The 72,089-nt window shown below is 36.8% G+C and overlaps 1 long non-coding RNA gene and 2 other non-coding genes across 3 annotated transcripts; all 3 read left to right on the top strand.

Annotated features, from left to right (window-relative positions):
- Positions 1-10,040: 10,040 nt before the first annotated feature.
- On the top strand, positions 10,041-14,647 carry LOC148567882 (uncharacterized). Its single transcript, XR_015880616.1, has 4 exons — positions 10,041-10,734; positions 10,915-10,986; positions 11,072-11,223; positions 14,436-14,647. It is a non-coding gene; the product is annotated as an uncharacterized LOC148567882 (long non-coding RNA).
- An 11,451-nt stretch (positions 14,648-26,098) lies between these two features.
- On the top strand, positions 26,099-26,206 carry LOC148567881 (small nucleolar RNA R71). Its single transcript, XR_015881446.1, has one exon. It is a non-coding gene; the product is annotated as a small nucleolar RNA R71 (small nucleolar RNA).
- Positions 26,207-52,688: 26,482 nt separating this feature from the next.
- On the top strand, positions 52,689-52,796 carry LOC148567880 (small nucleolar RNA R71). The gene has a single exon (XR_015881747.1). It is a non-coding gene; the product is annotated as a small nucleolar RNA R71 (small nucleolar RNA).
- Positions 52,797-72,089: the final 19,293 nt, after the last annotated feature.

The raw sequence follows: 72,089 nt of genomic DNA, 5'->3' as shown, positions 1-72,089 counted from the left end.
AAATATATGGATGGGAGGAAGATATATTAGGTAACTTTTCTCTCTGTTTGTAACTGCAACCTAGGTACTGAACTAATTATGGTTATTTTTTCTAGTAGAATATATTAGGTACAAAGAGCACCTGTAATATATGCATGTTAATTTCCTTATATAAAACATGATGAATTCATTGTCACATTTCCTTTTTGGGGCCAAATTAAGAGATTTGGAAGATAATCAATTTGGAACTGGATGATACTTTAGAATTACCCCATGCATGCAGATTTAGATTCCCAATAAGGGGTTTATATCTACTTTTAATCATTTTAAGATGTGTATATATTTTGAAATCTCTGTATAGTTTACCTCAAGAAATGAAATATTCAGAGTTCCCCATATACTCTTCTTTCACATTACTCCTTATAAAAATGATTCTTTTTGCTAAATAAAATAATGTGTTTGATGTGTTTTCATCCATTTTATTTACAGAACACTAGAAATGCAACTTAGAAGCTATGAAGTTGAGCAATGGATGAACCAGTTTCACTTATTAGAAGATCTAAGAAAGTAAGAAGGCACGCAATTAGTTCTAAAAAACATATAATAGTGGTTGATGTGTTTAAAGAAATCCTTGCATATACAATTATTTTTAGAGAAACTATTAACCCAACTTACTTTGTTTCAATTAGTTCTAAAAAACATATAATAGTGGAGAGAGGAACAACCTAGCCAAATCCAGAGACTCCAGCAATGGAAAGCAAGCTAAAAGCCCTTGCTCGAAAAACTTCTAATTCAGATGGATCTGTTTATAGCTTTGGTGGAGACCTTGGTACTGTTGGGATCATGAGAACACCAAAATCCTGAAAGTTTCAAACACATAAGAGAAATTCTTAGATAAGCAAGGTTCACCACACCCTCTTTTAAACATAAATTATTTGACAAGGGTAAGAAAAGTAACTATTGTGGTAATGACTGAACTGCTGTTATGTTCTCAACAACTTTATATGTAACTCTAAGTATCTCAACTTCTTTTAAAATTGAAGTGTGTGCCTGATTCAGGTATATATTATGTGAGTGATTTTGTTAGAATGGTTTTAGGCCTATGAATCTTTTGGTCAACTAAGTAAAACTTGGGTATTATAATCACTTGGTCATGAAGGAAAACCAAAACAAACTATAATAGATGAAGAGTTAAGATAAAGTGTTGAAGTTAACAACAGGAGTGGAATACTAAAACCACTTATTTTAGACTGATACTTAATTGATGGTGTTTAGAATGAATATTGAATATATAAATAGCTAGGCTAACCTGTAATAACTCAAACTACACAGCAATGAATGCAGTTAAATAGCATTGGAACAACAGTTATTTTTGCTTCTTTGTTGTACCTTTTTTGCCCCCCCTATTGTGCATTGAAATTCTTTTTTGCTTTTGCCTGAGATTTTAGAACATCTTTTGAGACACTTGGATCTCTAAGAACCTGAGAAAAATAATAAGATAATTTTCTTAAATCCTTGCAATCAAGTGAGATTTCATGATTTGTAAGTGAGATAAATAACAAGATGATCTTAATGTACAATACATTTTTCCATTAGAAAGCCCAATCTACCTGAAATCAAAATAGCTACTGCAACAAGAGAAAAATCCCCTTAACGTACAATAACATAGTTCATACTTTACACACATCCTTCAATGTTTCAAAAACAACCAATTAATAATGAATTTTAAGTTATACTGCCTCACATTACATTACATATAATCTTTCTTTCAAGAAAAAGAAAATAAAACTACATATCAAGCTAATTACAGAACAAAAATTCCCATAAATTCACCAGTGCCAAAATAAAATAACGGAGCAAAAGGAATTAGAAGAAAGTGATTACCTTTGCAAAATTGGAATAGTAAGAGGGAAGAAGCTTCGAGAAGGTTCCACGATCCATGCCCAGAAATCTAATCGGAAGACCTTTACGACGGTATTAGAGAGAGAGAGGTTCGTATGATAGGACAGGGCGTGTGTGGAGCACTCAATTTCTTTCTCTTGGAAGGGTTGTAGAATCAGATCAGAGAACGAAGAAATCAAAAACAGAGACAAAACAAAACCTGAAAACAGATCTGATTTGAGAGAAAGAGTGTTTTTATTTACCTCTTTGAAACAGATCTGATTTGCTTCTTCCTTCGTGATCTGGCCTCAATGCAAACAAAGAAGATGATCAGAGATGGCGCTGACGACTGGAGAAGGTGACGCCGACGGTTAGGTTGGAGGAGACGTCAATGCGCGCATAAGATTAGAGGAGACAAGAATGGTGTGGGTGGCTTAGGGTTAGGTTGGGTAATTTAGATAATATCTTTTTTTAAACATAGCGACCACTTTTGTGACTGATTAAATTAGTGACTGATTTAGTGACCACACCTTAGTGACTGAATTAGTAACCAACCATGTTATTCTACTTACCTACAAATCGGTTGCAAAATGGGTCGCTAAATTAAAAAATAGCGACCGATTTTGTGACCAAGAGTTCCAAGGACATTTCTTCTTTTGTTTTGGTTGCTAATTCAGTCGCTAGCGACTGTTTATATTCTAGTTGTATTAAACTAGTTGGTCACTAATTCGGTGGCTATTAGTGCCCGATTATGTTAGTCACTAAAATCAGTCGCTAAATTAACAATTAGCAACCGATTTAGCGACCAATAATTTAGTGACTGAATTAGCGACCAAACTATTATCCATCCTATTTGACTATCAGTTGTAAAATCAGTCGCTAATATAAAAAACAGTGACTGGTTTTTTGACCAACAGTTCCAAAGAGATTATTTCTGTTTTGGTTGCTAAATCGGTCGCTAAATAAAAAAATAGCAACCGATTTTATTGTCTGATTTTATTTTGGTTGTAATTAAAATTTATTGGTTGCTAATTCAGTTGCTATTAGCGACCGAATTTAATGGTCGCTAAAATCGGTCGCTGATTGTAATTTAGCGATCGATTTAGCGACCAATATTGATTTGGTCCTGGAAATTCTGTATCGGTTGCTATTCCGGTACTTTCTTGTAGTGAAATGTGCTGCATTCTCAGCTGCATTCTAATTGCTCTCATCCTATTCCACAACAATTTATATGAACCAAAAAACCTATCAACATAAGGCTGATCTAACAGAGAAAGTAGATAATCAACTGTCTTCTGCAGTGTGGGCATTGGTCGAATCAAGCTTGATTGCCTCTCTGTTGTCCTAGTATACTGCCAAGAAATATGATATGTGTTACTAATGAGAAGTGATAATAGCATTTATGAAAAAAGGTAAAGTTTACTATTAGTAATATGACAATCACCTTAACTGCAAGAAGTCAGCTGGTTACATTTCTATTCCCATCCAAGCGATCATACTAAAATACAGAAATCTCAAGTATTTTTACGCATAGATCAAGTTCTCTATGCAATAAATTTGTTTAGAATTTAAACATATCTTTGAGTATATATATAAAAGACAAAGGAAGGGAATTGAATTTGTGTCAAGTGTACGTGTAGTACATGTAGAATTCACAGAATCAGCCAAATAAATAAATAAATAAAACCAATTTGAATTGAATAATATGATTGTTGTGATTTCTTTGTATTTTACAGAACATTGACAATCAATCTAAAAATTATGCACAAACCTTCAATAACCACCAAATCCCCAGCTGCACAAATGGATAATCTTAAGTTATAACTTGTTTTACAGAGCTAAGATAATGAACCAAGAAAGTAAAGAATTACTCACAACTAGATAAAGCCATTCTTATCCACCGCCAAAACATACCTTTTGGGGCTAAACTCATGCAGGTAGACCAATTCTTTTGCAGTTCCTTTCATGATTTTCAATCGATAAGACCAAGATAGCGGTTTGAATGTAACTAGTCCAGGCTTCCCTAAAGTCATCAAATGCAACCAAACAGCCAAATTAACAATGTGTCAAACCATAAGTAATTTCAAATTTGTATTGAAGAAAATAATAAAAAGGTTTGTCCATAATGAAACTTACCATGAATTACAACAAGGAGGCTTCCATTTGGTATATAATCATATATGAGAAGCTTTTCATCAACAGACCAGTAATAAGCTCTGAGAGTCACAATGTTTGGATGTCTCAACTTTCCTATTGTCTCTACTTCGGTTTAGAACTCTTTGAACCTTTGAGAACCTCCCTCCCCCAATCTTCTCAGCGCCAATTTTAGCCTGTCTTCAAGAACCACTTTGTACATAATTCCAATTCCACTCTTCCCAAGAACAAAAGCTGATGCCTTAAGAAGTTCATCCAAATCAAAGGCCACTTGGCTATCTAATGGAACAAGATCATATTCCTCAACATGATTAGACAAGGCCTCATATTCGTCCTTTCGGAAGCAGAAACACTCTATACTACTTCCTTTCCTCCCCTTGCTAACACTAATAACATCCTGATCCTAATCAAAACCACAAACCCTTGAATAATAATAAGAGAAATGAAGACCTAAAAGACAAATTCCAATCACATCACCCACAACAATGCCAACCACAGCACCCTTAGTTAACCCTTTGTTTTTCTCACTCTACCCAGAACCATTACCATTATCCTGAGATGAGTCATTATGAGGCATGAACGGGAATGAGGAAGGTAAACTAGCACCTGAAGTATCAGGGGCACATGAATTCTTCAAAGGAGGGCCACATAGACTAGGATTGCCAATAAAAGTAGTTGGTCCTCTATTCATTAAAACACTATTTTATCGTATTGGACCATTCAATGCAGAATTGAATCCATTGAACAAGGTCTATTTCTGAGCTACCAACTTGCACAATCGGTAACCTTCCGCTGATAATCTCCAACAAGATCACACCGGGGAGGACGACAGATACAAAGAGGCACTATGAGGAAGGAAGAGGAAGACGAAAGGATCACGGGATGCAAGCCAGGGTTGGTGCTGTCCAGTAGCGCTGATGGCGGAGCAGCGGGTGCATGATAGGGGACGCTGAGTCTCTGACTGTGGGTGTGGGAGACTGATTTTCAGCACAGGAATCATTGAGGAGACAATGTTAATGAGGGTTAGGTTAAAGTATTAGAAAAAGCGCTTATAAACAATTTTTTATTTGAATTTTGAAGTAATGAAAAATTAAAATATATTCTAAAAAAGGGAAAATGAGGTCTTATGGTTTAATGTGATAGAGAAAATTAAAACGAGAATTTTGACACCAATTTAAAAGAAATCGGCCCAAGATTGGGCCGAACAGGCCAAACCAGGCCAACCGGACCCGTATTGGGCCCTTGGCCCAACCCAACTCAGCCCCATTTAAACAAAACAGCTCTCTCTCTCCTTCAAAACATACACACACGCTGATATACACAAAGGGAAAGGGGGAAAGATTAAAACCCTTGCTCCAAAATCAATTCAATCTTCCTTTGATCATAACTTTTGATCCAGAGCTCCGATTGATGCACCGTTTGCGACCACGTGACCGTGGCATTGAGCTCTATGAAACCCACACAAATATTTTTGAGTTAAGCCACAGTTTGCTCTTTGATTTTACAGCCCTCAATTTCGAAAATTTAGTGGGTAGAGTGTTGAGATTTTTTATTTTTGATGTTATAGGATCCAATTAACTTGAAGGGAAGGATTATTCTTGCCTCCTTGGTCCTTAGGTAAGGTAAGAGATATCAAACCCTAGTGAAATTATGAATTTAAGGTATTGGGTATTGAGTTATTGTGTTTGGGTATGATAATTTTGGTTTAGGAAGTGTGTATGTGCATATTGAAGCTTGATTGATATCTTGGAAAGCTTGGAAAGGAGCTTTGTGCTTGGAAATCTGATTTTGGGAGCTTTGAGACATTGGAAGTTGAGGCAAAAGTGAAATTTGAAGTGTTCCAGGTGAAACGGGAATCGACCAAGATATGATTTTGGTTTCTTGTATCTAAACTGTAGTGTGGTGTGAAAACTTAGGCTAGAGACCCTAAGATAGGAGTTGAACTATTGATGTTGATATGGTTGTTGGATGATTTGGATTGAGTTGAATATATGAATAATGGTTGAATGATTGTGAATGATGATAATTATTGGTAAAGCATGTGAAGTTGTATGTGATATGGATTGATATGTTTAATTGATGATAAGGTTGAAGCTCTTGTTAATGAGCATGATTTGGAGTGTGATATTGATATGTGTATATATATGGTGATTGATAAAATTGAATGTTTGTTTGAAAATTGAGATAGGGAATGATGATTATGAATTGAATTATTGAATTGAGATTGCTTAAATATGGAAGAATTGGTTGGTTAAGGGTTGGATGACGTTTGGAAATGATTGCTGTTGGAAAGGTGGGTTTTAGTTGGTTTTGTATGAAATTGGAAGTGTATGTTTTTAGAAATTGGGAGTTTATGAGTTTTGGTAAAAATGCAAATTTGATAAACTTCAATAGATCATATTTTGAGCTATTGCTTTTAGAATTTGATGATTTTTATATCAAATGAAAGATAATTTCATAAGCTTTAAAATGGTTTAAATTTGGATGAAATCTGAATCTTATGGAAGGAGATATGATCGTTGAAATTTTGGGCCTGAAATCTGAATTCTGCAAATTCTGCAGAATTTGTGATTTCTGGTTTGTGTGTGCACGCACACCCCGCTGATTTTTGGACCTGTGTGCACGGATAGCCTTGTGCATACGCACACACGGGGAAAGGGCTACTGATGGGAGCGCTAGCATGCCTTGTGCACGTACACAATAAATAAGGTTTTGCAAGCTGTGCGCATGCGTACGCTCACGTTAGGAATGACATTCTATTGGTGGCGCTAGCACACCTTGTGCGCGCACTCAACAATGGGAATTTTGCTTTCTATGCATACGCACAAGCCTGTGTACACACACACTTTTTGAAAATACTTCTGGGCGTGCGCACGCACACCCCTGTGCGTACGCACACTACCCTGTTCTTTTCTAAAGCTTTTGTTTTCAAGTATTTCACATTCCCAACAAGCTTGCGAACTTCTGAGATGCTGTTTCAGGCTTATAGACCCCCATTTTCATCTTTTAAATCTTTAATTAATGTAGAATGCCTAGTGATTGAAAGGAAGCTAGGGAAGAGGGTAACTTGTGGATGAAGAAAGGGGATATTATGGTGAGTTATGATTAATAATGATGATATGAATCATGGAGGAAGGTGGTGGAGTGCTGTGCATGATATGAGCCGAATGGCCGAGTATGATATGAGCCAAATGGCTGTGTGTGATGATGATTTATGGCTGATAGTGAATTATGATTTTTAAGCCGGATGGCTGAGATGAATGTTAATGTATGGCTGAGATTGAATGCATATATGCTGAATTGAATTATTGATATTGTGATTGTTGCACTCCACCTATCTGAGATACGAGTTTCCCTGGTTGAAAGCAGTGGCTAGCCACCACGTGCTCCAGGGGGAGACTCGATACTCTGCTGACCCTATGTCATATGTGTGGCCGGACATTGTGAACGTTCCGGATGAGCTCGCCCCCGTGAATATACACCATTGAGGGTGTTGGATGTGAATTATGATTTATATTATGAATAACTCGAGTTGGGGATGCACGACAAAGGGACAGTCCAATGGTTAGCTACCAGGACTTGTGGGTTGGTTTTATAACCAATAGATGAGACTCATCAGCCACTAGGATAGGCATGCATCATATGCATTATATGTGATTTTTTTGGAATGCCTAATTGTGTGCATATATACTTGCTAATTGTCTAACTGCCATATCTGCTTCCTACTTCTGCGTTTCTTGTGTGATATACTTGTGTTTTCATATCATTATTGTTGGCGGTTGGGAGGTTCGAAGGACTTGGAAAGGGGATATTTAGTTATATTGAAGATCCTTAAGTTAGTTGCCTACTTTCACTTTCTCATGGTTTAGTTACATTTATACGCTTTGATTATAACTGGAAGTTCTAGGATTGCCTTCGGCTTTCCCAGGACATTACATGTTAGATATTTGGGCACTGTTACCATGTTGAGAACCTCCGGTTCTTACCCATGCGGATTTTGTGGTTTTTAGATGCAGCACGTGAGGCTCCTCGCTGAGGCATGCTGGAGACTTCTGTTTTGGCGAAGATCCATAGCTCTCGGGATTTTATTTCGATCTTATATACTTGTTTAGATACTTATATTCTCCATATATATATATATATATATATATATATATATATATATATATATATATATATATATATATATATATATACATTTTGTATTAATTCCTCTTAGAGGTTATTTTGGAGAAACAGGTTTTGTATCTTGTGTTTTGGGTTTTATTTTAGGTATTTTCTTTATATATGTATGTATACTTCTATGCTCGGATTGGTTATCTTCGCAAATCGAGTCCTGAGCCTTGATATCTGTATTTTTGGCACTCTTTTGTATGTCTTCTCATGTTAGCTTGTCCTATATCTGTTTCGTTTACGTTATCGATCGGAGTATTGTGCTTTTCGATTTACCGGTTTTGATTTACCCCTTTTTCTTCAAAGGCTCCTAGTTATAAACCTTTTTACACTACTATACGTACTAAATTTTATTCTTAGAGGTCGTAATACCTCGCCATCTCTGCTTTATGACTTAAGCATAAGACTCTGTATGGTAGGGTGTTACAAAATGACGTTTATTCGTGCGTTTTTAATTTTGAAATTAAATGCTTTTTAAATTAATATAATTTGTTTTGTTTTTTGAGCTACTAATTTTTTTCTTTTGTTTTTTGTTTTCAAATTTTTATTTTTTAAAAAAAAATAATTTTAAAAATCTTTTATAAGTTTGATAAGATTTTTTTAATAAATATGAAAATTCTTAATTCGCTATTTTTTCTGGTTAATGGAGTTAAGTTCATAGTTATCAGAATCGAATCAGCAATCAATCCAGTTAAATTACTGGATCACTGGGTCAGTATGGTTCAACCGGTAGGTCATTAGTTGAACCGTTTAACTCAGTAATAATTTAATAAATATATAAATTTATAATAAATTAAAATTTAAATATTAAAATAAAAATTAAATGATAATAAGATTTTATATTATTTAAATTTGATTTAATTAAATTATATGTAAATTATGATATAATCTATTCTTTTAATAATACATAAAATAATGAGCAAATATAACAAAAAATTCTACTAATGGCACATATAAAATAATATGGTATATATATAACTATAGGCATTACATCTATTGAAGATTCACTTGTCACAGTGAAATGTAGGCTTTCACACACTCTCAGGTTCAAGGATCAAACCTAAGAGAGCTACTTTTTGAAGAAAATTCAAATAGATGCTTATACAGTGATCGTCTATGTAACAACCCTAGTTTTTGAAAATCAAATAATTAGTTATTTGTGATTTATTTTATTTGTTGATAATTTTATTTTAAGAAAATTATTTTGCTAAAGGTAATTAAATGAAGTTTCATGATAATTGAAGTTTAAATTAATTAGAAATTTTATATAATCTTTATTAGATATTTGGTATAATTGAAATTATAATTCTAATAATTGAAAAATAAGAAAAATTGTATAATTTAATTTAAATAAATTCTACTTTGAATGAATTATGTTATTAATTTGAACTGCTAGAAATTATTTTATTAGAAATAATTAGATTGATATTTATAAATACTTTAAGTTTAAGTCAATTAATATTTATGTACAATTTTTATTATAATTAATTATTTTATAAATTGAAATTAAAGTTTCGAAAATAGAAAAATAATAGAGATTTGTATGATTTAATCTAAAAAATTGATATTTAAATTAAAATTGTACTTCACAAAATATAATTAACTTGTTCATTTTATAATTTAAATTAGAAATAATTGATTGAACTTAGCAATATGTTGATAAATAATGTTCCTAAATATTTTTAACAGAGTATATTTGATTCTAAAATTACTCTACTATTCAATTTTATCAAAATATCTATTCATAACTATCCATATTTTTTTATAAAATTCATAATTTTTAACCCCAAATTCCCAAATTGAATCAGAAACCTAATTTGCAAATTGAGGAACCCTAACCCTAGCTTCCCTTTGCCTCAGCCGCACCCCACCCCTCTTTCACCCTCTTCAGTGTAACACTCTCAGCCTCACTCAAACTCACACACGGACAAGAGAGGAAGAAGGAGAAGAGGACGGCGCCGGTTGGTTGGGTGCCGCCGTCGCTGTCGTTGCCACGTTTGAGGGAGGAAGAGATCAACAGAGAGTGCAGTTGCTGAGCCAGGATCGCTGCTGCTGAGGGCTTTATCGCCGCCGTCCATGGAGCTTCGAGTAGCGCCGCTGTGCCTTCGTCGCGCCTCCATTGCTGTTTAAGTCAGACCGTCGCGAAAGGAACCAGAGGATGGAGACGGGCCCAAGCCAGGAGCAGGAGGAAGAAGATGTCGCTGTGCCTCCCGTCGCCGTCGTTGTTCGTGCTCTGCCTGTCGCCGCCGTTCCGTGGAGTCCGCCCTGGTGCCGGTTGAACAGGGATGAGGGAGAGGCGTCGAGAGGGAGATGCAATGGAGGTCAGAGGGAAGAGCTGCCATCACCGCCATCCCGTCTATGAAGCTTGAGCTCGCGTTGCCGTCCTGAGCTTCGGCGCCGCCGTGGAGGAGAGTGGAGTAGTCACCGTCGTTGGAGAGAGGGAGAGCCAGAGGAGGACGAGACGTGTGAGAAAGGAGATGCACAGGGGAGGAACCGTTCCTCTGCTGCCGCTATCGCCGGAATTCCTGGTCACCGTCGTCGTTCATGGTAAGTCATTTAAGCCATAGCCATGAGAACCACTACCTCTGAACCCCAGTTGCTCTGTAACAATCTTGTATTTTCCTCTGATATTCTCGACTCTGTTCTGCTTCTCTTTTGTTTTGTCGTTCTTACTTCGTTGGTGTCCCTGCTGTTCTAACCGATTGGATTGGTGCTGCTGCTGCTAAGACGTATGCCCTGCTCTCTGGTTTCTATTTTTCCGAGTACCAGAGCTACTGCTCCATTCCCGTATTTCTTTTGGTAAGATAGGTTTTGTTCTGCAATCAATATTCTGATTACCGCTCCTTTGATGATCTGTTCTGTTTTACCCTTGTGTTTGCTTCAGCCTCTATTAAATTCCCTTCCAAAATATCTGTTGCTGCTACTAGAGTTGTGGGTGATGCCGCTGCCGTTCCAATTGTATTGGAATGACTACCTGCCACAAATTGGGGATAAAGGAAATTGTTACGTTAAATAATACGATTCCGGCTAATTGAGGTAGGGGATTTATTTCAAAATTAACAGTTTTAACTTATGAATGCCAATGAGGTTTAATGAGTAATTGCTAATAATTTATAATTATGATTAATTGATAGAAATAAGCTTGATTGATTTGAGATTGTGAAATTTGGATTACGTTTGGTATTGAGATGATTTTCTAGTATTTCAACTAATTTATTGATTTTAGAGTGTGGCTGTGAATATCATTGGGTGTTCTTGTTGTGAGTAATAGATTAATTGATAAGATTAATTCTGGTTGAGGCTATGATTGATATCGGTTTTCTGATTTTGATGTAATTGTTGAAAATTCTGATTTTAGGGGATTATGCTAAATTGGTTGAGATGTGGCTATATTCTAATTATTGAGAATAAGTGCTTGCTGTTGATTTTAGTTATCTGATATATATGAATGGCTGTGAATTTGACTTGTGACTGGCTGAAATTCATTTTGGTGGTTATTGAAGGATTAGAACTTAAAGGATTAAACTGTCTTGAGAACCTGATTTTCTGAAATAACATAGTAAATTTTAAGAGTATATAAATAATTTTATAATGGTTAGACTAATTTTCTGTGTCATGATTTATTGATTCTGACTTGGCTGTGATTGTGGCCGGTTTCATGGTTGTAAGTGATTAATTGATGATATTGATTTTGATTTGAGGCTGTAACTATTTCCAATTTTCTGATTGTTTGGAATTACTGAGAATCCTGCTATTTGATTATGTTGAGCTGGTTGCCATAGGCTGGTTTGCTTGATGGTTGCAAATTGACTGAAATTCTGATCTTTGACGGATTTATATTGAATTGAATGATGTGCTGGTTATTTGATATATTGTAACGGTAGTGGAATTGGTTGGTGGAATTAAGTTTGGAATGAGGTTGTGGGAATAAGATTGGTGTGGTATTAAAACTGATTTTGATTTGAGGCTGTGAATTGTGATTTGTGAGCCATGATTGAATTGTTTGAAAGTGAATAATAATTCGACTTCCTGGTTATGCTGATTTTCTTGATTTAGTTGTGAAATTGAAATGTAATTGATGATGGTGGATATTGTTGCAAGCTTGTTTGAGAAATTATTGGTTACTGGATAGGTTAATTTGACTAGATAATAATGTACTGAGTGTTGAACTGATTCAAGCTTGTGCTCGGTTTGGAATGGTTGTGATAATGGTTTAATTGTGACTGCCTTCTGATTATTTCAGAGTTGTTGGAAATTCATATTTTAGCTGATTATGTTGAGTTGGTTGTTATGGTTAATTTAAGGTTAACCAGAGTTGATTTCGAGAACGGTTAAATGATTGAAGGTTGATTACTAAAGTATTTTCTTAAAGTATGATCTTTAGAATAAATTGGTAACTTTACTAATAATTAAATAACTTTAAAAATAATTGGAAATATGAAAGGATGATGTTTGGAATATTAGAAGCTGGATTGATTTACTTTTAAAGAATGGTCTATGAAAACTCTGATTTTAATTAATGTTAGGATGTCGATTGTTAAACTATTTTATGATAAAATGACTACTGGGATTCTGTTATGAAAACTGCTGAAAAAAGGGGCTGGAGACTTGTTGAGAAAGAGGGAACCCGTAAGGGTGGCTAAGTCCGAGTTTTAGGGGAGGTGCTGCCGAAATTTTATAAAAATCTGAGGTTTCATTTGAAAAGTTATTTTAGAAGCTTTGAATTTGGAAAATTATATTACTTGAGTTTCATTTAGTTAAGAAAAGAATTATTCTATTTTAAATTTGATTTACCAAAGAAAGGTTTATGTTTCAAAATTAGACTATTTAAGAAAGAAACTATGTTTTGAGATTGATTCAATATGAAAAGAGTTATGTTTTAGGTTTGAAATAAAGGATGATCTTTTTAGAAGTTTGGTGAAATAATAATATTTGAATTTGAATGGTAAAGAGAGATGGTTTTTGAGTCTTTGGGAAGTTAGTAAACTTGAAAAAGAGTTTTATTTGGTTAATTTTATTAAGAGGGTGATGTTTTGAAAAATATTTAGCGAATTTAAAATAAATGATTTTCTTGAGTCTTTTGAAAGAAAATTAAATTAGAAAATAGTTTTAAAATTGGTTCGAGTTAAGAGGTTGCAAAAGTAGAAGTCGTAAAGTTTGTACATGATTGAATAAAGAGAGAGAGAAATATTGTATAAGAATATGTAACTGGAGATGAATAACGAGAATGATAACTTATGATGATAATTACAATGATTCTTTTGAGGAAAGGTATTCAGTTTATGAAATTGTTGGCAAGGACGTGGATTTTGTCCCGCTTGCGTATTTATGATTATAAAAGAGAATAAAAAGCAGAGGACCTGTTGAAAGGTCATTTGTTGCTTGAGGCAACCCAAGAGATATGTTTATTCATTTGTTGCGTTATGGCAACTCATGAGATATTTATGTGATGATCTGCTGCGTGAAGGCAGTCAGATAGATGGTGGTACGACCACTGAGAGCGCTTCCCTGGGATACTTAGTTATAAAGCTATTCTGTAAGTCAGAGGACTCTTACAGAGGTATCGAGAAAACACAACTAGCACATACTCCTGTAAGTCAAAGGACTCTTACAGTGAGTGTGTTGGGCAGATAAAAGCTGGCTAGCTCCGTCCTGCAAGTCAAAGGACTCTTGCAGTGGTTTGCCTCACAAGTCAAAGGACTCTTGCGAGGGGCGTTGCCAACAGGGAAGCCTTACCTGGTCAAAGGACTCCGGGTAACGTCGGGAGCGGGTATGTAACCGACAAATGAGCTCATTACCTGCACTAGGGTTAGACATGCATCATCCTTGTTTGTGCATTTGCATTTGATTGGGTTTGCTCGTTGTACTTTCCTGTGATTGTGCTGTCTGCCTTGCTGTGACTTGTTTGTGTGTTGAATTGAATCTTTGTTAGTGCTATTAGTTGGTGAATGTATGATGATGAGTAAGAATTGATGTTGTGATTGAAAATTAATTGTGTGGTTGAGAAATGCTTAATGCGACCAGTTTTATATTTTGGAATTTGTTTTGAGCTTAGAGATTTTCTTTGGAAGAGGTAAATAATTAGTTAAAGAAAAACCAAGAATAGTATTTTCATAAGGGTTTGATAAAAATATAGTTTCCTTGAGTATGTTAATTATTTGCATTTTATTTCATTACTTTTACGGTATTCCCATTCCCTACTGAGAACGTGTGGTTTGTTCTCACCCCAAAATCTTCCACCCTTTCAGTGACACAGGTTCGAAGACTCAGTTTGAAGCTGCGGGCGATTATAGTATTTATTTATGAGATAAGTTTTTGAGTTAGGTTATTTTCATAGAATTCCCTCGCCCTTGTTACTTTAGTTTTTATTTTATGCAGAGGGATAGGAGTTGTACCTGAATTTTATTTAAATTTATTTTGTATAATATTACTATTATTAATAATTATGTGATTATTATTACTTGGTGATGTTTGCTATATGATTTTGATTAACAAAAACAAAAAATTTCTGGTATTTTTACTAAAATTGAATCGCGATATTGAACTAAAGGCTTAATAGTAAATAGTTAATAAAGAAAACAGGTCAATAACGCCTTACTTTTGGTACGATCATGACGTATTGGAAGTTGGGTCGTTACAGTCTAGGTGTGGAGTATGTAGGTCAAGGCGGAAGTGTGGGTCAACTGCCTAAACAAAGTCTGGTTCGTGACAAAACTGTTCCGTTTTTAACTGTTTGACCACCATTGACCGAGTCAATTGCAAGTTCGGTCTTAATAATGAACCGAATCGGATAGGATATCGGTTCACTAGTTTTTTAGTCGAACCGGCCAGTCTAGCCGGTTCTGATAACTATGGCTAAGTCAATTAGACTTGCATTTTTATGAGTATGATTTTAGAGTCAAATATCCATCTTTTACTCACTCTCAAGTTCAAAGATCGACCTTTAGAGACACCACTTTTTTATGGGAATTCAAATGGATGCTCCTACAATGATCTACATGTTGCTGGTCTATGTGTGGAGCGCGTGGGTCAAGGAGGAAGTGCAGGTCAACCACCTAAACCGAGTCTGATTCGCGACAAAACCACCCAGTTTTCAATGGTTTGACCGTCGTTGACCGAGTTAATTGTAAGCCCGGTCTTAATAATGAACCGAACCTGATAGGACATCGGTTTACTGATTTTCTGGTCAAACCAGCCGGCCGGTTCGGTTCTGATAACTATGGCTAAGTTGTTATACTTGCATTTTTACGAGTTTGATTTTAGAGTCAAATATCCATCTATTTAAGTCAAGTAAACGAGCTAGTCCGACGGATTTGGCTCATTTTGACGATCCTAATTAATTCAAGAGCTAGCTCAAATTAATTTTTATTGAATGAATTCCAAAATGATTCTAATTAATAATAAAACTTGTAAGATCATATACAAATAAAGCCTCGTATATAACAATTTAATTATCTTATCTATTATATATTTTTCTAGTATATTTTGTGATTGAAAATATCAACATTATACTCTCATTTTCTAAAGATATTGAATTTTTAAACTTGTCTTTAAAATATTTTAATTTTAAACTTTAATTCAAATTAACAGTAAACTTTCCATTAAAAATAATGACAAATTTGTGATCTAATAGGAAAAAAATCTTTTTTAAGAAAAAGGTTTTGATTTGAGTTGTTTGTAAAATTTTTGAAAATTAACATGTTGCTAGAATATTGTAAATTATTAGTCATGACTTTGGGACATTAATTATTCTCCCATTTAAAATAGCTTTATATTAGTGACAAAATTATGACAAATCACATTAGCGTGCTTGGCAAATTTGCTTCAAACTTTTCATGAATTTTTCATGGATTTATATAGAGGTTAGTGATTACTAGCAACATGAAATAAGGATAGAATAAGGACTAACATTTTCTCTGACAAATTAGTAGCAACACGAAATAAGCGAGAAAAGTCTATCAGTTGTTAAACGGTCGCTAATTCCTCACTAACTAAGTTTTTGATTAGTGACTCAATTGCGACCAGTTACTTCTAAAATTTTCTCGATTAGCTTTGGATTTGTTATAACTCTGCAATGGATTTCCAACAAGATTAGTGGTGTGGAATTTATAACCCACAAACTAACCGGCAAGTGCACTGGGTTGTACCAAATAGTACCTCAAGTGAATGAGGGTCGATCCCACGAGGATTGATGGACTAAGTAACAATGGTTAAGTGATTTAGTTAGTTAGACAAACAGAAAAGAGTGTTGAGAGTTTAAATGCATCAAACAGTTATTCAGAGAATCAAAAAACAAGCAGCAAATTGAGATGAAATATGTATGGAGAAAACAGTTAAGGTTTCAGAGATATCTATCTTCCGGATTGACTTTTCCTACCAACTATTTTAATCATGCAAGATTTAATTCTGGAAAACTATATATGACTAAACCCTAATTTCTTAGACCCTTTTAGTCTCCTCTAACCTTCATCAACCACCAATTCCTTGGTCACTTGATTCCAATTTGAGGGTTAAGATCAATTTTAGTTTATATGCCACAAAACGCTAATTACTCAAGTATAAGAGGATTATATGTCATGTATCCCGTTAAGTCCAGATAATTAGAAGTTTAGGAGAAATTGTTTTCAAGCTGTTGTTCAAGTAAAGAGCTTTCCCAAGTTTTACAAGAATGCAATTAGAACAAGGGTCATACTTCCATTCCACCCAAATTCATAAGATAAAGAACGAAAACAATTCTTGAAGTAGAAATCAGTACATGAATTAAAATAGAAAAATAATAGTATCAATCCATACAATAGATAGAGCTCCTACCCTTAATAGTGGATGTTTAGTTGCTCATGGTTCAGAGAGAAAACTAGGATTCTATAAAACTGTAAATTGCGAAATGAGGTAAGAGAGAAGAGAGAGCCCGAATGGCTGATTCTTTTCCCTTTTATATCTAATCTTAATTAATGTAAAATATATCTTTTAAAACTAAATAATATCTTTTCCTATTTATAATATAAAATAAAGTTTAATCAAAATTAAATGATGATCTTCGTGCATCTTCAATTGATGAATGGGGACCACTTTGACTCCTATAGTTGGCGCCTAACTTGGAAGGGAGTGGTGCCTAACTTCATGGTGGCCGAACCAAATTGTGTGTTGTTGGTGGTGTTGGCGCCTAACTTGGAAGGGAGTGGCACCTAACTTCATGCTGGCCGAACCAAATTGTGTGTGCTTATTGTACTTGGCGCCTAACTTGAGAAACCTCAAGTTAGGTGCCACCTTGGCAGTGAACTTGGAGTCTCTTTCTTAGTCCTGGTGCCTAACTTGGGAAAAATCAAGTTGGGCGCCACTTATGTAGCATGCAATTGATGGATTAGGTTTGTCTTGGCGCCTAACTTGGAGAACCCCAAGTTAGGCGCCACCCTTGCCGATTTGCTGGAGAAGAAGTATGGACTATTATACATCCTTGGAAAGCTCTGAAAGTTAGCTTTCAACGCCACTGGAATCACGTCAATTGGACCTCTGTAGCTCGAGTTATTCATGTTAGAGTGTAGGGAGGTCAGGGTTGACAACATCATTTGCTTTCTTCTCTTTTTCTACAGAAACTCCATCAAATCCATCCAAATGCCCCCTGAAATAAACAGAATTGCACATGACTCAAAGTATCATCCACAGTGGCTAAAAGATATTTAATTCTTGATTAAACTCAACAATTTAATTGCAAATTCACTAGGAAAAGATAGGAAAGATGCTCACGCATCACAACACCAAAATTGAATTTTTGCTTGTCCTCAAGCAACCAAAACTAATACAGGTTTAAGAAGTGAACTTGCATGAAAAGTGAGAGTTCAATTAGGCTCATGTCTCTTCTTGAAGTGGGGTTTACCTATTGCAATCCTGAATAGTTTTGGCATCTCACTCTCCTTTGAATTAGAGGAATGTCACTGTCATTTGGAATTATAATCCGAATAATATTACGAATTCTCAAATCTTTTATACTTCAGTTTAATGCAAATTTCCTTTAATTCTCTTTTCTTTGGTGCTTTGCACCCTAAGCCTAGCCGTAACTTTAAATGTTTTGTCTCAAAGATTACTTGAAACAAAAACACCACAAGCACTTAACTGGGAAACTCTCTTTAAGTTCTGATTTTTCTTTCAGTTACTCCTAGACAGTGGTGCTCAAAGCCTTTGGGATACTCTGTTAATTACATTTGATCTCAACTCTTAGTGTTCTGTCTCAAGGATTACTTGACACATTCACACCACAAGCATATGACTAGGGAAATAACTCTTTGAGCTTTTAATCATGTCTGACCTCCCTAGTCATTGATGCTCAGAGCCTTAGACCTTGCTTTTATTTTTCTTTTGCTGTTTCTTTTGCTTCAAGGATTAAGCTTTCATTTACTTCAGAGAATTCATAATAGTTCTCTAAATTCCTGTTCTTTATACATCAACATCCTTTGATTCAAATTTAAATATGCATGGTTCATGTCATGCATTCAGAATCACAAAGAATACCACCACATTTAAGTAAATAATACTATTGTTTGTTATAAACTCTATTTCTCATGCAATACATCTTTTTCTTCTTCTTTTTCTTTTGAATTCAAGCTCAGTGAGCGATACATGAGACGCTTTTCAAAATTAAAAGCAAATAACAGAATTAAAATAGCAAATTAAACTAAAAATTAGGAATTGAACTAACAAAGGATCATGCAGAAACTAAGACAAAATAGCAGAAAACAGGGACATAACATAGTAATGGCAAAATAATATAGGAAGTAAAAGTAACTGAGCCACCTCAATCTTCATGGTGGGGATCTCTCTCCTCTAGCTGTGATCCATATGGTCCTCTCAGGTGGCCATAATCCTATCTCAGCTAGGAAATCTCCTGGCGCTGAGAGTCCTGAGCAGCTCTCATCTGATCGAGGGTGGTCGGGAGATACTCCCAACGGTTGTTCTGTGTCACCCTCATCTCCTCAATGGAGAAGGTGAGCTGCTGCCAGTATTCCTGAGGAGGGCAGTAGTGTTCCTGAGGCACTAGTGGCTGGTCCTATTGAGCTTCCTCCTCAACTTGCTCTTCTCTTGGGGCCCTGTGCTGTTCCCTGTGAGTCTCCATGGCCTTCTTGGTAATTGGTATCTCAATAAGAATGGGGATATCATTCTCCACTTTTACCCCTGCTGCTTCACATAGGCGGTAAATTAGATGCAGAAAACTAAGCCTAACCTTCTTAAGAGAATTAGAGGCAATATTGTCTATCTGTTCTAGAATGATTTCCTCTACATTCACCACTTTTTCCTTCATGATACAGTAAATCATGATAGCCCGATCCACAGTGCATTCGGACCGGTTGCTAGTAGGCATGATAGAACTTCGAATGAAGTCTAACCATCCCCTAGCTACAGGAAGAAGATCAGTGCTCTTTAGTTGGTTCGGCTTCCCCTCAGCACCTATCCTCCACTGAAAACCCAGAATGCGTAATTCTTCAATAACTTGATCTAGTTCTTGGTCTCTGTGCATTCTCTCACTGTAAAAGGCAGTTAGCTGAGGTGGACGCAGCAGATGGTGGGCTTGTCAGATGCTTCTTGGGATGAAATCAATGACCTTGCCTCTTACATAACTCTTATAATCCTTCTCATTGACACCCTCAACGTCCTTTTACGTGACCCAGAGGTTTCCATAAAATTCTTGGACCAACAATTGTCCAACCTCCGTGTGCGGGCTGCACAGAAAATTCCACCCTCTTCTCTCAATTTCAAATTGGATTTCTAAATATTCATCCAGTTTCAGTGCAAGTCTCACTTCTAGAGTTATAGCCCTCTTATAGGTATGATCATAAAATTGTTCTTCATGGAGCTTGGATCGGAACCTGTGTGTATCATGAGAATTGGTGGCTGACTTTTTGCCTTTCCTCTTGTTTGAGGGTGCACTAGTTTTGGGTGCCATTATAGAAAACAGAGAAAATCAACAAGCAAAATGACAAAACCAAACTTAAAACTTTTGCTCGTTCCTGATCAAATTAGGAGAACACAAAGGGGAAGACAGAAGAAAGTGAAAAAGAAGAAATTAAAAATTAATGCTAAAATTTTCTTTTCTGATCTTTTTTTTTTTGACAAAATAAAGAAAGACAGAAGAAGTAAAGAAGATGAGAGGGGGCACCGGGAAATATAGGAGGGTGTCGGGGTAAGGGTTTAGTTGTTCTTCGAAGAGGGGGTGAAGGTTTGTGGTAGTGGGTGGAACAAGTGAAGAGAATGGTGGGGGGAGGAGCTGGCTTGTTCTTTGAAGAGAAGGATTGGGGGAAGGAATTGGAATTAGTTGAGTGTGTATAGAAGGGTGGGTGAAGGGTGTTGAGGTGTGGCTTGAAGTGGGAAGGAGGGGGGCTTATATAGAGGGTTGGGTTGGGTTCCGTTGGGTGGAAAGTGTCACGGGATGGTGCGGGGAAGGGTGAAGGCTTTGAAAAAGGGGAGGGTATCTTGGAATTGATTGGGAGGGTTTTGATGGGAATGGGGACCAGATCAAAGTAGATTTGCTTAACCAAATAAGGTGATATGGTTTGGATTTGGTGAGCAATTCGAAGCCGGTGCCGAACTTGGAATAAGGGGCGCCTAACTTGGGGCAAAAGTATGGCCTGGCACCTAACTTCCCTTGATATATCAATCTGGCGCCTAACTTTAACAATGGGGCACTTAACTTGAGGTGTCCCAAATGTAATGCAACTCTACTCCATTGTGTGGCGCCTAACTTCGGATACCTGGCACCTAACTCCAAGCCTCTCGAATCGAATGCAGTTCCAACGCTTGGTGTGGCGCCTAACTTGATGTAGCCAAGTTAGGCGCCACCCTTCCCGAGAGTAACATCAAACTTGTACGCAACATTGGCGCCAAACTTTAAGGGGTGAAGTTAGGCGCCACCCCTCTAGTAAGTAACACCCAAATTCAGCATATATGTGGTGCCTAACTTGAATTTTTGAAGTTAGGCGTCAACCAATCCAAAACAACTTCTTCCAGGGTGTCAGAAACTCTGTCTTCAGGTCCATGTTTCTGTTCTAATTACTCTGCATGATCCAAACACACGTAAAACAAAGGAAAAATAGTAAAAACTTAACTAAAGCCAATTAAATAACAAAATCAAAGTAAAAGAAATCAGACTAAAGGATACGAAAACATCGGGTTGCCTCCTGACAAGGGCTTCTTTAACGTCACTAGCTTGACGGTCAGTTCTACTAGTTTAGCAGATGAGCAGACCTTTGGCGATCAATCTCGCCTCCAAGATAGTGCTTCAAACACTGGCCAATAACTGTAAACCTTCTGTCAGAATTCTATTCCTGAATTTCCACATGACCATACGGTGATGCTCTGGTTACTACAAAGGGTACTGACCACCGAGATTTCAGCTTCTTGGGAAAGAGTTTGAGCCTTGAATTGAACAGAAGCACTCTCTGACCTGGCTCAAAGACTCTGATGGCAATCTTCTTGTCATGCTATATCTTAGTTCTCTCCTTATAGAGCATGGCATTCTCATAGGCCGAATATCTAAATTCATCAAGCTCATTCAACTGAAGCATTCTCTTTATTCCTGCAGCTTGAGCATCAAAGTTCAGAAACTTGATTGCCCAATAAGCTCTATGCTCCAGCTCAACTGGCAAGTGGCAGGCTTTACCATAGATCAACTGATAAGAGGACATGCCAATAGGTGTCTTGTATGTTGTCCGGTATGCCCAGAGAGCATCATCAAGCTTCCTAGACCAGTCCTTCCTTGAGATACTGACAGTTTTCTCCAGAATCCTCTTGAGGTCTTTGTTAGAAAACTCAACCTGTCCACTTTTCTGAGGGTGATAGAGGGTTGCCACTATATGACAGACTCCATACCTCTGCAGAAGTGAGTCCAGCTGTCTGTTATAGAAGTGACTTCCACCATCACTAATGAGTGTCTTTGGGACACCAAACCAGCTGAAAATATATCTCTGAAGAAAGCTCATCACCACTTTGGCATTATTGGTGGGCAGAGCCATAGCTTTCACCCACTTGGACACATAATCAACTGCCACCAAGATATAATTGTTAGAATATGAAGGTGAAAAAGGTCCCATGAAGTCAATACCCCACACATCAAACAACTCAATCTCAAGAATCCCCTGTTGTGGCATTTCATGGTTGGCAAGGAGATTCTTAGCTCTTTCACATCTGTCACAGTTCTTCACAAATGCTCTTGAGTCCCGGAAGAGAGTTGGCCAGTAAAAACCGCTCTGAAGGACCTTTGTAGCTGTCCTTTCACCACCAAAGTGGCCTCTATAATCAGAGCCATGACAGTGCCAAAGAATCTGCTGTGTTCCCTCATCTGAGACACATCTCCAGATTATACCATCTAAGCATCTTCTAAAATGGTATGGTTCCTCCCAAAAGTAGTACTTTGCACCAGTCAGTAGCTTTTTCACTTGTTTACTTTACTCATTTGGAATGAAGGATTTGTAATTTGCAATGTTCGCAAACCATGGAGCTTGCTGAATGACAAAAAGTTACTCATCCAGAAATGTCTTAGTCACAGCTGTGGGTGGATGCATGCCTTCGTCAGGTTCAATCTTGGAAAGGTGGTCAGCTACTGGATTTTCTGACCCTCTCCTGTCTTTGATCTCAATATCAAACTCCTGAAGGAGTAGCACCCATCTGATTAATCTTGGTTTAGAATCCTGTTTGGTAAGAAGGTAATTCAAAGCAGCATGATCAGTATAAATAATAACCTTAGAACCAATTAAATAGGACCTAAACTTATCAATAACATACATAATAGCTAATAATTCTTTTTCTGTAGTTGTGGAATTCTTTTGAGCATCATTTAACACATGACTAGCATAGTAAATGACATGCATAAGCTTGTCGTGCCTCTGTCCTAAAACATCTCCTATAGCATAATCACTAGTATCACACATTAATTCAAATGGCAAATCCCAGTCAGGGGGAGCTATGATGGGAGCAGAGGTAAGGTTTGCTTTCAGAGTTTCAAAAGCATGCAGACATTTAGCATCAAATACAAAAGGAACATCAGCAACCAATAGGTTTCTCAATGGTTTAGCAATTTTAGAAAAATCCTTTATAAATCTTGTGTAAAATCCTGCATGACCCAAGAAACTCCTTACTGCCTTAATATTAGTTGGTGGTGGAAATTTTTCAATTACCTCCACCTTGGCGCTATCAACCTCAATCCCCTTGCTTGAAATCCGGTGTCCAAAAACAATACCGTCTGTGACCATAAAGTGACATTTCTCCCAATTTAAAATAAGGTTTGATTCTTGGCACCATTTCAAGAACAGCGATAAATGCTTAAGGCAGGATTCAAAAGAATTATCAAAAACAAAAAAGTCATCCATGAATACCTCAAAAAACGTTTCAACCATATCAGAAAAAATTGAAAGCATACACCTCTGAAAAGTTGCTGGGGCATTACAGAGTCTAAATGGCATTCTCCTGTAAGCAAATACTCCAAAAGAACATGTGAATGCCGTCTTTTTCTTGATCTAGAGGGTCCACTGCAATTTGGTTATATCTAGAATATCCATCTAGAAAATAATAAAAAGCATGAACAACTAACCTCTCAAGCATCTGATCAATGAAAGGCAGGGGGAAGTGATCCTTCCTTGTAGTAGTGTTGAGCCTTCTGTAATCTATGCACATATGCCATCCTGTGATGGTCCTTGTAGAAATTAGCTCATTCTTTTCATTCTTGATCATTGTCATCCCTCCTTTCTTGGGAACTACCTGCACAGGACTCACCCAAGGGCTGTCAGAAATAGGGTATATAATGCTGGCTTCCCATAGTTTCATTACCTCTTTTTGGACCACCTCTTTCATAGTTGGATTGAGTCTTCTTTGTGGTTGCAGAACTGGTTTAGCATCATTTTCAAGAAGGATCTTGTGCATACACTTGGTTGGACTAATCCTCTTTAAATCACCAATGGTCCACCCAAGAGCTATTTTATGGCTCTTGAGCACTGTAATCAGCGCCTCTTCCTCACCATGCTTCAAAAAAGAGCAACTAATCACTGGATATGAATCATTTTCACCTAGGAACACATATTTCAAAGAAGGTGGCAAGGGCTTTAGCTCAAGCTTGGAGACTTCTTCCTCTACCTTAGGCATGCTCACCATGTTCTTCCGGGGTGGTGAATCATCAATCTCGAGTAATTCATACTCAGAGAGAGGATCCAGAATCTCATCAAGTACCTCAACTTCTAGTACCTCTTGAACAAGTGGTTCAATTACATCAACTCTCATACACCCTTCAAAATCATTAGGGTGTTTAATAGCTTCAAACATATTAAGGACCACCTGTTCTTCATTGACCCTCAGGGTTAGTTCACCCTTATGCATGTCAATCAGAGCTCTACCTGTAGCTAAAAAGAGTCTTCCAAGAATAATAGAGGACTTTTAATCCTCTTCTATATCCAATATGACAAGATCAGCAGGAAAAATAAATGGCCCCACTTTCACAAGTAAATCCACAACCACCCCCATAGGAAATTTAATAGAAAGATCAGCAAGTTGAAAAGAAATACGAGTGGGTTTTACCTACTCAATTTTGAGCTTTTTCATTACTGAAAGTGGCATGAGGTTGATGCTAGCTCCAAGATAATACAAAGCTCTCTGAATAGTGACATCTTCAATGGTGCAAGGAATTACAAAGCTTCTTGGATCCTGCATCTTCTCAGGAAGGTTATGTTGAATAATAGCACTGCATTCCTTAGTTAACACCACTATCTCTTTTTCCTTCCAATTCTTCGTGTTAGCCAATAGTTCTTTCATGAATTAGCACAGAGAGGCATTTGCTCAAGAGCCTCAGCAAAAGGAATGTTGATCTAAAGCTTCTTGAAGACTTCTAAAAACTAGAAAATTGCTTGTCTTTGGAAGCCTTCTGAAGTCTCTGAGGATATGACATTTTAGGCTTGTACTCAGGAGCCTTTGGCAATGTAGGATGAGTGTCAAAAGAGACTGGGAATGGGTTATTTGCACGCCTAGGAGGGACGTGCTCCACCTCTTCTTTCTTCTCCTTTGGAGCTTCTTTTTCAACTTGCTCCTCATTGACCTTAGTCTCAGAACCAGCTACTTTACCACATCTCAATTGAATGGCCTTGCAGTATTCTCTTGGGTTCACCACTATATCACCAGAAAATGTACTTGGAGGCCTCTTAGGTATTTGCTTACTCAACTGGCCTACTTGCACCTCCAAGTTTCTGAGTGAAGCTCTAGTCTCCTGTATAAAACTAGCTAGTAGTGCTTCTAAATCAGTGTTCTTCTGGGGCTGAGAATTTGCCTGCTGAGGTGGTTATTGTTGATGAGACTGAAACTGGCAGTTATTATGATTATTCTGTTAAAAACTGCCCTTAGAATTATTGTTAAAATTCTATGGTCTCTGAGGTTGCTCTCTCCACCCCAAATTTGGATGATTTCTCCACCCCTGATTATAAGTTTTAGCATATGGATCATTATTGGAATTTCTAGGAGCATTCCCCATGTAGTTGACATGTTCACAAGAAGATTGAGCATAATCATAATTCTCACCTTGCATAGAGCTACCAGTCATGTCATAAAGAGCCTCTTGAGGTGCATTTTGAGTATTAACAGTTGAAACTTGCATCCCACTCAATTGTTGAGTAATCAAATTCATCTGCTGAGACAAAATTTTGTTCTGAGCAAGAAGAGCATAAAATGCCTCTACTTCCAAAATGCCTTTTTTCTGAGGTGTCCCGAATCTCACAAGATTCCTGTTAGATGAGTAGAGATATTGGTTATTAGCAAACAACTCAATAAGCTCAGTAGTCTCCTCTGGTGTCTTTTTCATGTACAATGAACCACCTGCAAAATTATCTAAACACATTTTTGACATTTCACATAATCCCTTATAAAAGATATACAGCTGAGTCCATTTAGAAAACATGTCCGGAGGGCATTGCCTGGTCAGCACCTTGTATCTCTCCCAGGCTTCATAGAGGGTCTCACCATCTTTTTGTCTGAAGGTCTGAACCTCCACCCTTAGCTTAGTCAGCTTTTGTGGTGGGAAAAATTTAGTCAGAAATCCAGTGACCACCTTATCCCAAGTGTCCAGGCTCTCCTTGGGTTGAGAATCTAGCCACAGCTTTGCTCTATCCCTCACAACAATTAGGAAGAGCATGAGTTTGTAAAACTCAGGATTTACTCCATTCGTCTTCACAGTATCACAAATCTACAGGAAATTAGAAATAAATTGATTTGGGTCTTCCTGAGGAAGTCCATGATACTGACAATTTTGTCGCACAAGAATGACTAGCTACGGCTTTAGATCACAGTTGTTTGCAGCTATAGGAGGCACCACAATACTTTTTCCATAAAGATCTACATTGGGGGCAGTGTATGAGCTAAGCACTCTTCTAGGTTATTCATTCTCATTCAGATTTGCCACATTGGTATTGACAGCACGATTATGATCCATGGTGGACTCTACAGCTTCCCTCTCAAAAGTTTCACTCAGATTTTCACTAGCCTTGTAAAGTCTAGCTTGTTGCAAGTGCCGCCTCAAAGTTCTTTCAGGTTCAGGATCAAAATCTGTAAGAGGTTCCTTGTGTTTATTCCTGCTCATAAACAGACCGAAGTCAAGAAAAGTGGGATTCTCTACGTCAGAGTGTAGAGAATTCCTAGTGAGGTAACCTGTGTAAAGAAATAAAATAAAACACTAAAAAAATTAAAGCTAAAAATTGTCAAAAATGATGACTAAAATTAAGCTAGGAAATTCAAAATTTATAAAGAAAATTAAATGGAAAAATTAAAATAAAATTAACTAGGTAACACCAAACTTAAATTCAGAAATTAAGTAAAAATAATAGCACTAGATTTTCGAAAATTATAAAGCAAAATTAAATAAATTTAAAATTAAAGTGCCTAGTCTAAGCAATCAAACAACTAATAGTTGTCAATCACAGTCAATCCCCGGCAACGGTGCCAAAAATATGGTACGGAATTTATAACCCACAAACTAACCGGCAAGGGCACCGGGTCATACCAAGTAGTACCTCAAGTGAATGAGGGTCGATCCCACGAAGGTTGATGGACTAAGCAATAATGGTTAAGTGATTTCCTTAGTTAGACAAATAGAAAAGAGTGTTGTGAGTTCAAATGCATCAAACAGTGATTCAGAGAATCAGAAAATAAACAGTAAATTGAGGTGAAATATGTGTAGAGAAAACAGTTAAGGTTTAAGAGATATCTATCTTCCGGATTGACTTTTCTTACCAACTATTTTAATCAAGCAAGATTCAATTCATGGCAAACTATATGTGACTAAACCCTAATTTCTTAGACCTTTTTAGTCTCCTCTAACCTTCATTAACCGCCAATTCCTTGGTCACTTGATTCTAATTAGAGGGTTAAGTTTAATTTCTAGTTTATATGCCACAAAAACCCTAATACCCAAGTATAAGAGGATTATATGTCACGTATCCCGTTAAGTCCAGATCATTAGAAGTTTAGGAGAAATTGTTTTCAAGTTGTTGTTCAAGTAAAGAGCTTTTTCAAGTTTTACAAGAACTCAATTAGAACAAGGGTCATACTTCCGTTCCACCCAAATTCATAAGATAAAGAACGAGAACAATACTTGAAATAGAAATCAGTACATGAATTAAAGTAAAAAAAATAATAGTATCAATCCATACAATAGATAGAGCTCATAACCTTAACAGTGGAGGTTTAGTTTCTCATAGTTCAGAGAGAAAACTAGGATTCTGTAAAATTGTAAATTGCGGAATGAGGTAAGAGAGAAGAGAGAGCCCGAAGGGCTGATTCTTTTCCCTTTTATATCTAATACTAATTAATGTAAAATATATTTTTTAAAACTAAATAATATCTTTTCCTATTTATAATATGAAATAAAGTTTAATCAAAATTAAATGATGATCTTCGTGTATCTTCAATTGATGGATGGGGACCACTTTGATTCCTATAGCTGGCGCTTAACTTGGAAGGGAGTGATGCCTAACTTCATGCTGGCCGAATCAAATTGTGTGTTGTTGGTGGTGTTGGCGCCTAACTTGGAAGGGAGTGACGCCTAACTTCATGCTGGCCGAACCAAATTGTGTATGCTTATTGTACCTGGCGCCTAACTTGAGACTTTGGCAGTGAACTTGGAGTCTCTTTCTTAGTCCTGGCACCTAACTTGGGAAAAACTAAGTTAGGCGCCACTTATACAGCATGCAATTGATGGATTAAGTTTGTCTTGGCGCCTAACTTGGAGAATCCCAAGTTAGGCGCCACCCTTGCCGATTTGCTGGAGAAGAAGTATAGACTATTATACATAATTGGAAAGCTCCAAAAGTTAGCTTTTCAACGCCACTAGAATCACGTCAATTGGACTTTTGTAGCTCGAGTTATTCATGTTAGAGTACAGGGAGGTCAGGGTTGACAGTATCATTTGCTTTCTTCTCTTTTTCTACAGAAACTCCATCAAATCCATCCGAATGCACCCTGAAATAAACAGAATTGCACATGACTCAAAGTAGCATCCATAGTGGCTAAAAGATATTTAATTCTTGATTAAACTCAACAATTTAATTGCAAATTCACTAGGAAAAGATAGGAAAGATGCTCACGCATTAATTAGCGTGTAATTTGCTACAAAACAGGTAGTATATAGCTTTTGCTTTGTGACAAGATTGCAGTTCCCAAGTCACTCGCTAAATTAAACTTGCGACAGCTTAGAGACAAATGCATTTTGCCCGCTAATTAGCGACTTGAAATCAGCGAATGAATTGTGTTATTTGTTAAAAGGTCAAAATTTTCTCGCTACTTAGGTCCTAGACTCTCAATATCTGTATTTTCACTTTAGCGACTAATTAGTAAGGAACACTTTCCTACCTGAAAGATTTATCCATCGCGACGAGTTAGCGACGACTATTTTCTGTCGCTATCCTAATTTTTAATTTTACAACAGTATGCGACAAATTAGCAAGAAACAAATTGCTCGTTAAAAATAAAAACTTTGGTGACAAATTAGCAAGGAAATTATCCGTCGCAAAATGCATTTCAAGTCTTTGTGACGGATTAGATAGGAACATTGTTCCTCACTGATTTGCCTTTTCGCACAAAGTTTATTTAGCGACAAACTAGTGTGCGAATTGTTTTTCGCTAATTGTATATCAAACACTGGCGACAGAATAGTGACGATAATATCCCTCGCTACTTTACTTTTATTCGATTGAATCTCTAAGTGACTGACTTGCTAGAACATTGTCACTCGCTAATTAATTTGTGACAAATTAGCGAGGAAATTTTTCTCGCTCTTTTTTTACCGACAAAATTCAATTTGCGAGAAACAAACTTACTCGTGAATCTTTCGCTAATCAGTCACTTTTCTCAATTTCCGATATTTTGTGACCGCTCATTAATTTTGTCGTTAGTGCGTCACTAATTCCTCAGAAGTTAGTGATGGATTAGTGACAAAATTTATTTCTCACAAAAATTCCTTGCTAATTTGTCAATTCTTGTAGTGCCGCAACAAAAGTATAAACATAAATCCTGTTTCGCGAAAATCAACCTCTAAGAGGGATATACAAATTAAAAATACAAAAATGGAGAATATATATATATATATATATATATATATATATATATATATATATATATATATATATACATACATACATATGTTAAACACAAAATGAGATCCCAAAATTAGTCTTCGCCTTGCAGAGAGAATCCAACCCACTCAGCGAGATATGTCACGTCCTATATCTGAAAACAGAAAATTCTTGAATTGGGTGAGAACCACACGGTTTCCAGCAGGGTAACAATTCCAAATAGAGACGATGTAACACTACACGAATCCACTAGGTAATCCTAAACTCTAACAACCAAGATCCAAGCCTAGGGTTATACTAATCCAAAACAAGCTAAACACACTACAAACTTCACTATGTTCATGATCCAAATCTCAAGTCCCTTTAACATTTATCTCAGCCTATCTTTTTTCAATTCAATATCACAGAATTTTGGTCTTGATTTCAGTAGAAGCAAACATAATTAATAAGATGCAAACACAATAAAAACAGTTATAACATATACAACAATTAGCAATTAAACAGAGATATACACCTAAGCAATCCAAAATAATACACACTTAAACAATTTCACACAAGTGCATATGATGTGTAAGACCCAGAATTTTTAAAAATTAAATAATGAGTGATTTACGATTTATTATATTTATTGAAAATTTTATTTAAAGAAAATTATTTTCTTAAAAGTAATTAAATTAAATTTTATGATACTTTGAATTCAAAATCCATTAGGATTTCTAAATAATTTCTATTATAAAGAAATATTTCGAAAAAGATAAAAGAATTATTATTACTAGCGACTCAACAGGTACTATCTTGTCTGTTCAGCCACTTTTCTATTATTTTGAAGAGATTAAATTTTATAATTTTATTTTTAAAATTATAAATTTAATAAAATAATCTAAACATTAAGAATAAAAAAATTTAAAAACCAAAAATAAAAATTTTATAACTTATTTAACTTTTAGAACGTATAAAATTTAGCAATTTAAATTAAATAAGATATTAAACAAATTTATTATGATGTTATTATGTGTAACAAAATAAAAATAAAGATTTAGAAACATTATTTACAATTAGCTATTTAGAAACGTTATTAAGTTTATTTATTTATTTTTAATAGTATTTAATTTAAAATAAATATAAAAATTTATATTCAAAACACTCTTTATCTTTGAGCATAATTCTAACTGATAAAAAATATTTTTTAATTTTACATTTAATTTTTTAAATTATCTTTCATTTCCTTATTTGTTTCAAAATTATTAATTTATATTTGTATATCGCCTCACTACATCAAACATTATTCTTTCTCTTACCATATATATGTTATTCTCTCTACACATACCTGTCATTGCTCATGGCCACTATTATATTACCTTGTTCTCCTTTCTCATTTTTTTCTTCTCCTTCTACATTCTCTTCATCTGATCATTATTAATTATTACCAAGTATCATCGTCGCAACTTTTACTCTTGTCTATCGCTTTGATTTATAACCATCTATTGTGTTAACTTTTATGAGTTGTTGAAGTTTTGTTAAAAGAATTAAGACATAAAGCATTTAAAATTTTTCGAAATTATCAAAATTTGATGTCAGTAATCCTAAAAAACAATATCAAAATATATTTTTTTCAACCAAAATAATAATAAATAGAACATAATTGTAAATTTTTTAACTAATAATTATAAATTTAAGTCGCAACTTAATATAGTACCTTAGTACAGAAGGTAACTATTGCTATCCACAATTGACTGCTATTTTATAAGTTTCATATTTATTTTATTGTGCACATCAATTAAACTATACTTTATTATTTTATTTTACATGTTTTGAAATAATGCCATCGTATTATAAGGATGAGATTGATTTTCACAATCTAATACGTCTTATTATTTTGTTCGTCATTTGAATCATAGTTATCAGAACCGAACCAATAATTGACCCGGTCATACGACTGCGTTACTGGGTCACTGGTTCAACCGATGAGTCATTGATTTATCCGGTTGACCCAGTCATAATTAAATAAAATTATAAAACTATAAAATATATTAATAATAATTAAATATCAATTCTTATATATAATTTATACTGCAAAAAGACATAATAAATTAGTCACTAATACAAAATATTTTTATATATTACAATCAATATCAATATATCAATATATTTATATACTATGTGTTGATATTTGTTTGGTATTCATGTGAATTCATGCTTAAAAGTATAAAAAAAATAAAAAATCATTCAGGTTTTGTTATATATATATTTTTTGTTATATATCTTAATGAAAAACATGTTTGGCATAGTGGGTAAGTGGTGGGAATGCACTCACGCAGTATCGTGTTCGAACTCCATGCTAAACATTTTTGGGGCTAGTGGAGGGAGATCCTATGATGGTTCGGCGTCCCGCGGGTGCACCATGGACCCGCGGCGGGTCTAGCACCAGTCGATTGGTTTTCAATGGGTTTGACCACCGTTGACCGGTTCGAATGCATATCCGGTCCAATTTACTAATCAAACCGGTCAGACTATCGTTTCACCATTTTTTTGGTCAAACCGGTCGGTCCGGTCCAGTTCTAATAACTATGATTTGAATACTATCCATAAAAAATAGTTATTTAAAGTGAAATACTATATAAAGAGAGACAGAGAGAAAACTCTTTTAGATTATCGTTCTGGTTTGCTTCTTAAACCTCACTTAATATACTCAAGTTTAATAGCTTTGATGGTGGTGATTCTTTGTAATTAGTTAAAAAGTTTTAGCTTTCTATTTCTCTCTCTCTAACTCTCTCTACGATTTTGAACAAACTTAATTTTGTTATTAAATAATTTTTTAAGTTTAGAATATTTTTAACCTCCTATATAAAAAGTATCTTTTAAATTATCTAATGCATAAAAGGTTACATCTTTTCATGTGTATCTTGAAAGTTAAAAATTAAAGTTAAATTATATTAGTTTTCTTATTAAGTACAAAAATAAACATAGTCTAAATGATATTAGTCCTTTTATTAAGGCAGAGAAACTCCATAAAATGATAATATTAAGTCTCATATTCTTATATATGAGAACTTGTACTATTTATTATATTATATATAATCTTTGTACCATAAAACAAAAGGTGAAATCTATAAAGCCAATACAAAGAGTTGACCATGACTTTAGTTTCTAATTTTTTTTACTATATTTACTTTCTAACAAACCATTTCATAAAGCAAATTATAAAGACAAAATAGTAATAAAATTTATTTTAAAAAATCCAATAACCTCCCACTAAAATAAAAATAGTTTTATTACTCCTATAACTATAATAACACATCTCCTAACAAAAAAAATGCAGAGTGTTTGCAAATTATTAATAAATTAGAAAATGGACTAAGTGAACATATGTCTTCACATTTTTCACCATCTTCATGTTTTGTTTAATTCTATGTTAGTTTTAGTTTATATCCTTTATTTTATGAATGTCTTTACATTCTTCACCATCTTTATATTTTGTTTAATTCTATGTTAGTTTTAGTTTATATCCTTCTGTTTTGAATACGATGTACTCTCAGTAGTTTGATTTCACTCTATTTAATTTTTTTTTAATTTTTTAGAAAAATCTACCAATTTTGTCCTTCATATACACTTTTATGTGTTTCTCAAACTATCGCCCTTCTCCTTTTTTTTCAACGCCATCAATTGCATTGCCTCTATCATCTTCCATTACCTTCATCCATCGTAGTTACAAATTTCATTCGGTTTCATGCATAACTTTCACCTACAATTTTCCTTCTCTTCGGTTTACTTATTTAATTTATATTTTCAATTATTCTTCTATGATTTTAATTCATTTCTAACTCTTCACTTAAAAAATAGTTTTATCTTTTTCTTTTATCAATTTAATGTAAAAAAAACTTTTTTTATCTTATCAATTTGATGTAGAAAGAATTTTTTATCTGATATGTATTCTTATATTTTTTTATTATTTTTTTATCTAATTAAACCATCTTTTATTTAACATGTCAAGAAATAAACTTAAATTATTTTATAATGAGTAGTTTTTGAATCATCTAATTTATAAAAAAAAATCACAACTTTTTATTTATTCTAAAAATTAAAAAATAAAAATTAATATTAGTACTTTTAGACTAACAAAATTAAAATAAATTACAAAAGTAATTCTTGAATAAAAATAAAAATATAAAATTTTAAAATCCAAAATATAAAATAATTATAAGATAAAAAATTTACTTAAACATAATTCTTTGTAAAATACTTTATAAATGGACATAAATATAAAATAAACTTTGAAATTGTGATGTGAGCACTGTTGTTGTCCACCACCACATAAATAAAAGATGACATGTAAATACACAAATTTTTTTGAAAAAAAATCAATAAATATAGACCCAATGCTCTTCATTAAAAATAATTATTTAAATTTAAATTCATTCTCTCAAATTGTTGATACTATTCAAACTGAATATACTTTAAAGTTTTATGACGACCTTGAATAACAGGCATAGACTTTCTCTTTCAATATTGATAAGGTTTCGTATACATGGCTATAAAAAAAATAAAACTTACATAACCCAAGAGATAGAAGAGGATAGAAAAAAAATAGAGAAAAGTCTAGGGGCCAGCAACTTTATTAAATTCTGGCCAGCATGTAACCAGCAAAGAAAAGTGAGCCATTGGATGAAATCTCACACCAATCTCACACTATTAAAATTATAATTGATGGCTATTTGATGGCTACAAATCACAAAGTTATTGTCCCCCTAGCATTCCTCTTTAAAATAATATAAATGATTATGCAATGAATAACTATGTATTAGTTACAGTAAGAGATCTAACTTTGATAACCATACTTTATAAATATGAGACTAATTGGATTACCTGAAAGATAAAAGAGAGTACTACCCATACTTAATGGAATGAAGTAAAAGACACCATGAGTGGGAGTTGTGCGTAAAATAAAAAAGTAACCACAATATCAATGAAGAAAAGTTAATAATAATTATATTTTAAAGCAGTTTTCAAAATCTGTTACCTCAATTACTGTTTATTAATAAAGTTAAAATATGAATACAAAAATTGGACATCATTCTAGTAACACCTCACTTTTGGTAGGATCATGACGTGCTGAAAGTTATGTAAGACCCCAGATTTTTAGAAAATAAATAATGAATAACTTATGTTTATATATATGATTTTATTTTTAGAAAGGTTATGAGACTTCTAGTTTTAAATTAATTTGGTTTTATATAAATTTCAATTATAATTAGATACTTTTTACTGAAAGTAATGGTTCTTGCTTAATTAAAATTCAAAGTTTTAGTAATTAGAGATAAAAGAGAGTTTTGTATATAATTTAAATTAAATAATTAAAAGTTTTGATTAATATTATGAACTAAAAGAAAAAATTTATTTATTTATCTATAATTTTAAATTAGAAGTATTTAATTAAAAATAATTTGTAATTTGAAAAATAAAATAGTGTTCTTAAAATTAATTATATTGATTAAATTCGGTTTCAAATCAAAACTCTACTCAAACCCTAAATTCCCAATTCTAAATCCTAATTCCTAATTTCACTAACCTTAACCCCTCTCATACAAATCACACACGTAACCCCCTCCACACCTGTCCACCTCTCAGTGAGACACACTCACCTCTTTCTCACTATTCACTCACCACCGCCACACCTTTTCCTTGTATACATACAACACAAGCAACCTCACACAATAGAAGAAAAAAAGGGGGAAAAAGAAACAGGGAAAAAGAGATTGAGATTCGAGAGAGCAGAGAACGAGAGGAGAGGGGAAGAGAAGAGGGAGACCGCGCTAGCCACCGCACCACGTCGCCATGCCCAGCTCGCCGCCAGTCGCCGAAGGGAGGAACGCAACCACCACAAGGAATCGTCATCGTCGTTGCTGAGCTGGGAGAGAGAAAACGTCGTCGTTCTGCTTTCCATCAAGCCCGTTCTGCCGCTACCGTTGCACCGTGCCACCGCACTACGCCGTTGACGCTGTTCACCGAGGGAAGACAAAAGTGACAAAGGTTCCCGATGAGGGAAAAATGATTCCACACAAACTCACCGGCAAGTGTACCGGGTCGTATCAAGTAGTAATAACTCACAGGAGTAAGGTCGATCCCATAGGAATTGATGGATTGAGCAATTTTAGTATGGTGACGAATTTAGTTAAGCGAATAGTTGATGATTTGAGTGAAATTCGGTTAACAGAAGTGAAATTGCAAGTAAACTAAAGAGTAGAAAGGAAATTTGTAGAATCTTAAATACAGAAGAAGTAAAATTGCAGAAACTTAAAGTGCAAGAAATTAAAAGAGTTGAAACTTAAATTGCAAGAAAAGTAAATAACTGAAACTTAAAGTACAAGTAATGTAAATTACTGAATCTAAATTGCTGGGAAACTTAAATTGCATGAATAGGAAAGGGATTTGGGTATTGGGAATCAAAACAGAACTGGAAAAAGTAAATTGCAGTAAACTATAGAATGCTCAGATAAAGAAATTTAGAAAACAGATCAGTTAAGATTTTAGTACCAAAACAGAAATGGAAACAGAAGAGTGAAAGTAGAATAAAAACTTAGATCAATTCTAAAATCTTAAAAGAGAAATTGACAATTGCAGAAGAATAACAAAAAAAGAAAGAAAATTTAGATCTCAATTGCTCTCTTAACAAAACAGAAAATAGGAAATTGCAAATGGAATAGAAGTGGAAGGAAATCTAAGATCAGATCTCCAATTATTCAAAATACAAAAAGGAAAAGTAAAAGATAACTTCAAATTAAATGAATTCAGAAGAATTCTCCAATCCAGGTTCTCAGATCCAAAGCAGAAAGTAAAAGGTTGTAGAAGAGAGAAAACAAAAATAGAAAGGAAAATTCAGATCTGATCTCAATTCTAAAACTCTAAAATGAAAACTAAAAGAGAGCTCCCCTAATGAAATAAATTTCTATCTATTTATATACTTTCCAATTGTGGCATCTGATGAGCGGATAATTTATACGCTTTTTGGCATTATTTTTAGGTAGTTTTTAGTATATTTTAGTTACTTTTTATTATATTTTTATTAGTTTTTATGAAAAAAATCATATTTCTGGACTTTACTATGAGTTTGTGTGTCTTTCTGTAATTTCAGATATTTTCTGGCTGAAATTGAGGGACCTGAGCAAAAATCTGATTCAGAGGCTGAGAAAGGACTGCAGATGCTGTTGGATTCTAACCCTCCTGCACTCGAAGTGGATTTTCTGAAGCTACAGAAGCCCAATTGGCGCGCTCTTAATTGCGTTGGAAAGTAGACATCTTGGGCTTTCCATCAATATATAATAGTCCATACTTTTCCAGAGACCCTTTTCTAGCGTAAAACGCCAGAACTGGCACACTTCTTGGTGTTAAACGCCCATTTTGGCACCCAGGGTGGCGTTTAACTCCAATTTGAGGCATATGCACATGGAAGCTTGAAAGCTCAGCCCAAACACTCACATGGCATTTCTCTCTCCCTTTTTCAAAAATCCTCACCCATAATTTTTCAAATCTTTTTAATTAATTAATTAATTTAGTTTTCTAATTTCTTTTATTTCTTTTTCTTTTCTTAATTTTCAAAACTTGCATAAATTTTTTTATTTACTTTATTTTAATTTCTTTAATTTTAAAAAAAAGGGGAATAAAATTTTTATTTACAATCCACAACATCTCCCTTTCTCTATTATGGACCTAAGTGGAAATGAACAGTCCAAAAGGACTCTGGGGTCATATGCTAACCCCACTACTACTTCATATGGGAGTAGTATCTGTATACCCCCCCCATCAGATCCAGCAATTTTGAGCTAAATTCTCAGCTCATTATCATGGTGCAGTAAAATTGCCAGTATTCCAGTCTTCCACAGGTGGAATCTACTGAGTTTTTGACACAGTTCTTACAAATTGCTGACACAGTACGTGATAAGGAAGTAGACCAGGATGTCTACAGATTATTACTGTTTCCATTCGCTGCAAAAGATCAAGCTAAGAGGTGGTTGAATAATCAACCCACAGCAAGCATAAGAACATGAAAACAGTTATCAGACAAATTCCTAAATCAATATTTCCCTCCAAAAAGGATGATACAGCTAAGGCTGGACATCCAAGGCTTTAAACAAGAGGATAATGAATCTCTTTATAATGCCTGGGAGAGGTACAGAGAGATGCTAATGAAATGCCCCTCTGAAATGTTTTCAGAATGGGTGCAGTTAGACATCTTTTACTATGGGCTTACAGAAAAGGCCCAGATGTCTCTAGACCACTCAGCTGGTGGATCTATACATATATGAGAAAGATAATTGAAGAGGCTCAAGAGCTCATTGATACAGTTGCCAGAAATCAGCACCTGTACTCAAGTGGTGAGACCTCCATGAAAGAAGAGGCTGAGGCAGCTGATAAACCCCTATTTTATGATTCATCATGTGCTCAATTAAGTGTTTTTATCAATTCTTCACCCACTTATTCATAAGATTTGCATGATTTTTACAATTCCTTCCTTATTTTATGATATATGTGAAAACATGTTTCCTATGCTTTAAAAATATTAAATTTAATTATCCTTTATTACCATTCGATGCCGTGATTTGTGTGTTAAGTATTTTCAGGCTTCATAGGGCAGAAATGGCTTAAAGGACAAAAAGGAAACATACAAAAATGGAAGGAAAGCACAAAAATGGAGTTTTGAAGAAAAGGCAGCGACGCGCACGCGTGTCTAGCGCAAAATGGCAGTGACGCGCACGCGTGGACGACGCGGACGCGTGCCTTGAGCAGAATGCAAATGACGCCTACGCGTGACTGATGCATAAGCATGACAAGGAAAAACTCCAAACCACACGAACGCATGACCCACGCGCACAGGTGACGAACGTCACATGCAGAAATTTGCAGAAGTCGCCCCCAGCGATATTTGGACACTTTTTTGGCCCAAATCCAAGCCAGAAACACAGAATAAAAGCCAGAGAATAGGGGAATTAGTAACGAGAGATACAACATTCATAATTCACAATTTTAGGTTTTAGATGTAGTTTTTAGAGAGAGAGGCTCTCTCCTCTCTCTTAGGATTTAGGATTAGGATTAGGATTTAGGATTTCTATTATGATTAGGCTACTTCTCTTCACTCCAGGTTCAATGTTCCCTTAATTTATGTTTCTCTTCTACTTTTATTTATTCTAATGCTTTTACTTGTATTTGACTTATGTTGCCAAATTGGCTTATGAACCTTCCCATGTTAGATTTGAATTTATGTTTAAATACAATTTGAGGTATTTCAGATTTAAGATTTCTTTCTTTTATTTATGTTACTGCTGCTTCCAATCTGAAGGCATTTTTATTCGAGTAGATTTTCTCCCCTTTTGGCTTTGGTTGAGTAATTGGTAACACTTGAATTATTAGACTCAGCAGTTGATTGAAAATTGGAATTCTCGCTGATTGATTTGGATCGCTCTAAAGCTAGTCTTTCCACAGGAGTTGACTAGGACTTGAGGATCAAATTGATTGGTCCACTTGACTTTCTTTTGTTTAGTAAGGGTTAACTAAGTGGGAGTGATAAACAATTCTCACCACACCTGATAAGGATAACTAGGATAGGATTTCCAGTTCTTACACCTTGCCAAGAGTTTTCTTTATAATTATTAATTTATTTTTCTTGCCATTTAAATTACTTGTTCTCTATTTCAAAAACCCAAAATTCTACCTTTTCCATAACCAATAATAAATCATACTTCCCTATAATTCCTTGAGAAGACAACCAGAGGTTTAAATACTTCGGTTATAAATTTTATTGGGTTTTGTTACTTGTGACAACCAAATTTTTGTACGAAAGGATTTTTATTGGTTTAGAAACTATATCTACAACGCGATTATTTTTATAAAATTCTTTATCAGCAAAAAATAGTTCGGCAGCAGCATCCACTGAACTTAGCCCTCCAGAACAAATTGTTGAACTCAATCAGCAACTATTTTCTATAAAAAACAGTTAGCAGAACTTAAAGAGATGCTACAAGAAACCAAAGATGGTAATCAGAATATGGAAAAACAATTGAATTAGACAAGACAGCAGTTATCTAAACAGTTAACAGAAAAATGCCAAGTTGTTCATTTAAGGAGTGGAAAGACATTGAATGTCTCAACTCAAAGCAGCAGGAAGCCAAGAAAGGAACATTTGACAGAGGATGACCAAACCACTGCCCAAAATCCCTCTGAGGACAATAAGAGCCCACAGAGGAATGATTCTGGCGTTTAAACGCCAGAAAAGGGTCAGAAGTTGGCATTAAACGCCCAATGGATGGCCAATTCTGGCGTTCAAACGCTAGAAAAGGGTGGCAATCTGGCGTGAAATGCCCAAAAAGCACCCAATTCTGGCGTTCAAATGCCAATGAAGGATCAGACACATGCAAGTGCTGATAACAACCCCTTTAAGCAGGCTTCTCCAACCACTTCTATAGGAAATAAACCTGCAGCAACTAAGGTTGAAGAATATAAAGCCAATATGCCTTATACTCAGAAACTCCGTTAAGCAAAATAGGATAAACAATTTTCCCGCTTTGCAGACTATCTCAGGACTCTTGAAATAAAGATTCCGTTTGCAGAGGCACTTGAGCAAATACCCTCTTATGCTAAGCTCATGAAAGAGATCTTAAGTCATAAGAAGGATTGGAGAGAAACTGGAAAAGTTTTTCTCACTTAAGAATGCAGTGCAGTCATTTTAAAAAGCTTACCAGAAAAGTTTAAAGATCCCGGAAGCTTTATAATACCATGCACATTAGAGGGTGCTTGTACCAAGACAGCTTTATGTGATCTTGGGGCAAGTATCAACCTGATACCTGCATCCACTATCAGAAAGCTTGGTTTGGCTGATGAAGTTAAACCAACCTGGATATGCCTCTAACTTGCTGATGGCTCCATTAAAATTCCATCAGGCGTAATTGAGGACATGATTGTCAAGGTTGGGCCATTTGCCTTTCCAACTGACTTTGTGGTGCTGGAAAAGGAGGAGCGCAAGAGTGCAACTCTCATTCTAGGAAGACCTTTCCTAGCGACTGGACGAACCAACATTGATATCCAAAAATGGGAGGTGACCTTGAGAGTCAATGAGGATGAGTTTAATTTGAATGCTGTCAAAGCTATGCAGCATCCAGACACCTCAAAAGACTTCATGAGCGTTGATATTATTGACTCTTTGGTAGAAGAAGTCAATATGACTGAGAGTCTCGAATCAGAGCTAGAGGACATTTTTAAAGATGTTCAGCCTGATCTGGAGGAACCAGAGAAAACAGAAGAACCTCTGAAGACTCCTTAGGAAGAGAAGCCTCCTAAACCCGAGCTCAAACCACTACCACCATCCCTGAAATATGCATTTCTGGGAGAAGATGACACTTTCCCGGTAATCATATGCTCTGCTTTAGAGCCACAGGAAGAGAAAGCACTAATTCAGGTGCTAAAGACACACATGACAGCTCTTGGGTGGTCCATAAGTGATCTTAAGGCCATTAGCCCAGTCAGATGCATGCACAAGATCCTATTGGAGGATGATACTAAGCCAGTGGTTCAACCACAGAGGCGGCTAAATCCAGCCATGAAAGAGGTGGTGCAAAAAGAGGTCACTAAGTTACTAGAGGCTGTGATTATTTATCCTATTTCTGATAGCCCCTGGGTGAGCCCTGTCCAAGTTGTCCCCAAGAAGGGAGGTATGACAGTGGTTCATAATGAAAAGAATGAACTGTTTCCTACAAGAATAGTTACAGGGTGGCGTATGTGTATTGACTACAGAAATCTCAATACAGCCACCAGGAAGAATCATTTTCTTTTACTATTCATAGACCAGATGCTAGAGAGACTAGCAGGCCATGAATACTACTGCTTTTTGGATGGCTATTCAGGTTACAACCAAATTGCAGTAGATCCTCAGGACCAAAAGAAAATAGCATTCACATGTCCATCTGGAGTATTTGCCTACGGAAGGATGCCATTTGGTCTGTGCAATGCACCTGCAACCTTTCAGAGGTGCATGCTCTCTATCTTCTCTGATGTGGTAGAGAAATTTCTGGAAGTCTTCATGGATGACTTCTCAGTATTTGGAGACTCATTCAGCTCATGTCTTGACCATCTAGCACTTGTTCTGAAAAGGTGCCAAGAGACTAACCTGGTTTTAAACTGGGAGAAGTGTCACTTTATGGTGATTGAAGGAATTGTCCTTGGGCACAAAATTTCGAACAAGGGAATAGAGGTGGATCAAGCTAAGGTAGAGGTAATTGAAAAATTACCACCACCTGCCAATGTTAAGGCAATCAGAAGCTTTCTGGGGCATGCAGGATTCTATAGGAGGTTTATAAATGATTTTTCAAAAATTGCAAAACCTCTGAGCAATCTGCTAGCTGCTGATACACCATTTGTCTTTGACACAGAGTGTCTGCAGGCGTTTGAGACTCTGAAAGCTAAGCTGGTCACAATACCAGTCATTTCTGCACCAGACTGGACATTACCATTTGAACTAATGTGTGATGCCAGTGACCATGCCATTGGTGCAGTATTGGGACAGAGGCATGACAAGCTTCTGCATGTCATTTATTATGCTAGCCGTGTTTTAAATGATGCGCAGAAGAATTACACAACCATAGAAAAGGAGTTGCTTGCCGTGGTTTATGCCATTGACAAGTTTAGATCTTATTTAGTAGGATCAAAAGTGATTGTGTACACTGACCATGCTGCTCTAAAATATCTCCTCACAAAGCAGGATTCAAAACCCAGACTCATAAGATGGGTGTTGCTTCTGCAAGACTTTGATATAGAAATAAGAGACAGAAAAGGGACAGAGAACCAAGTAGCTGATCACCTGTCCCAGATAGAACCAGTAGCAGGAGCGTCCCTCCCTCCTACTGAGATCTCTGAAACCTTTCTGGATGAGCAACTCTTTGCCATTCAGGAAGTACCGTGGTTTGCAGACATTGCAAACTATAAAGCTGTGAGATTCATACCCAAAGAGTACAGTAAGCAGCAAATGAAAAAATTGGTTTCTGATGCAAAGTACTACTGATAAACCATTATTTTATGATTTATATTGTGTTTAATTGTGTGGTTTTATCAAGTCTTTACCCACTTATTCATATGATTAGCATGTATTTACGATTCCTTTCCAAAATTGTTCCATGGTTGAAAACTTGCTTCCTAGATATCTTTTAATTATGTATTTTTATCCTCCTTTATACCATTCGATGCCGTGATCCGTGTGTTAAGTGTTTCAGGCTTCATAGGGCAGGAATGGCTTAGAGAATGGAGAGGAAGTTTGCAAAAATGGAAGAAACACAAGAAACTAAGGAGATGACTAGCGAATACTGACGCGAGCGCATGAACCACGCGAGCGCGCGAAATGGAGAAATCGTAGCGACGCGAACACATGCCTGATGCAAACGCGTGGATTGGAATTTACACGAATGACGCGAACTCGTGGCAATGAAAATCGCGGAATGACGCGAACGCGTGGACGACGCGTACGCGTGACCTGCGCGATCTGCAGAAATTATAGAATACGTTTGGGGCGATTTTGGGCCGCGTTTTAACCTAATTTTTGGCCCAGAAACACAAAATAAAACAAGGGAACCTACAAAGACTCAAGGGGGATCCACACACATTCAGATTCATCACATTAGGATTACTTTAGTTTTAGATCTGAATCTAGATTAGTGTTACATTGATAGTTTATGCTTTTGTTTTGGATTGTGGATGTTGAAGAGCCATTACCTCCGCGAAGACACTACTTTAGTTTGTTCCTTTATCCTTTACTCTTTTCAATTGACTATTGACTCTATTCAATTAAGTATGTTACATTTTGAGTTTATTAATATATAGAGTTATTTTTATTTTTAATTAAGTCTAATTCTTTCTATTTTATTTTATTCGATTATGTCTTCTTATATTTTTATGATTATTAATTCCATGTCAATGGAGTAGATTCTCCACTTGACATGGGGTCGATTAAGAGGACACACTTGAGTTGGGATGCTCAAGTGATTGGTTAAATTGGACGTTATAGGCTAATTCTGTACCTACTAACACTAGACCTCCCTAAGGGAAAGGACTAGGAATTGCGGGTAAGAGTTAGTTCAATCACTATACTTTTCTTTACTCAGTAAGGGTTAACCAAGTGACAACAACGACCTCTTTACACTACACTTGAGAAGATTCCAACAAGGATAGGACTTCCATTTAATTATTCCCCCAGTCAAAGCCTTTTATTTAGAAAATCAATAATTATTCTTAGTTTATTTTTATTGCTTTAATTCACAATTATTTTAATTACTCATTATCAAAACTCAACTTTCTGGGAATTTTCTGATTAATAAATTAGCACTCTTTCCTGCAACTCGTTGGGAAACGACCTGGGACTCATACTTCCAGTATTTTTATTTCTAAAATTTGTGACAACCCTTTTTAAATTGGTGAGGCAGATCTTAGCTGGTTAATAGCTATACGTGCAATGCTATTCTCTCATTTGGAATCTCTTAATTGGTTAACTTCTGCCACGCATCAATTTTTGGCGCCGTTGCTGGGGAGTTGCAATAGTGTGCTAAATTATTGATTAGTGTACATATTTTATTTTTAATTGCATATTTTATTTTTTTGTTTTGTTACCATGAGCTTCATGTCTTTCTCATTGAATGACGCATTCATTTCCTAATCCGAGTTTAGTCCCATTTGACCCTGAAATTGAAAGAACTCTTTCACATATTAGACGAACTCGACGTCGGTTAGCCTCTGAGGGTGGTGAAGTGATTATTATCGATTCACCAGTCTCATCTGAGGGCGAATCTGAACCGCCGTTTGAGAGTGAGACAAGCTCATTTACTACTGATTCAGTTGATTCACGTCCAAGTGACATGGTAGAACCCAGGAGAATTACTCTCCAGGAGGCAGGAGCCCCAGATTTCACACTGCAACCGTATCAAGTGCGTCATCCAAATTTGGCTGCAGATTTTGAACTAAAGACTGCACTAATCAACTTGATGCCCAAGTTTCATAGCTTACCTGCTCAAGAGCCTATCAAGCACCTTCAGGATTTCCAGACAGCCTGTTTTACTGTCAGGCGTCATGGTGCAGATGAAACTTCTATCCTGTTAACCGCCTTCCCATTTTCTCTTGAAGGAAAGACAAGGGAGTGGTACTACACCCAACCGGAAGCGACTGTTACTAACTGGGATACGCTTAGAAAAGAATTTTTGAAAAAATACTTTCCAGCTGAAGTTACTGACAGATTGAGGAAAGACATTTCAATGATTGTTCAAGGCGAATCCGAGACTCTCTACGGATATTGGGAGTGCTTCAACATTCTCCTGGACGTATGTCCCCATCACATGATTGATAGACTAGTATTGAACAGCTACTTCACTCAAGGCATGAACCCCCAGGATAAGACTACACTGGAAGGTGCTAGTAATGGTTCCTTGAAAAAGTACAAAACCACAGATGAAGCATAGCAGCTGATCAGTGACTTAGCTGAATCTACTAGGAATCACAGACAGAGGCGCAACCACCCCAAAGCTGTTGCCAAAGTTTCTTCTAGCATTGAAACTACTGCTCTCGCACAGAGTATATGTGAAATGACCAACCTGCTGAAACAAATGCAGTTGAATCAACAACAAGCACAATAAGCTCAGCCTCTCCCACCACAGCAAAGCCAACAGTTGGTCCCACAAAGAGTATGCGGGATCTGTGCTGATTATAGTCATTATACAGATGAATGTCCGCAGCTCCAACAGGAAGACAACACTGTGGCAGCCACTCATAACTTCTATGACCGCCCGAATCAAGGATACAATCAACAAGGTGGCAACCATAACCAAGGTGGCAACTATAACCATGGATGGCAGGACAACTCCAATCAAGGATGGAAAGATAATTCTAACCCTGGCTGGAGGGACAACTACAACAGAGGAGGCAGAGACAATAATAGAAACCAGAGGTGGAATAACAATAACAACAACAGACAGTAGAATCAGAACCAACCTTATAGAGCACCTCACCTAAGACAATCACAAGGAACCCAGCATAACCAACAACAAGTTCGTCAGAGCACTTATTCTAATTCTTCATCAAATGATGAGATGCTCCGCTCTCTTGCGCAAGGACAACAAGACATGCAGGCACAACTAAACTTTAGTCTGAATGGCTTGACTGCCACTTTACAAGCTCTCATCTCCCAGATGAATTCCTCATTTAATTCCACACATCAACCTTCAAGCTCCAGTGGAATTCCTTTTCAACCACTGCCTAATCCCAAAGGTGGCGTTAATGCCATCACTTTGAGGTCCGGAACCACCTTACAAGAGAGGAACCATGAGGAGCCAAGCCCACTAGAACACGTGCCAGCAGAGGATATGATGGAAGTGAAAGATGCTGAAAAGGAAGAGGACATACAAGACATAGTTGAAGAAGAGGACCACAGAATGAAGCACCAAGGGATGCAGAAGCTGCAAATCGTGCCCATCCTATCCCTTTTCCACAACTTGCAAGGAAGCCCAGAAAGCAGATGGAACTTGATCCCAAAATGGTAGAAATATTCAAAAAGGTTGAGGTAACTGTTCCCCTTTTTGATGTTATTCAACAGGTACCTAAATACGCAAAGTTTCTAAAGAATTTGTGCATACATAAAGATAAGATTAATGAATTAGAGACTATTCCTTTAGGTAGCTCTATATCTGCTTTAATGGAAAGTATACCTGAAAAATGTAGGGATCCAGGTCCATGTATGGTTAACTGTACCATTGGAGGTGTGATATTTTCTGACTGTATGTGTGATTTGGGAGCGTGTGTTAGTATAATGCCTTTGTCTATATATGATACTTTGAGGCTCCCTCCCTTAAAAAGGTCGGCAGCTCATTTTGTGCTAGCAGATAAAACCATTATTACAGTAGTTGGAATTGCTGAAGATGTATTAGTGAGCATTAAGGGGCTCACATTTCTCATTGAATTCTACATCCTGGAAATGCACCCTAAGGACTCAGGAAGACCATCATCAATCCTGCTTGGAAGACCATTCCCAAAGACTTCAAAGTTTAAGTTGGATGCATTCTCAGGAAGTTACTCCTTTGAGATAGATGGCAGAACAGTGAGTTTCAGTTTAAATGAAACTATGAAGCTAGTGCACAAAATTGTGATCTCAGGCAACGGCGCCAAAAACTCTGTACGCACGTCTTAATAAATCGTTTTTCATTCACAACTTCGATACAACTAACCAGCAAGTGCACTGGGTCATCCAAGTAATAAACCTTACGTGAGTAAGGGTCGATCCCACGGAGATTGTTGGTATGCAGCAAGCTATGGTCACCTTGTAAATCTCAGTAAGGCGGATATAAAATAGTTATGGAGTTTTTGAAAATAAATAATAAATAGACAGAAAACAAAGATAGAAATACTTATGTATATCATTGGTGAGAATTTCAGATAAGTGTATGGAGATGCGTTCGTTCCTCTGAACCTCTGCTTTCCTGCTGTCTGCATCCAATCAATCTTACTCCTTTCCATGGCTGGCTTTATGTAAGGACATCACCATTGTCAATAGCTACTTTTCATCCTCTTTGTAAAATGGTCCGATGCGCTGTCACTGCATGGCTAATCATCTGGAGGCATCACCGTGGTCAATGGCTGCATCCTATCCTCTTGTGAAAATGGTCCAAATGCTCTGTCACAGCACGACTAATCATCTGAGGTTTTCGATCATACTGGAATAGGATTCACCCTCCTTTTGCGTCTGTCACTACGCCCAGCACTCGCAAGTTTGAAGTTTGTCACAGTCATTCAATCCCAGAATCCTACTCGGAATACCACAGACAAGGTTTAGACTTTCCGGATTCTCATGAATGCCGCCATCAATCTAGCTTACACCACGAAGATTCTGATTAAGAGATCCAAGAGATAATCATTCAATCTAAGGTGGAACGGAAGTGGTTGTCAGGCACGCGTTCGTGGGGGAATGATGATGATTGTCACGTTCATCACATTCATGTTGAAGTGCGAATGAATATCTTAGAAGAGGAATAAGTTAAGTTGAATAGAAAAACAGTAGTACTTTGCATTAATCTTTGAGGAACAGCAGAGCTCCACACCTTAATCTATGGAGTGTAGAAACTCTACCGTTGAAAATACATAAGTGAAAGGTCCAGGCATGGCCGAACGGCCAGCCCCCAAAGCGTGATCACAGGATCAAAAATACAATCCAGGATGTCTAATACAATAGTAAAAAGTCCTATTTATACTAAACTAGCTACTAGGGTTTACAGAAGTAAGTAATTGATGCATTCAACTCCAAGAATGACCTCTCCATGTGGAAACTTCAAGCTCAGCCCAAACACACACCAAGACTGTAGTTTAACTCTGGCGTATTTCTGGCGTTCAACTCTGGCTTGTAACGTGTTTCTGGCGTTTAACTCCAGACTATAGCGTAGAACTGGCGTTCAACGCCCTTTTGCGTCGTCTAAACGCGGCCAAAGAATGGACTATTATATATTGCTGGAAAGCCCTGGATGTCTACGTTCCAACGCAATTAGAAGCGCACCATTTTGAGTTCTGTAGCTCCAGAAAATCCACTTTGAGTGCAGGGTGGTCAGAATCCAACAGCATCAGCAGTCCTTCTTCAACCTCTGAATCTAATTTTTGCTCAAGTCCCTCAATTTCAGCCAGAAAATACCTGAAATCACAAAAAAACACACAAACTCATAGTAAAGTCCAGAAATGTGAATTTAACATAAAATTTAAAGAAAACATCCCTAAAAGTAACTAGATCCTACTAAAAACATACTAAAAATAATGCCAAAAAGCGTATAAATTATCCGCTCATCACAACACCAAACTTAAATTGTTGCTTGTCTCCAAGAAACTGAAAATCAAATAGGATAAAAAGAAGAGAATATACTATAAATTCCAAACTATCAATGAAACATAGCTCCAATCAGATGAGCGGGCCTTGTAGCTTTTTGCCTCTTGAATAGTTTTGGCATCTCACTTTATCCATTGAGGTTCAGAATGACTGGCATCTATAGGAACTCAGAGTTCAGATAGTGTTATTGATTCTCCTAGTTCAGTATGTTGATTCTTGAACACAGCTACTTTATGAGTCTTGGCCGTGGCCCTAAGCACTTTGTTTTCCAGTATTACCACCGGATACATAAATGCCACAGACACATAATTAGGTGAACCTTTTCAGATTGTGACTCAGCTTTGCTAAAGTCCCCAATTAGAGGTGTCCAGGGTTCTTAAGCACACACTTCTTTTGCTTTGGACCTTGACTTTAACCGCTCAGTCTCAAGTTTTCGCTTGACACCTTCACGCCACAAGCACATGGTTAGGGACAGCTTGGTTTAGCCGCTTAGGCCAGGATTTTATTCCTTTAGGCCCTCCTATCCACTGATGCTCAAAGCCTTGGGATCCTTTTTATTACCCTTGCCTTTTGGTTTTAAGGGTTACTGGCTTTTTGCTCTTGCCTCTTGGTTTTAAGAGCTTTTGGCTTTTTCTGCTTGCTTTTCTTTTTCTTTCTATTTTTTTTTGCTATTTTTTTTTCTGCAAGCTTTGTTCTTTGCTGCTTTTTCTTGCTTCAAGAATCATTTTTATGATTTTTCAGATTATCAAATAACATGTCTCCTTGTCATCATTCTTTCAAGAGCCAACATATTTAACATTCTTAAACAACAACTTCAAAAGACATATGCACTGTTCAAGCATTCATTCAGAAAACAAAAAGTATTGTCACCACATCAACATAATTAAACTAAGTTCAAGGATAAATTCGAAACTCATGTACTTCTTGTTCTTTTGAATTAAAACATTTTTTTCATTTAAGAGAGGTGATGGATTCATAGGACATTCATAACTTTAAGACAAAGTTATTAAATACTAGTGATCATGTAATAAGACACAAACTTAGATAAGCACTTAACATAGAAAACGAAAAATAGAGAATGTAAGAACATGGAATGAGTCCACCTTAGTGATGGTGGCATTTCCTTCTTGAGGAACCAATGATGTCCTTGAGCTCTTCTATGTCTCTTCCTTGTCTTTGTTGCTCCTCCCTCATTGCTTTTTGATCTTCTCTAATTTCATGAAGGATGATGGAGTGCTCTTGATGTTCCACCCTTAGTTGTCCCATGTTGGAACTTAATTCTCCTAGGGAGGTGTTGATTTGCTCCCAATAGTTTTGTGGAGGAAAGTGCATCCCTTGAGGTATCTCAGGGATTTCTTGATGGTGAGCTTCCTCATGTGTTTCTTGAGCTCCATGAGTGGGCTCTCTTGTTTGCTCCATCCTTTTCTTAGTGATGGGCTTGTGAGATGAATCTTTCCATCTCCCATGGCTCAGAGGTGGAAGCACTTGTCTTCCCTTTCCTCTTTCTTGAGGTTTCTCTAGCCTTAGGTGCCATTAATGGTTATGGAAAAACAAAAAAGCTATGCTTTTACCACACCAAACTTAGAATATTGCTCGCCCTCGAGCAAAAGAAGAAAGAATAGAAGAAGAATAAGAAGAAGATATAGAGGAGATGGAGGGGTGTGTGTATTCGGCCATATGGGTGGGATTGGGTGGGAAAGAGATGTTGAATTTTGAAGGTAGGTGGGTGTATAGATGTGAGTGGTAAATGGAAAACAGAAGGGATGACCATGAATAGAGAGAGAGAGAGAGGGTGAGGTAGGTGGGGATCCTGTGAGGTCCACAGATCCTGAGGTGTCAAGGATTTACATCCCTGCACAAATTAGGCATGTAAAATGCCTTTGCATGCAATTCTGGCGTTTAAACGCTGAATTGATGCTTGTTCTGGGTGTTCACCGCCCAGATGCAGCATATTTCTGGCGTTGAACGCCAGCCAGATGCTTGTTTCTGGCGTTCAGCGCCAGCTCTTCCTCAATGTGCATTTCTGGCGTCTGAACGCCAGAATGCTGCTTGTTTCTGGCGTTCAACGCCAGAAACATGCTCTGTTCTGGCGTTGAACGCCAGACAGATGCTCCTTACTGGCTTTTAAACGCCAGTGAGATCCTCCTCCAGGGTGTGATTTTTCTTCTGCTGTTTTTGATTCTGTTTTCAATTTTTATATTTATTTTGTGACTCCACATGATCATGGACCTAATAAAACATGAAATAACAATAAAAAATAAATTAAAATTAGATAAATAAAAATTGGGTTGCCTCCCAACAAGCGCTTCTTTAATGTCAATAGCTTGACAGTGGGCTCTCATGGAGCCTCACAGATGTTCAGAGCATTGTTGAGACTCCCCAACACCAAACTTAGAGTTTAGATATGGGAGTTCAACACCAAACTTAGAGTTTGGTTGTGGCCTCCCAACACCAAACTTAGAGTTTGACTGTGGGGGCTCTGGTTGACTCTGTTTTGAGAGAAGCTTACTGTGCCTCTTTTCCATGTTTACAGAAGGATGTCCTTGAGTTTTAAACTCAAGGGAGTCCTCATTCAATTGAAGGACTAATTCGCCTCTGTCAACATCAATCACAGCTCTTGCTGTGGCCAAGAAGGGTCTTCCAAGGATGATGGATTCATCCTCATCCTTCCCAGTATCTAGGACTATGAAGTCAGCAAGGATGTAAAGGCCTTCAACCTTTACTAACACGTCCTCTACTTGTCCATAAGCCTGTTTTCTTGAATTGTCTGCCATCTCTAATGAGATTTTAGCAGCTTGTACCCCAAAGATTCCCAGTTTCTCTATTACAGAGAGCGGCATGAGGTTTATCCCTGAACCAAGGTCACACAGAGCTTTTTCAAAGATCATGGTGCCTATGGTACAAAGTATTAGTAACTTTCCAGGATCCTATTTCTTCTGAGACAATGTCAGTTGATCCAGATCACTTAGTTCATTGGTGAACAAGGGAGGTTCATCTTCCCAAGTCTCAATACCAAATAATTTGGCATTCAGCTTCATGATTACACCAAGGTACTTCGTAACTTGCTCCTTAGTAACATCCTCATTCTCTTCAGAAGAGGAATACTCATCAGAGCTCATGAATGGCATAAGGAGGTTTAATGGAATCTCTATGGTCTCTAGATGAGCCTCAGATTCCTTTGGTTCCTCAATGGGAAACTCCTTATTGATCACTGGACGTCCCAGGAGGTCTTCCTCCTTGGGATTCACATCCTCCTCCTCTTTTGTGGTTTCGGCCATGATGGTCATTTCAATGGCCTTGCACTCTCCTTTTGGATTTTCTTCTGTATTGCTTGGGAGAGTACTAGGGGGGATTTCAGTGACTCTTTTACTCAGCTGGCCCACTTGTGCCTCCAAATTTCTAATGGAGGACCTTGTTTCATTCATGAAACTTACAGTGGCCTTAGATAGATCAGAGACTAAGTTTGCTAAATTAGAGGTATTTTGTTCAGAGTTCTCTGTCTGTTGCTGAGTGGATGATGGAAAAGGTTTACTATTGTTAAACCTATTTCTTCCACCATTATTAAAGCCTTGTTGGGGCTTTTGTTGATCCTTCCATGATAGATTTGGGTGATTTCTCCATGAGGGGTTATAGGTGTTTCCATAAGGTTCACCCATATAATTTACCTCTGCTATTGCAGGGTTCTCAGGATCATAAGCTTCTTCTTCAGAAGATGCCTCTTGAGTGCTGTTGGATGCAGCTTGCATTCCATTCAGACTCTGAGAAATCATATTGACTTGCTGAGTCAATATTTTATTCTGAGCCAATATGGCATTCAGAGTATCAATTTCAAGAACTCCCTTCTTCTGAGGCATCCCATTACTCACAGGATTTCTCTCAGAAGTGTACATAAACTGGTTATTAGCAACCATGTCAATGAGTTCTTGAGCTTCTGCAGGCGTTTTCTTTAGGTGAATGGATCCACCTGTAGAAGTATCCAATGACATCTTAGATAACTCAGACAGACCATCATAGAATATATCCAGGATGGTCCATTCTGAAAGCATGTCAGAAGGACACTTTTTGGTCAGTTGCTTGTATCTCTCCCAAGCTTCATAGAGGGATTCACCTTCTTTCTGTCTGAAGGTTTGAACATCCACTCTAAGCTTGCTCAGCTTTTGAGGAGGAAAGAACTTGGCTAAGAAAGCCGTGACCAGCTTATCCCAAGAGTTCAGGCTATCTTTGGGTTGAGAGTCCAACCATACTCTAGCTCTGTCTCTTACAGCAAAAGGGAAAAGCATGAGCCTGTAGACTTCAGGATCTACTCCATTAGTCTTAACAGTATCACAGATCTACAAAAATTCAGTTAAGAACTGAAAAGGATCTTCAGATGGAAGTCCATGGAACTTGCAGTTTTGCTGCATCAGAGAAACTAATTGAGGTTTCAGCTCAAAATTATTTGCTCCAATGATGGGGATGGAAATGCTTCTTCCATGTAAATTGGAATTAGGTGCAGTAAAGTCACCAAGCATCCTCCTTACATTATTATTATTTTTGGCTGCCATCTCCTCTTCCTGTTCGAAAATTTCTGAAAGGTGCTTGTTGGGTTGTTGTAATTTAGCTTCTCTTAGTTTCCTCTTCAGAGTCCTTTCAGGTTCTGGATCTGCTTCAACAAGAATATTCTTGTCCTTGCTCCTGCTCATATGAAAAAGAGGGAACAAAATAATAATAATAATAATAATAATAATAATAATAATAATAGGGATCCTTTTTACCCAAGTATAGAGGTTCCCTTATGTGAGTAGAAGAAAAGAAGAAGAGAAAATCTGAACTCAGAGAGAGGGAGAGAGTTCGGATTTTTGGTGAGTGAGGAAGAAATGTTAGTAAATAAATAAACAAATAGAAGGAGATTAGAGAGAGAGAATTTTTGAAAATTATTTTTGAAAAAGAGTTAGTGATTTTCGAAAATTATTTTTGAAAAAGGTTAGTAATTTTCGAAAATCAAAAATTAAAATAATTGGTTAATTAAAAAGAATTTTTGAAAAAGAGGGAGATATTTTCGAAAATTAGAGAGAGAGAGTTAGTTAGGTAGTTTTGAAAAAGATAAGAAACAAACAAAAAGTTAGTTAGTTAGTTGAAACAAATTTGAAAATCAATTTTGAAAATATAAGAAGATAAGAAGTTAGAAAAGATATTTTAAAATCAAATTTTTGAAAAAAAGATATGATTTTGAAAAAGATAAGATAAAAAGATATTTTTGAAAAGATATGATTGAAATTAGTTTTGAAAAAGTTTTGATTTTTAAAATCACAATTAATGACTTGATTCATAAGAAATCACAAGATATGATTCTAGAACTTAAAGTTTGAATCTTTCTTAACAAGCAAGTAACAAGCTTGAAATTTTTGAATCAAAACATTAATTGATGATGTTATTTTCGAAAATTATGTGGTAAAGATAAGAAAAAGATTTTTGAAAAATATTTTTATAATTTTTGAAAATAAATAAGAAAAATGAAAAAGATTTGATTTTTGAAAAAGATTTTGAAAAAGATAAGATTTTTAAATTGAAAATTTGATTTGACTCATAAGAAACAACTAAATTTTAAAAAGTTTTGAAAAAGTCAATCCAAATTTTCGAAATTTTAAGAGAAAAAGGGGAAGATATTTTTTTGATTTTTTTGAATTTTTATGATGAGAGAGAAAAACATGAAAATGATGCAATGCATGAAAATTTTTAGATCAAAATATGTGATGAATGCAGGAACACTATGAATGTCAAGATGAACACCAAGAACATTTTTTTGAAAATTTTTATATGCAAAGAAAACATGCATGACACCAAACTTAGAAATCTTTAATGCTTAGGCACTAAGAATTCAAGAATGCATATGAAAAACAAGGAATGACACAAAACAAGGAAATTTAAAGATCAAACAAGAAGACTTACTAAGAACAACTTGAAGATCATGAAGAACACTATGAATGCATGAATTTTTCGAAAAATGCAAGATGAACATGCAATTGACACCAAACTTGAAATCTGACTCAAGACTCAAAACAAGAAATATGAAATATTTTTGATTTTTTTGTATTTTTTGAAAATTATTTGTGAAAAAGAAAAATAAGGATTCCAAAATTTTTAATATGAATTCCAAGAATCTTGCACTCTTAGTCTAAAGCTCCAATCTGAGGGTTAGACATGGCTTAATAGCCAGTCAAGCTTTAGCATGTAAATCAAGTGGATCAGGAACAGTAGCAGGTGGATTAGCAACAACTAGCTTGCTCATGATAGTGTTGGGTTGGAACCCCAGTCCAAATGAAATTAGACATGGCTTTACAGCCAGTCAGGCTTCAACATGCTTCATGAAACACTAGAATTCATTCTTAAAAATTCTGAATAATTTTTCGAAAACAAAAAAAAATATTTTTTTTTGAAAGATTTTTTTTAAAACAATTTTTTTTTGAAAAGAAAACGAAAAGAAAGTTACCTAATCTGAGCAACAGGATGAACCGTCAGTTGTCCAAACTCGAACAATCCCCGGCAACGGCACCAAAAACTTGGTGCACGAAATTGTGATCTCAGGCAACGGCGCCAAAAACTCTGTATGCACGTCTTAATAAATCATTTTTCATTCACAACTTCGATACAATTAACCAGCAAGTGCACTGGGTCGTCCAAGTAATAAACCTTACGTGAGTAAGGGTCGATCCGACGGAGATTGTTGGTATGAAGCAAGCTATGGTCACCTTGTAAATCTCAGTCAGGCGGATATAAAATAGTTATGGAGTTTTCAAAAATAAATAATAAATAGACAGAAAACAAAGATAGAAATACTTATGTATATCATTGGTGAGAATTTCAGATAAGTGTATGGAAATCCGTTCGTTCCTCTGAACCTCTGCTTTCCTGCTGTCTGCATCCAATCAATCTTACTCCTTTCCATGGCTGGCTTTATGTAAGGACATCACCATTGTCAATAGCTACTTTTCATCCTCTCTGGAAAATGGTCCGATGCACTGTCACTGCATGGCTAATCATCTGGAGGCATCACCGTGGTCAATGGTTGCATCCTATCCTCTTGTGAAAATGGTCCAAATGCTCTATCACAGCACGGCTAATCATCTGAGGTTCTCGATCATACTGGAATAGGATTCACCCTCCTTTTGCATCTGTCACTACGCCCAGCACTCGCGAGTTTGAAGTTCGTTACAGTCATTCACTCCCAGAATCCTACTCGGAATACCACAGACAAGGTTTAGACTTTCCGGATTCTCATGAATGCCACCATCAATCTAGCTTACACCACGAAGATTCTGATTAAGAGATCCAAGAGATAATCATTTAATCTAAGGTGGAACGGAAGTGGTTGTCAAGCACGCGTTCGTGGGGGAATGATGATGATTGTCATGTTCATCACATTCATGTTGAAGTGCGAATGAATATCTTAGAAGAGGAATAAGTTGAGTTGAATAGAAAAACAGTAGTACTTCGCATTAATCTTTGAGGAACAGAAGAGCTCCACACCTTAATCTATGGAGTGTAGAAACTCTACCGTTGAAAATACATAAGTAAAAGGTCCAGGCATGGCCGAATGGCCAGCCCCCAAAGTGTGATCACAGGATCAAAAATACAATCCAGGATGTCTAATACAATAGTAAAAAGTCCTATTTATACTAAACTAGCTACTAGGGTTTACAAAAGTAAGTAATTGATGCATAAATCCACTTCCGGGGCCCACTTGGTGTGTGTTTGGGATGAGATTGAAGTTTTCACGTGGAGAGGTCATTCTTTGAGTTGAACGCCAGTTTGTAACGTATTTCTAGCGTTCAACTCTGGCTTGTAACGTGTTTCTGGCGTTTAACTCCAGACTGCAGCATAGAACTGGCGTTCAACGCCCTTTTGCGTCGTCTAAACTCGGCCAAAGTATGGACTATTATATATTGCTGGAAAACCCTGGATGTCTACTTTTCAACGCAATTGGAAGCGCGCCATTTTGAATTCTGTAGCTCCTGAAAATCCACTTTGAGTGCAGGGAGGTCAGAATCCAACAGCATCAGCAGTCCTTCTTCAACCTCTGAATTTGATTTTTGCTCAAGTCCCTCAATTTCAGCCAGAAAATACCTGAAATCACAGAAAAACACACAAACTCATAGTAAAGTCCAGAAATGTGAATTTAACATAAAAACTAATGAAAACATCCCTAAAATTAACTAGATCCTACTAAAAACATACTAAAAACAATGCCAAAAAGCGTATAAATTATCCGCTCATCAGAAGCATCCTCCAAAAGATCATTCTATCTTCCAATGCGACATTATTGATGAAATCGTAGCTGAAGTTCACTAGGAAAACTTAGAAGAGAAGTACATGGAGCAAGGTCCAAGTGTGGGGATACTTTCTGAAAACAATGAGAACACTTTACCATTATTACTAGCCCCGGATGATCCAGAGCCTAGCTATGAGCAGAAATTAGAATTAAAGCCCCTTCCTCCACACCTCAAGTATGCTTACCTTGAGGACAAGCAGAAGTTTCCAGTCATCATTGCAAACTCACCTCTCAACAAGAAGAGCAACTACTCAGTGTGCTGAGAAAACATAAGAAAGCAATTGGATGGAGCTTGGCGGATATAATAGGCATCAGACCCCAAGTTTGTGAGCACATAATATTCTTAGAAGAGGGAGCAAAGCCTGATCGTCAGCCTCAAAGAAGATTGAATCCCACCATCTTAGAAGTTGTCAAGAAGGAAGTGACCAGGCTACTTGAAGTAGATATCATTTACCCGATCTCAGATAGTGAATGGGTCAGTCCAGTATAAGTGGTGCCCAAGAAGTCTGGAGTCACAACAGTAAGAAATGAGCATGGAGAGCTCCTGACAACTAGAGTACATAATTCATGGAGAGTTTGCATTGACTATAGGCGTCTCAACCAAGCCACTCGCAAGGATCATTACCCCTTGCCATTTATTGATCAGATGCTTGATTGCCTGTCAGGTAAATCTCATTATTGTTTTTTAGATGGCTATACAAGATACTTTCAAATTCATATAGCTCCTGAAGATCAGGAGAAGACCACTTTTACATGTCCCTTTGGAACGTATGCTTATAAAAGAATGCCTTTTGGCTTGTGTAATGCACCTGCTACTTTCCAAAGATGCATGATGAGTATCTTTTCAGATCTTATTGAGAACTGTATGGAGATTTTTATGGATGATTTCTGCATATATGGCTAGCCTTTGCTTGGATAATTTATCTAGAGTATTAGACAGGTGTGTCAGTACAAACCTTGTGTTGAATTTTGAAAAATGTCACTTTATTGTAAGACAAGGAATTGTACTAGGACATGTGGTGTCTAATACTGGCATTTCTGTAGATCCAACAAAGGTGGATGTTATTTCTAGTTTACCTTACCCATCCTCCGTGAGGGAAGTCCGCTCGTTCCTTGGCCATGCAGGTTTTTACAGGAGATTTATTAAGGACTTCAGTAAGGTAGCATTACCTTTATCCAGATTGCTGCAGAAAGATATTGAGTTTGAGTTCAGTGAAAGCTGTATGCAAGCATTTAACAAGCTGAAGATCACCCTGACTCAAGCTCCAATTGTAAGAGGACCAGGCTGGAGCCAGCCATTCGAAATTATGTGTGATGCTTCCAACCATGCAGTAGGAGCGGCGCTGGCATATACATGTGGTATAATCAGTGACCATACTTCATCTCTTCTCATGAGCAATTGACCAAGGAATTGGCTATTGATCAAGATTTGAGAGATTGAATTACCAAGAAATTGGAATTCGATCACTTAAGATTGCCAAGGAGATCAATGAATGCATTAATTGAGGAAGAGATGAAAATAAACTTGATCCGGAGAATGCAACATCTCCTAAGCCCAATGAATTCCCCATTTCTGATCTTACCCATTCTCTATAAATTCTGCAATCTACTTTTATGAGCATGTTTTCCACTCCCATTTAAGATTCTGCAATTTACTTTCAGCTATTTACATTCAGCTCTTTATTTCCAGCATTTACGTTTTCTGCTATTTACTTTCCTGCCATTTAATTTTCTGCAAATCTCAGATCCAATTCCGCTTAGTTCAACTAGAACATTCCTCTAATTAAAGTTGCTTGACCAATCAATGCCTGTGGGATTCGACCTCACTCTATTGTGAGTTTTTACTTGACGACAATTCGGTATACTTGCCGAAGGAAAATTGTTGAGAGACAAGTTTCCGTGCATCAATCACCAATGTTACCTCCAACGTCTTCAAGGGTGCTCAATTATGGACTTGTGAAAATCACCTTGTGTGCGTACGCACGGCATAGTGCGTGTACGCACAAAAAGAGAAATTCAGAAGTGTGCGCACGCACGGGTAGCAACGTTGGAGGCAACGTTGCCAGCCCAACACTGGGTCAAATGTTCGTGACAGATGATTAAAAACTGGAACTGGGAGTTCTGCTATGTGTGCGTACGCACGGTATGGTGTGCGCCCGCACAAGGAAAAAAAAGAAAGTGTGCGCACGCATAGTGCAGTGTTCATACGCACAAGTCCAAACGTTTGCAGTAGCGTTTGCACCCCAACGCTTGGTCCAACATCTTCGATAGCTCTTCAAAATTCAAGCTGCCCAAAAAGCCTAGTGTGCGTACGCACGACATGGTGTGTGTACGCACAGGAAGAAAAGCTCAAAGGTGTGCGCACGCACAAGTCAGTAGCGTTGAATGTAACGTTGGCTCCCCAACGTTGAGGCAAACGTCACTACCAGCAACTTCAGAATTTGGGCAGAATCATTAATTAGCCAATGTCCATCTTCAACACTATGGCAAGCCATTTGAATCTGCTTCAACAAAAGGCCAAGGCCTACATCCAAGCGTGAGAGATCAATTGAAGAAATTTTATAAATAACTTAGAATTTAAGTTAGATGGGGGATTACAGAGAGTACTGAAACTCTGCCCAATTTTACTTTCTCTGTAACTTTTCAATTCTGTAATGTACTTTTCATTTTCATTTTCTATTTTTAGAGCTATGAACAACTAAACCCCTTTCATTGGGTTAGGAAGCTCTGTGTAATTCAATGGATCAATATTAGTTTTCATTCTTCTTCTTCTTTCTTTTCTCTTGATCTAACTAGAAAGCTTTCATTCTTCATCCAATTGGATAGTTGTCTTGGAAAATAAGCTATTCATAATTAGATCTTCTCTGAACCTTGGAAGAGGAATGAGGAGATCATGCTAGAAATGCTTTCTCACATTGGATTAGATTGGGGTTTGGATGGATATTGTGACATGTAATCCTACAAACACTTTGATCTATGAATATGTGTGGTATAATCAGTGACCATACCTTATCTCTTCCCATGAGCACTTAAATCAAGGAATTGGGCAATTGTTCATGCTTAGAGAGATTGGATTGCCAAGGAATTGGGATCTAATCACCTAAGATTGCCAAGGAGATCAATGAATGCATTGATTGAGGAACAGATGAAAATGAATTTGATCCAGAGAATTATAACATCTCCTGACCCCAATGAGCTTTCCCATCTCTGATCTACCCATTCTTTTACATTCTCTCTTTAATTTGATGCTCAATTTCCCAATTCCATTTAATTTCTTACAATTTAAGTTTCAGTTCTTACATTCTGTAATTTAATTTCTGTCATTTAATTTCTTGCAATTTAATCTTCCCGCCAATTTATATTTTGCGATCTAAATTTCAAATTTGATTTAGTTCAACTAGAACAATCTTCCAATTAACATTGATCCACCAACCAATCCCTGTGGGATTTGAACTCACTCTATAGTGAGTTTTTACTTGACGACAATCCAGTGCTCTTGCTGGTAGAAAATTGTTGAGAGACAGTTTTCATGACATCAAGCAATCAATGCTTAATTGATTTTCCTAGTTAGATGAGCAGATTGGAGTGATAATTAGTAGGAAATGTAAATTGCATACAAGTAAAGGAAAGCAATAAAGTGCAGAAAAGTAAATTGAAATAAATGTAAAGTGCAGAAAAATAAATGACATAAAGTAAATGAAGAAAAATAAAATGAACATTGGGATCAAGAGATATTGAAATTCTCCGGATTAAGTTCATCCACATCTCTTCCTCAATCACTGCATTCATTGATCTTCTTGGCAATCTTAGGTGATTGGATCCCAATGTCTTGGCTCACTAATCTCTCTAAGCTTGAACAATTTCCCAATGTCTTGGTTTAATTGTTCATGGGAAGAGATGAAACCTGGTCATTGATTATACCACACACCTTCATAGATCAAAGTATTGGTAGGATTAAATGTCACAATATCCATCCAACCGCCAACCTAATCCAATGTGAGAAGGCATTTCTAGCATGATCTCCTCATTCCTCTCCCAAAGATCAGAGGAAATCCAATTATGAATAGCTTCTCCGTCAAGACAACTATTCAATTGAATTAGGATCGAAAGCTTTCTAGTAAGACCAAGAGAAAACATAGAGAAAGAATGATGAAAATTACAATTGATCCATTAAATAACAATAGAGCTCTCTAATCCAATGAAGAGAGTTAGTTTAAATCATTGCTCTATTCTAACAGAGAAGGAAGAAAGTGCAGAAAAATAGAGATGAAGATTAAGAAATATAACCAAAATTGAAACTTCAAATTTATAATGGAAATTACAAACTAAAATTAAACTACCAGAAAAATAGAAAAGAAAAGAAAAGGAAGAAAAGTGCATGAAAGGTGTGTGTCAGGGGATGTGGATGCATGATTCTGGACTCCCCTCTAATCCAGAATGATTCCTCCAATCCTGCTAATGCCTATATATAGGCTTACAAAGATGAAAATACAAATTATAAATGAATTAAAATTCCTAATCTAGATGCTTCTTGTGCCTTGGATTGAGTGATGTTGATGGGCTCAGCGTGCTTGCATGATCCAGGGGTGTAATTGGGACCTTTAGTGATGTTACAGCGTAAAGAAATAACTCCCAGACCCCTTCTCAGCGTTTGCGTCAATGTTGGCATGCAAACGTTCCCTCTAACATTTTTCTGGTCATGCTTACGCGTGGGCAACGTGTACGCGTGACCCTTGGTTTGTTAACGTTGAGATGAGCGTTGGAGACAATGTTGCTGGGCAACGCGCACACGTGGCTTGTCAATTCTTCACTTGTCACGCGTGCGTGCGTATGTGATAAACCATTATTTTATGATTTATATTGTGTTTAATTGTGTGGTTTTATCAATTCTTTACCCACTTATTCATATGATAAGCACGTATTTCAAACTCCTTCCCAAAATCACTCCATGGTTGAAAACTTGCTTCCTAGAGACTTTTAATTATGTATTTTAATTTTCTTTATCCCATTCGATGCCGTGATCCGTGTGTTAAGTGTTTCAGGCTTCATAGGGCACGAATGACTTGGAAATTGAGGAGGAGGCTTGCAAAATGGAAGGAACACAAGAAACGAAGGAGATGACCAGCGAGCAATGATGCGAGCACATGGCTGATGACAAGTCATCTTAGCCTAGTTTCACTAGCCTTTTTCTTTTGTTTTCAATTAAAATATGCACTTTCTTGAGCCATAAGCAAGCCAATTGGGTAGATTTTCATGCTTCCTTTGATTTAATCAACCATGTATAAATTCATGCTATTTCATGAGGTTTTATGCTATAATTATCACATATTATGAAAGAATGAATATCTCATGATTTTGAGCATAGCTTTGATGTGTTTGGTTGATTAATGATAGGTGAAGAAAGCTTGGAGAAAGGTTGAAGCAAGAAGGAATGGCTAGGAGGAAGAGAGGACAAAAAGTTTGAGCAAAAGTTTGCCTCAAACTTTAGCTCAAACTTTTGGAATAAGTGAAAATGAACCAGGGAGCAAAAAGCTGGACCAAAAGTTTGCCTCAAACTTTTGTGCAAACTTTTGGGCAAAAAGCTGGACCAAAAGTTTGCCTCAAACTTTTTGGCAAACTTTTGGCATCACAAATCAACACCCTGGAGAGCAAAAGTTTGCGCCAACGTTTGCCTCAAACTTTTTGGCAAACGTTGGCGCATGAACAACACACCCTGGAGAGCAAAAGTTTGCGCCAACGTTTGCCTCTAACTTTTTGGCAAACATTGGCGCCATGAGTATGCAAAGGGAGGCCAACGTTGGAGCAAAAGTTTGACCCCAAACTTTTGCCCCAACGTTGGTATCAGCAAAAGAGGGTGGCTGATGTGAAAAGTTTGAGTAAAAGTTTGCCTCAAACTTTTACTCAAACTTTTACTCAAGCTTTCATGATTCCAAACCCGGTTCAATTCGGTTCTTCTCCAAACTCCAAGAGCAATCAACCAAGGCCTCTATCAACCCAATTCCATCAAGAGCAAAGGCCCAATTGAAGGCTTGAAGACCATTTGAAGAAAGTGTATAAATAGAATAGGATTTAAGTTTTCAGAGAGCTTTTCTTTTCGGTTTTGACTAGTACACTAAGTAGAGAGCTCATTTTACATTTCTTGGCATTGTTGTTTTAATTCAAGAGAATTTGGGAGGAGAATTGATCTCTCTTCTTCCTTGTTCTTGCCCAACACTCTTTACTTTCCTTGTCTTGGATCTTGGGTTGGAGAATTGAAGGAAATCTGTTTCAATCTCATCCTGAGACCTCTCTCTCTGTTTCATTTTACTGCATAATTGAATTTCCATTTTGGTTAATTGCTTCTGTCTTCTACTTTCTCAGCAATTTACAATTTACAATTCCTTTGCAATTGTTCTTGTTGGATCTAGGAAGGCATTGAGATCTAGACTTGGTTATCTAGTCTCTTGAGTCCTGAGATCTGAATTCTCATTTTACTTTCTCTGTTTAACGCTTTTCATGCTCATTTACAATTCTGTTTTTAGATCTGGTTCAATTCAAGTCATCCTTTATTCCTCTGCTTGTTGCAATTTTACTTTTCCTTGTTTAATTCCTGCAAATCCAATTCCCAATTCCCTTTACAATTCAAGCCATTTACATTTCTTGCACTTTAAGATTCTGCAATTTACATTTCTTGCGTTCTAAGTTTCTACCATTTAATTTCTTGTTCTTTAAGATTCAGCACTTTAAATTTCAGTTCTCTTTACTTTCATGCAATTTACCCACTCCCTTTACTTTCTCTGCAATTTAAATTCTGCAAATCACAAATCTCTCAACCAAATCTTGATTCGCTTGACTAAATCAACCACTAAGCTAAAATTGCTCAATCCTTCAATCCCTGTGGGATCGACCTCACTCCCGTGAGTTATTATTACTTGATGCGACCCGGTGCACTTGCCGGTGAGTTTTGTGTCGGATCGTTTTTCGCACATCAAGTTTTTGGCGCTGTTGCCGAGGATTGATTAGATTGACAATGATTAAGTGAAGTGGAGATCTAGATCAAGCACTTTTTCTTTATTTTTCTTTAATTTTTGACTAACCCACTAACTGTTTGAAGTTTTGTCTCAACTGACTACACTCAAATTTCAAGAATACCACTGTGCGTTCTGTTTGTTGATTTATATGTCATAGGAAAGAAGAAAGGTCAGAGGAAAGGGTATCAATGAAGAAGGAGTTCCTGAGAAAGAAGAACACCACAACATGAAGCCGCAAATCATTACACTAATCAAGAACAATTGTTCCTATGGTGGAACTCCACTGGAGAATCCTAAACAGCACCTGTCCAATTTTCTGAGAACTTGTGGTGCTGTCAATCTCGATAGTGTAAATCATGATACCTATAAGCTCTTGTTATTTCCCTTCTCACTGAAGGATGAAGCGGCACAATGGCTTGAAACCTTTCCCCAAGGAAGTATAACTAGTTGGGATGATTTGGTTGCCAAATTTCTAGCCAAATTCTCCTCGTCCCAACAAAACATCAAGATGAAGGAGGGAGTACATCCATTCATACAAGGAGGGGAAGAACCATTGTTCAAAGCATGGGAAAGATACAAGAAGGCAAGCAACAAAGCGGATTTCCAAGCGTTCTATGAAGGATTAACCTCGGAAACAAGAAGAGCGGTGGATCACTTCTCAGATGGCCTGCTCAACGCAACAGCAACCATCCAAGGAACTGCAGAGTTCAATGACAAGAGAGCCAATAACCAACACTCATTTGAGACCCCACAGAATGCAACTTCAGAAAAGGAGATAATGAATCTTGAAGGAATGAAGGCAGTCATGAATCAAAGCAAACAGCTACATCAGCAAACTCAGCAACAATTAGAGTCAATAGCTAGACAAATTGATTTTCTCCATTCTACTACAGTGAATGCACAATTTCCACCATGGAAGCCACATTCCTATCTAAGAATGAGGGAATCTCAACATCAGGAACAAAGGGACTTCAACTACAATAACCCCAATTTCCCAAACCTGCAAAAACACCACCATACCAACAACAATCACTACATACCACCACACTACCCACCCTTCCAACCCCCAACACCCCACAACCAACCAATCTCACAAGACTCTCAGAGGATCACCAATCTGGAGATCTTAGTAGAGAGAATGATGACACATCAAGAGATGAAAAGCAAACACCAGGAGGCCTCACTCGGGAGAATTGAGAGGCAAATGGAACAATTAGCTAAGAATCTCACAGAAATGAGTGAGAAGAGGGCTAAAGGAAAAGAATCACTCATCCAGGATGAGCATCACAAAGCAAAGCCTCACTTAGGAGGACAAGGGGACAAGGAGAAGGAAGCTCAGAATCTGAACTGAGCAAGCACAGAGGATGTCAAGCTAGTGACAATAAAAGAGCGCTTGTTGGGAGGCAACCCAACCGGAGGTAACTATCTTTTCATATCTATTTCAATAAAAAGGTTAATTAGTTTTATCTATATTGCAAGAAGCTGAGTTTGGTGTTGCACACCAAAACAATCTAAGGGAGAATGAAGGATTCTAAGTTTGGTGTTCCACCAAAATCCCATCATAAAACACATTCTCACTTTCTGCATAATGCTGGCATCAAGCATGTTGGATGAACTAGTTAACTATTCTACTGTTTCCTAGTTTTCAATTTTATTGCTTTTGAAAAAAAAAAGAAAAAAAGAAAAAGAGTTTCACACATGGTTAATTCGATGCATGAGAACCATTGGCAAGGTACTAAGTTTGGTGTTCCCACACCAAAGTAAGTTCAAAAGCCCACAAATAAATCATGCAAGCTAACCATTTCTTCTTTCGAGTGCTTGGGGAGAAAGCAACTTTCAATATCACTGCAGAGTACCATACAAACTTTTGGGAAGATTAAGCATCATCAACCAAAGAGATGAAAGATGAACGGGAAGGCCAACACTAATGATGATGAGAAGAAGGAAAGCAAGCGAACTCCAAAAGGTTGTATTGTTAAGTGATTATTTTACATCAAACACTGCTATGATTGAAAGTGATATAATACCCCTGCCTGTCTGCATAGTATAGTTCTCTATAATTCAATAAGCAAGGTGCTTGATCATTTACAACATCATACTCTCCAAAACTTGTTTGCACTCAATTTTTCAAAAAAAATGCATCACATGATAGTTCTTTGAAAAGAAGGATTGAGGAATTAAACAATTTTGAGGCAAGCAAAAGATTAGGAGAAGTGGCAGTTCTAGTTGTATGATTATGTATTGAGGTTGCATGCTTATGAAAACTTGCATGGGAGCTCATAGGCAGGATATGAAGTTCAAAGAAGTATTGTGGAGATTCTCAAAAATTTATTGATCCAAGAAGCAGCAAACAAAACAAAAGAAAAGAAAGAAAATACAAAAACAAAAAGAACATGGCCCAAGGCTTTGAGCATCAATTACTAGGGTGAAAAAGAAAGAAGAAACAAAACTCAAAGAGTTGTTAGCCTAGTAAATGCTTGTGGTTGAGTTGTGTCAAAGAAAGAGGCTTGAGCAAGTAAATTCTTAGGGGTGCTTTAACACCTAATACCTTAAAACCAACTGGTTTAGGAGTATTGATTGAAAGCTTATTTAAAGAGCCGCTTTGAGACATGACACTTAGAGTCAAGGCCAAAGCAAAGAAAATCCTAAGACCTAAGACTCCCAATATGTGAGGACTAGTGAGCACTGAAGCCCTTGCATGAGCATATAATTTAGAGTTCACCCCACTGTTACTTAATCACTTCACTCACAGGACTTGACAAGTTGTTCTTCAATCTGTCTTAATTGAAAGAACCTCTGAGCATAATTAGTTTCCTTGCTTGGGGACAAGCAAGCTTTAAGTTTGGTGCTGTGATGACAAGTCATCTTAGCCTAGTTTCACTAGCCTTTTTCTTTTGTTTTCAATTAAATTATGCACTTTCTTGAGCCATAAGCAAGCCAATTGGGTAGATTTTCATGCTTCCTTTGATTTAATCAACCATGTATAAATTCATGCTATTTCATGAGGTTTTATGCTATAATTATCACATATTATGAAAGAATGAATATCTCATGATTTTGAGCATAGCTTTGATGTGATTAATGATAGGTGAAGAAAGCTTGGAGAAAGGTTGAAGTAAGAAGGAATGGCTAGGAGGAAGAGAGGACAAAAAGTTTGAGCAAAAGTTTGCCTCAAACTTTAGCTCAAACTTTTGGAATAAGTGAAAATGAACCAGGGAGCAAAAAGCTGGACCAAAAGTTTGCCTCAAACTTTTTGGCAAACTTTTGGCATCACAAATCAACACCCTGGAGAGCAAAAGTTTGCGCCAACGTTTGCCTCAAACTTTTTGGCAAACGTTGGCGCATGAACAACACACCCTGGAGAGCAAAAGTTTGCACCAACGTTTGCCTCTAACTTTTTGGCAAACGTTGGCGCCATGAGTATGCAAAGGGAGGCCAACGTTGGAGCAAAAGTTTGACCCCAAACTTTTGCCCCAACGTTGGTATCAGCAAAAGAGGGTGGCTGATGTGAAAAGTTTGAGTAAAAGTTTGCCTCAAACTTTTACTCAAACTTTTACTCAAGCTTTCATGATTCCAAACCCGGTTCAATTCGATTCTTCTCCAAACTCCAAGAGCAATCAACCAAGGCCTCTATCAACCCAATTCCATCAAGAGCAAAGGCCCAATTGAAGGCTTGAAGACCATTTGAAGAAAGTGTATAAATAGAATAGGATTTAAGTTTTCAGAGAGCTTCTCTTTTCGGTTTTGACTAGTACACTAAGTAGAGAGCTCATTTTACATTTCTTGGCATTGTTGTTTTAATTCAAGAGAATTTGGGAGGAGAATTGATCTCTCTTCTTCCTTGTTCTTGCCCAACACTCTTTACTTTCCTTGTCTTGGATCTTGGGTTGGAGAATTGAAGGAAATCTGTTTCAATCTCATCCTGAGACTTCTCTCTCTGTTTCATTTTACTGCATAATTGAATTTCCATTTTGGTTAATTGCTTCTGTCTTCTACTTTCTCAGCAATTTACAATTTACAATTCCTTTGCAATTGTTCTTGTTGGATCTAGGAAGGCATTGAGATCTAGACTTGGTTATCTAGTCTCTTGAGTCCTGAGATCTGAATTCTCATTTTACTTTCTCTGTTTAACGCTTTTCATGCTCATTTACAATTCTGTTTTTAGATCTGGTTCAATTCAAGTCATCCTTTATTCCTCTGCTTGTTGCAATTTTACTTTTCCTTGTTTAATTCCTGCAAATCCAATTCCCAATTCCCTTTACAATTCAAGCCATTTACATTACTTGCACTTTAAGATTCTGCAATTTACATTTCTTGCGTTCTAAGTTTCTGCCATTTAATTTCTTGTTCTTTAAGATTCAGCACTTTAAATTTCAGTTCTCTTTACTTTCATGTAATTTACCCACTCCCTTTACTTTCTCTGCAATTTAAATTCTGCAAATCACAAATCTCTCAACCAAATCTTGATTCGCTTGACTAAATCAACCACTAAGCTAAAATTGCTCAATCCTTCAATCCCTGTGGGATCGACCTCACTCCCGTGAGTTATTATTACTTGATGCGACCCGGTGCACTTGCCGGTTAGATTTGTGTGTTTGGAATTCATTTTCCAAAAAAAAAATACACATCAGTGGCCCACGTGAACGCATGAAATGGAGATTTCGCAACGACGCGGACGCGTCCCTGACGTAAATGCGTGGATTGGAGTCTGCACGAATGACGCGAACGCGTGAACCACGCGAACGCGTGACAAGGAAAATCGCTGAATGACGCGAACGCGTGGACGACGCATATGCGTGACCTGCGCGATTTGCAGAAATAACAGAATACGCTGGGGGCGATTTCGGGCCGCATTTTGACCCAATTTTCAGCCTAGAAACACAGACTAAACCTAGGGAACATGCTAAAACTCAAGGAGGCATCCAGACACAGAGATTCATCACATTAGGATTATTCTTAGTTTTAGATCTGAATCTAGATTAGTGTTACATTGATAGTTTATGCTTTTGCTTTGGATTGTGGATGTTGAAGAGCCATTACCTCCATTGAAGACATTACTTTAGTTTGTTTCTTTATTCCCTTATTTTTAATTAATTACTCATTGACTCTATTTAGATAATTATGTTGCATTTTGAATTTATTAATATATGAAGTTATTTTTATTTAATTAATTTTAATTCTCTATTTTATTTTATTTAATTATGTCTTCTCATATTTTTATGATTATTTCTTTCATGTCAATGGAGTAAAATTTCTACTTGACATGGGGGTTGATTAAAAGGAGATACTTGAGTTGGAATGCTCAAGTGCTTGGTTGAATTGGACGTTGTTAGCTAATTCCATTCCTACTAACACTAGACCTCCCTAAGGGAGAGGACTAGGAATTGAGGGTGAGAGTTAGTCTAATCACCATACTTTTCCTTATTTAGTAAGGGATAACCGAGTGAGAACAAGAACATTTTTACACTACACTATTTAATTATTCCCCCAGTCATGGCCTTTTATTCAGAGTATTAATAATTATTCTTAGTTTATTTTTATTGCCTTAATTCACAATTATTTTAATTACTCATTATCAAACTCAACTTTCTGGGAATTTTCTGATTAATAAATTAGCACTCTCAGTATTTTATTTCTAACATTTGTGACAACCCTTTTTTTTAAATTGGTGAGGCAGATCTTAGCCGGTTAAGAGCTATACATGCAACGCTGTCCTCTTAATTGAAATCTCTAAATTGGTCAACTTCTGCCACGCATCAATTTTTGGCGCCGTTGCCGGGGAGTTGCAATAGTATGCTAAATTATTAATTAGTGTATATATTTTATTTTATTTGCATATTTTATTTTTATTTTTGATACCATGAGTTACATGTCTTTCTCATTGAATGACGCATTCATTGCCTGATCTGAGTTTAGTCCCATTTGATCCTGAAATTGAAAGAACTCTTTCACATATTAGACAAACTCGACGTTGGTTAGCCTTTGAGGGTGGTGAAGTGATTATTATCAATTCAGCAGTCTCATCTGAGGGCGAATCTGAACCGCCATTTGAGAGCGAGACAAGCTCATTTACTACTGATCCAGTTGATCTACGTGTAGAAAACATGGCAGCACCTAGGAGGATTACTCTCCAGGAGGCAGGAGCCCCAGATTTTACACTGCAGCCATATCAAATGCATCATCTGACTGCAGCTGCAGATTTTGAACTAAAAACCGCACTGATCAACTTGATGCCCAAGTTTCATGGCTTACCTGCTCAAGAGCCTATCAAGCACCTTAGGGATTTCCAGACAGCCTGTTCTACTGTTAGGCATCATGGTGCAGATGAAACTTCTATTCTGTTAACCATTTTTCCATTTTCTCTTGAGGGAAAGGTGAGGGAGTGGTACTACTCCCAACCTGAAGCAACTGTTACCAACTGAGATACACTCAGGAGAGAATTTTTGGAAAAATACTTCCCAGCTGAAATTACAGATAGACTGAGAAAAGAGATCTCCTGCATTGTCCAAGGTGAATCAGAGACTGGTGGACGAAATTGTGATTACAATTTGATTATGTAAAATTCATTGCTCTTTCTTTCCCTGGCAATGGCGCCAAAAACATGATGCCAATACCATGGTTCACAACTTCGCACAACTAACCAGCAAGTGCACTGGGTTGTCCAAGTAATACCTTACGTGAGTAAGGGTGGAATCCCACGGAGATTGTTGGTATGAAGCAAGCTATGGTCACCTTGTAAATCTCAGTTAGGCAGATATAAAATAGTAATGGGGTTTTCTAAAATAATACTAAAATAAGGATAGAAATACTTATGTAATTCATTAGTGAGAATTTCAGATAAGCGCATAGAGATGCTTTCGTTCCTCTGAACCTCTGCTTTCCTGCTGTCTTCATCCAATCAGTCTTACTCCTTTCCATGGCTGGCTTTATGTAAGGATGTTACCGGTGCCAATGGCTACTTTCGATCTCTCTCGGGAAAATGATCCAAATGCTCTGTCATAGCACGGCTAATCGTCTGGAGGCATCACCTTTGTCGTTGGTTGCATCCTATTCCTCCTTGTGAAAATGGTCTGATGCGCTGTCACTGCATGGCTAATCATCTGGAGGTTCTCGATCATACTGGAATAGGATTTACTATACTTTTGCGTCTGTCACTACGCCCAGCACTCGCGAGTTTGAAGCTCATCACAGTCATTCAATCCCAGAATCCTACTCGGAATACGGACAAGGTTTAGACTTTCCGGATTCTCATGAATGCCGCCATCAATCTAGCTTATACCACGAAGATCCCAATATCTCGGACTCGGTCCCCTGTATTAGAAATCTAAGAGATACTCGTTCAATCGAAGGTAGAACGGAAGTGGTTGTCAGACACAAGTTCATAGGGAATGATGATGATTGTCACGTTCATCACATTCAGGTTGAAGTGCGAATAAATATCTTAGAAGCGAAATAAGTTGAATTGAATAGAAAACAGTAGTACTTTGCATTGATCCTTGAGGAACAGCAGAGCTCCACACCTTAATCTATGGAGTGTAGAAACTCTACCGTTGAAAATACATAAGTGATAATGGAGTTCATTGGTCTCGGCCCCAGAGGGGAACCGGAGTAACCAAGACTATTATGATCCAAAGATAAAACTCAGGATGTCTAATACAATAGTAAAAAGTCCTATTTATAATAAACTAGCTACTAGGGTTTACAGAAGTAAGTAATTGATGCATAAATCCACTTCCGGGGCCCACTTGGTGTGTGCTTGGGCTGAGCTTGAATGTTACACGTGTAGAGGTCATTCTTGAAGTTGAACGCCAGCTTTTGTGCCAGTTTGGGCGTTGAACTCCACTTTGCAACTTGTTTCTGGCGCTGGACGCCAGAAGTGGGCAGAGAACTGGTGTTGAACGCCAGTTTACGTCGTCTAAACTTGAGCAAAGTATAGACTATTATATATTGCTGGAAAGCCCTGGATGTCTACTTTCCAACGCAATTAGAAGCGCACCATTTTGAGTTCTGTAGCTCCAGAAAATTCACTTTGAGTGCAGGGAGGTCAGAATCCAACAGCATCAGCAGTCCTTCTTCAACCTCTGAATCTGATTTTTGCTCAAGTCCCTCAATTTCAGCCAGAA

Source organism: Arachis ipaensis, chromosome B4, assembly GCF_059453495.1.
Source record: "Arachis ipaensis isolate K30076 ecotype BB chromosome B4, ASM5945349v1, whole genome shotgun sequence".
Taxonomy (NCBI): Eukaryota; Viridiplantae; Streptophyta; class Magnoliopsida; order Fabales; family Fabaceae; genus Arachis; species Arachis ipaensis.
This window is presented reverse-complemented; position numbering and strand designations above follow the sequence as displayed.